Here is a 65,127-nt window from a genome sequence, read left to right as displayed (position 1 = left end):
TTCATATTGGTATACATCTGTATGTATCTGTATGTATACAGATACATACAGATACATGATAGAGAAAGGAGGCTGTGATATAACATAATGTAACATCTGTATCTCTGCTCTGGAGCTTAAAGAACATGGACTTCATTGATCAAACTTCCAATTATTAGGGAGTAAAGCCCATTAAGCTCAAGGGGTATATTCTTCAGTGGATGGATATGTATTTTCAGAACAAGCACTGAATGATATTTATTTGGTAGATTTCTTTGTATTTTGTATTTTGCTGAAATACTCTGATTTTATTTTAACAAGTAGCCTTTTTTTCTTAGAAACCTTTAGCAGGTTTTGAATTGCAAAGATCAAAACTATTCCACCTTTTTCTGATTGAACTAAAATTCTTTTAAGTTATTTCTTGATCTTCCCATTCTACATAGAAAACTTACCATCTTTAATCATGCCTTCTTAATTCCTTGACACTCTGTTCCTTTGGAATTTCCAAAAAATCTACCTGAGATGGTGGGAAATGCCAGATTTTTTAAACTAATGTCTCAGCTGCTACTTCTAGAATATATATAGAAGAAATAATTCATTAATGTCAAAGCACAGTAAATATCATTTGCCCTAATATGTAGCCTTTCTTCTTTCTGCATTTGCACCAACCATTAACTTTGATCAAATATAATTTCAGTGTATTTCGCTCAAGCAGAATGTCATCTCACTTGTACCAAATGACTACTGGCACAAAAAGAATGAAGAAAGTTTTCAGCTGTAAGATAATGGCTTTTTCTGTAGAAAAATAGTATAACTTCAGTCCAGATCAGTTACACCTTCTGTACTGAGCCAATTATATCCTCTGCATTAGTGTTTCCTGGCAATGAAAGTACCAGTAGCTAGATAAAGGACATCTTCAGCTTCCCTCAAACCCTGCAATTCTATATTCTAGATTAATGAGCCTGAGGTTAAAACCCATATTCATTCAACTAGATTTAATAACATTTTCCAAGTCAAATTGTAAATCATGTGTTAGCAATAAATTTCTTATGCAAAATCTTGATGATATTATCAAATATTTTGAAGTTTGAATCTTCCTTGGCATTCAACAGAACATAGTGATAGTTTTTCCTCAATATTCAAGAGTAAAATGAAATCAAACATATGAAAGCATCAGACTCCAACCAAGGTATATTCTCTTTGGTAGAATAAATTTAAAGAAATTGATTCCATGCCATAAATTAGCATATCATGGAGTTTTTGAAACTGGATGCTAATCAGACTGAGCAGCACTAATTATCTATAATTGCCAGTTGTCAGGAATTGAGTCCAATTCAATGCCACCTTACTACCTCAATAAATTTTAAATAAATAGAAATATTTCAGTGTTAATAATTTTCGTTCTAATCATAGATTTACATTTTCTTAAAAACAGGAAGTCTTGCCTAGATAAGTTTTTTAAAAACCCACAAACTTTGGAAAAATACTATTTTAAAATGAGAAAATTTCAGTCAGCAACAAACAAAACTATATATTCTAAACAAGAAATCTGCAAGGGTCTTGTTGGATCAGTGGGACTAAGATGTACAACATAAAGGCTGAATTTGTAGATCTCAGTAGGTCTAGTCTCCGCACAAAAATTGAAATTGACAAATGGGCCTAATGTTCTTAAGCAGCCCTCCTAGAAGGTGGGAGTGGGAGGAGCGTAATGACAGAGGGAACAGGAAAATGGAAAAAGAGGTGGTGCAAAAAAGAAATCGGGCAAGGAAGAGTAGTTCTCAGGCTCAAAAAACCAACAACGTTGCTACATAAACATAGTTCAGCAGCTGTTGTCTATTCTTTTCTATTTTACTCTTATAATTTTCTGACATCATTGTGTCTTTGAATCTTCTGCCTAGTTAGGCCTGTTGCTGAATAAAGTGTCTGCAGGGATGGGTTTTATTGCTGGTGTGAAGTTTGATAAGATATTAAAAAAGACTAAGGAAACTCCAGAGAAATTAACTAATGTATTTTTTTCAAGGGTCTTCATCGATTTAGACGTAAAACAGAACTGTTTTCTTAACTGCCTTTTTCAGAAGGAAAATCAGAAAACCAAGATAATTAGGAAGGGGAAATAAATTAAGTGATTGAATCACCATCCACCCAAGGAATCTTAAAGAAGTTAAATGTTTTAGTCACTGCATTTCCAAAAATTATAAAATTGGCAGAAGTAGAGGAAAAGTTAACCAAAATTTCAGGTCATCAGAAAAAAGGTGTCTTAGAGACGACATAATGCAGTTATGAAAAGCATGTAGTATATAGAAAATGGATTTTTCCCCTTATATTACAATATGAAAACCTGGAATTGCTAAACTTCATTATAAAATTTAGGACTTATTTTTACAGTATAAGTATTTCTTTAAAGAATGTATTTTTAAAACTATGAAATGCATAAATGGTAACCAATTTAATTTTTTTTAAAAGGGATCAAACACTTATATGAAGAATGAGATATCAACAGTGGTTAATCTTTATAGCAACATTAAATACCTATTTTAGGGAACAAAAGTAAAAAGGACAACAGTACTGTCTTGCTGGGTGAATGTCCTAGATGCATTTGAACTGCCATTCTTATATCTTTAAGCTTTTCCTATATGCTTAATTGTATATATAGACTATCCACAAAAAAAATACCACACACCACTCTTTGAAGTGCATTTGAGTTTGATATTTCACACTTTTCATATGCTCATATAGAAATATTGTTGCTGTCAGATCAATACTTTGGTGTGAACTTACTTTAAATATTTAAAAGCTCTATAATTTTGTTGACTTTGAAATTATCATGAAATATGAGAGCCAGAGTTATGTGTAATATAGTGGTTAAGGCATCAGTTTAGTAACCAGGAGCCTTGTGATCTCTAGTTCTGCCTTAGGCACAAAGTCAGCTGGGTGACTTTGGGCTACTGACTTTTTCTCAGCTCTAGGAAGGTGGCAATGGCAAACCATTTCTGAAAAGTGCAGGAACTTGTCCAGAATTGGACATGAAGAAAAATATTGTTATTATACATTATACACCAAAGTCAATACTGAACAATCTTGAATGGTTCCATACTTAGAATGGACTCCCATTGAAATATAGTTAATCACTCTTTTCTTTTAAGCTGATTTAATACCTCATTGTACTTACTTTATCAAAAACTATATGGTAGCCTTTTCATATTTCTACAGATTCCACTTGCTAACTCCAAGAAGCCCCTCCTTTTTCTGGTTTGGCTCATGCAGAAAAAATGTTTACAAGCCCTCTTTAAAGGAGTTGCCATATGTGAAAGTATTTTGAGCAATGTCTGTGTGGCAACTGTAATGTTTTTGATTCAATCTTTGGGATCACTCAACTAGAGGCAGATTTGTTGGATCCACAGATGTTCTCTTTTATTTTGTCTGGTATTAAATTGTTCTGACAGTTTCACATTTATTCATATTCTCCATTTTTATTTGTATAGAAGTATGATTAACAGAGTACTGTAGAATGCTACAGTTTAAGCTAGATTTAAGATAAAATAAGATGTTGATAATGGAGACAAGTGCTCCAAATTAAAATAATGTACAAGAAAAGGTGGAGCTTTTCTTTCAGCTCCTGGGGAAACTGCCATTTCAGCTTCAAATCTTTTATCTAAAGAAAAAGGAGGCAAGAAGCATTATACTTCTACTGGCAGAGCTGTCACGATTTGAGCTCAGCAGCTCATTTCACCAGAAAACAGTGAAAACAAAGTGAAGTGCTTTTGAGCACAAAAGGTGTCATTAAAAAAAACAGGGTAACAACATTGTCAGGGTAAGAATAAAAGATCTTGAGAAAAATAAACGCTTTGCTCGGGAAAAAGACATGCAAAGAGGCTAGGATATGGCTCGAGTGTCCTAATTATAGAAACGTGCAGCATCTTCGTGCATTTAAGGTAGCTCGTGTTAACGTTCTCTAGAAACGAATTTCCTCGTGATGTGGCTTTAGTACTGGAGACAAATTGCACTAAATAAAACGGGGGGGGGGGTTTGCAGGGAATAACGGGGAGGAGTCACCCGAACTTCAAGATCTCGATCCTTGTCGAATGCAATTATTTCTTTTATTGCATCTGTCCCTAACCGAGCGATCGGGTTACATTACGGCAAATTCAGCTTGAATGAAGTCTTTGGTCCCCATTCCCCCTCCCTCCTCCCCAGTTGGAGGGGAAAGGAGCCCCAAGCAGCGGCACCCAGAGAGAGCGAGGCAGTAAGGCAGGCACGGTACAAGAGGGAGGGGACAAGTGATCGACAGATCCAATGAGGAAACGGCAGCCAACTGGCTTCCAAGGAGGCTGGAGACAATTGATCTGCGGGAGCTGGCTCGGGTTCCCTCTTCAACGTGAGCAGGAGAAGCCTTAGCGTTGTAGTTGTGCTACTCGCCCTAGCCGAGCCTGGAGCTTCGTGGTCGTCGCATTTGCCGGGCATCTCGGCAAAGCCAAGACTGGAAGCGGGTTCCTTGCTTTTTTCTTTTTCGCCGTGCCATTATTTCATTGACAAGAAGCAAAGCGCTTCAGTCCGTCATTCAGCCGCCGGCAACTCCCCACGTGGACTCCCGGGTGCGGATCACATTGGCAAGCGGGTGCTGCAGACTTCAAGCAGCAGCAGAAGCAGCAGCAGCAGAGAGAGGCGGCTTTGCAGAGGAGTTCGCCGGTGCCGCTGCGGCTTAGCGATCGTGCAAGTTGCGGGAACGGGCCAAGGGGAGAGACGCAGCCCGAGCTTTGGATCCGGGACGCCGCGATTGCAGCAAGAGCAGGATGCCGGCAGCTGCTGGCGACGGGCTTTTGAGCGAGCCCACGGCGGCGAGCTTCAGCGACGACGAACCCACGACGCCTCCCCTCAGTCCGGAGGGGACTTTCCTGGCCGCCTGGGTCAACGCTTCGGCCTCCCGGGAGCGCATCCGAGAATTCCAGCACACCAAGCGGGTCGGCAACTACCTGATCGGTCGGAAGTTAGGAGAAGGCTCCTTCGCCAAAGTGCGGGAAGGGTTGCATGTTGTGACCGGAGAAAAGGTAGCTTCTTCCTGCAAAGCTTTCCATTCTTTTTCGCCGGGGCAATTTCCCGCCAAAGAACCCCAGGCAGTCTTTATTAGCAGACATTATGAGCCTCTAGCGCGGCCGCTTCCACTCCTCCCATTTTGGGAGAGAACTGGGCCGGATGGGGTTAGCTATCACCCGGCTCCGAGCGTTTTGTAGCACCGCCTTTTCCACGGACTAAGTTGTGTCTTTTTTTGCCCTTCAAAGTAGCCCGTGAAAAGGCCCGTTTTCCGAGCCCTGTAGCTAGTTGCTTTCAGCCGTCTCTTCCCATCCCGACGCCGCTGCCCAATCCTCATTCCTAATCCGCCTGCAAGGGCCGCTGTTCGCAGCTTTCTCTCTTCCCCCAGACATCCCTGCTTTTACTTCACAATTGTTGAGGTGCTTCCAGACGAAGGGCGCCTGGCGCTTCCAGTCGAAAGATACTTTGCAACCAGCTATTTTGCCCGTTGCTTCTTAACAAGGCTTCGGGGCGATCGCCACTTATGCAGTTATGGCTCACACGAGGTATTTTCTAGCTTCAAACCCTTGTGTCTTTTGCCATTCCTTCCTGATCTTCTTTTCCCCAGTTAACAAAGAAGAGTTGTTGCTGCACAATGGTCGTTGATTTGTAGTATTGGAGATGCAATTCCGTGGGAAGCCCCCTTGAGGGGGAAAAAAAAGGTCAGAGGAAGCCGTGAGAACAGGAATGGGTTACAAGTGGAAGGCTATGTTTTCACACAATCCTTTCATTGTTCCCAATATTTTACAGAAGGCCCAGATGTCATAATCTTCTGTTTGTAACCCTCCTGTCTTTCTCTGCTGGTTGTTTATTTTTCTTTTTTGGGATTAATTAAAAATGACTTTTTAAAAAGTCTACAATATATTTTAATTGGCAGAGCTAGAAACCTTCTCTGTTGAAGCCCTTAAATTTCCCCATGAACACTTAGGAGTTCTCTGTTTGACGCTGGGTGCTTGCAAATCAAAGCCTTATATGTAAACATCATCTGAAAGATTTTAAATGAAGTTAAGAATAGAAAGAGGGGCTGAGTATGTCAATATTAGGGAACAGTAAGAAGACAAAGGATGCCTTCAGATAGCTTCCACTGGTCCCAAAGAATAAGTACAGGATACCCATTCCATCTTCTGATCCTTCTCCAATCATCTCCTGCCCACCCTTCCCCAAAAGCTGGCAAATGTAGCAGTCTAAATTAAGAAAAAAACCTTGTCCGGAAGCGCCCAAAACCATACAAGACACTCTAGGCCTGTGTACATAATAGTAAGACTTAATGAATTTACTGATGTTTAGTGGTAAAAAAACATGGACTAATCTAAGTTGTGATGGACTATTACAGCCTTCCTCAACTTGTTTCTTTGGAATTTATTGGATGACAACATGCATAACTCTTACTCTATTCTTGTTGATTGGATTATTATTCAATGTGTTTCCAGAATATCTAGTTTGAGGAATCTAGTTTATTGCAATAAAATTAATTAGGAGTGGCCCCAGAGAAGCTTTTATTTTGCTGCCTTTCTGCCCCATACTCATAATCTTGTGGCAGGGCAAAAATGCTCATTTGTAATTGCTCCGAAGGTTTCCCATTCTTTTAATTTTTATGTATGGGGGGGTGGGGGGAGTTAGAATAGTTTCATAGTGTATTTTGATTGACAGGGTAAAGGAGACATTCATATGAATACACTCTTCATGTTCTAGATCACCGGAATAGTCACCTTAAATCTGAAATTCAAGATAATAAAAATATAATATTTAATAATCTGAAACTGTTCATTTTTTTGCTATTGGAAACTCACTTGTAGTTTTGTAACTTTTTGAGCTTGTTAAATATACAGATTACTGTGTAAATGAGATTACTGAAGAAACTCTTCATATAATACTTAGGACTATTCAAGACAACTGAGATAAGTGACTTGGTGAAAGAAACTGCAAAACATTTTGTAAGTTATTTCTGTTACCTAATGTTGGAAAAGTAATAACTAATTACAATATTAAATAATTGTTACACCTTATTCAGTGTAGTTTTCTTGGCAATACTCTGTAAGTGCATTACCATTGCCTTATTCTGCATGATTTTCAACTTCCTAATCTCGCGTACAGTTCTGGAATTAGGCTAACAGGGAAGTTGAAAAAAAGACAATAGCAAATAACTCCTGTCAGGTTAATTTGAAGAGGACTTTATTTTTTTTAATTCAAGTACCTATCTAACATTTCATTGTTCATATGGATTTACATATGTCTTGTCTATGTCTGGAAAAAGAGGGCAAGGCCTTCTCACATCCAATCAGCTTACCATAATGCTTTAGATATTGCTTTGAAATCCATTAGTAATTTGTGGGGCCCAGATACTTTGATTATGCTGCATCTGCCTATGCCTGCTACATTGAGTAATTAGTTTTAAACTCTAAAGTAGTAGTCTAGAACATTGAAACCTTAAATCAAGGTGGTATAGCTCTGATATATTCCTGAAGTAATAAAAAGTCTGTCTACATATATTTTGGGACAACAATAGTTTGATGATTCTAGAAGACAATATTAGTGCAGAAATTATCTAAGTCACATGTACCGCAGTAAATGTGCAGAATCTGATTTAATTTTCTATTTAACATACCGTAGATAGATAGTTGGTGGATACTATATTTCTTACAATTGCTCTAAAGAAATTTGAGCCTGTGCATACTTTCTAAAAACACCACACTGCTCAATGGAGCTTATTCTAAACTAACTATGCATAAGATTTTAGAAATGGAAGGGATCATTTCGGCATTCAGTTCCCTGTTCAGTACAAGAATTGAAAGTAAAGGCTCTCCAGCAGATAGCTCCTTGAATAGATCCAGTGAAGGAAAGCATATTATTGATTGATCTTAAAGTGAGGAAGGTTTTTTTCTTAATGTTCTGTTGGAATTTTGACTTCATGTAACTTATATATTATTCCATATCTGTTACTCAGGTATCATAGCAAGGTAGTCTTGCTCTTTTACATGAGCTTCTTTGAAGTATTTAAAGAGTGTTCATCGTATTTTCTCTTTTATGTACTATGGGCTAAGCACATTCATCTCTCTAACTCCCCGCTTTTCAAATTTTATATCTACAGTATGGCGAGATATCTAAACAATTTCCATCCTGTCAAACTAGGGAATTGCAGCAAAGAATTACTCTGTAATTCTTTTCAGAATACCAATATGTCTTAAAAGAACTCAGAACTTTGGTCTAATACTGCAACAATGATAAATCAGAAAACCAAAATTATGGCTTTTGCCAAAAGGGCAAAGCTTCTTCTCTGGAGCATTAATGACAATGAAATAGAACAAGTGACTAGCTTTAAGTATTTAGGCTAGTCATGCATGCCACTGGATCAAGGAAGGCCCACTGTGTATATGTTGCTGTTACTAGACAAAGACCTTCCAATGCAATACTCAAACTTTCTGATCCAAGGGAGGATATTATGTTCCAGCTGCACTTAAGCGTTTTTGGACTAAGTTACTAGTCCAGTTTCTCTATGGGACTCTGGTTGGCCTTCCTGCTTCTCGTTTCACCTCCTTGGAAGAGAATACAATCTAAATTAATCAGAGTAGCTCTCCAGATATTTCTCTGAATCTCAAATGCACATCTACGACTGGAGATAGATATGATAAAAGTTGAGTCAAGAGTATGTCTAGATCCTATTAACCTTTGAAGCTTAATTTCTATCATTAATTTTTAAGGACATTTTTAGTCCATTTTGGTCAAGGCTTTTGAATCTAATCTTTTAAATCTAGACTACTCTCCTTCAGTTCTCAAGTGGAATCAGATTAGGCAAAACAAACCCTGAAGCAAGGGACAGAGAATACAGAGTGGCAAACAGTTATAGGGAAAATATTAGGCAGATTCCTACCTTTAATTAGTAGATATTCTGGTCATTCAGAGTTAGCCTATGCCCAGATGCCTCATAAATGAACTACTTTTTGTACTGTTCATATAGCTAAGTCTTGTGCAGCAGTATGGAAGATCCATTGGACCCCAATGGACTAATCTTCTATAATGAACTCTGTGTAACTATATTATTTATATTTTAGATATTACCACTTTATTGTAATTTTAGATGTTAGCATTTTTAATATAATTTTAGTGCTTACATTATATTTAAATATAGGATGCATTCTGAATCTTACAGATGTTAGGTTTTATATACTCTAATTTCATTTTAAAATCGTGTTTTATTCCTATTCCAATTTCATTTTAAATTGTTGCTACCAAAATTTTGTAATAATTGTTTTTGGAGCGCTGCACTTTAATATGGCCCAAGGGTTAATCAATAAAGATTGATTGATTAATTTTATATATGTATTTTAATTCTGTCTTAAAGCTTTTTATCAACTTACTAAATTAGAAATACAACACACACATTCGTGTTCATAGAGCACTCTGTACTGTTCTGTGATGCAATAAACTAAACTGAAATAGAAACAGGATAAAGTGGAATGATTTCTATACATTATTTGATAACAATACTTGTTTTGAAACTGTCTATTTGTATTTTCACATCATTCTGCTAGCTTATGCTTGGTTTCTATCAACTGCTATTGCAAGATCATTTTGATTTTATCTATTGTCTTCAGAGGTATTAGCTGTTTCACCTAATTTTGTGTATACTGCAGATTAGATAAATCTCTTATTCATTCACCAATGTTGGTTTTCTGCTTACAAATATTAGATCATAACACTTGTTATTAAGAAAATTGTGAAAAGTAAATTAAACAAATGAAAGCAATGTCTTGGGCATTAGAAAAGAATAAAGATACAATTGAAAATTATTAAAGTTCATTGTTATTATAAATGTTTAACACGATAGTGTTACCCGTGACTTTTTATCAGTATAAAAAATTAATTTAAAAGATGTTCCAATTAATTGTTAGGAAAAATCTTTAGAGCATGATATGGAAATACTGTAGAATGCTATGTTAGAACTTGGTGTCACAATTGTGGAAAGTATGCCACTCAGTGGTGGTTCAGATTTGTGCAGCCTGATCTGGTAATCCTAATTATATCATGCTTCACTTATACAAGCATCCAAACTAAGCATGTACAGTATATGTTGGGACCCGGATAAGCTGTCCAATTCAGCACCACTCTTCATTTTTTTCTGAATTTTTCAGGAACTTGTTCATATTTGTAACAGGGCAAAAGAAATGATGTTAGGGTGATCAGAACTGGGCTGCAAAAATCTGGACAGCATCAAAGAGATTCGGCGACTAGGTTTGTAAACTTTTCACAAGACAACCCCTCTATCATGAATCTTTTCCTGTTAATGCAACTGATAAGACATTTTATTTTCTGCCAGTACAGAGACACAGTGAATGGAACCAAATCTTTGAATTGTTATTATATAGCTGCCTACAGATTGGGAAAAGTATGCAGAGAATGACTTTTGGGTTTTTTCCACAATTCTAGGTTCAGCAGTTGCTGTGGTAAGAATCTATATGCTTTATTGAAATAATATGTAATATGCATGTACAGTATTTTTCAGTGTATAAGATGCATTTCCCCCCCAAAAAAAGTGGGTGGAAATATCTGTGAGTCTTACACAGCAAATGTTGCCGAAGCCCCGCCTACCCGCTGGCCCCACCCTTCGGTCTCTGCCTCCCAGTAATTTACCTCCTTGCAGCAAACAGCGAACAGCCTGGTCAGCTTCAGCACAGCTTGATTTAGCACAAGCAGCTGATTGGCAGTTGGATTGGCCTCCCAGAATACTGCCTATCAGCTGTTCCAGACTGCAGGGATTGTCGCCGCTTCTACATGCCCCATTTTTGGCCTCCGTGTGTCCTGCTTTTGGCCCGTTCCAGATGGCAGGGATAGGCAGCGGCAGCAGCAATCCCTGCGGCCTGGAACGGGCCAAAAACGGGACATGCAGAGGCCGAAAACAGGATGCGCAGAGGCCAAAAATGGGGCACACAGAGGCCGAAAATGGGGTGCATGGAGGTGGCGATAGGCAGCACCAGTGATGGGTGGCAATGGGCGGTAGTGATTCCCTCAGCCTAGAACAGCTGATAGGAGATATTCCGGGAGGCTGATCCAACCACCAATCAGCTGTTTGTGCTAAATCAGGCTGTGCTGAAGCTGACCAGGCTGTTTTCTACAAGGAGGTAAATTGCTGGGAGGCAGAGACAGATTTTTTTCTCCTTGTTTTCCTCCCCAAAAACTAGGTGCATCTTATACTTCGGAGAGTCTTATAGTCTGAAAAATACAGTATTTCTTTTTTCCTCATCTTGCATTCATATCATTCTATTCTTCTATTCCCCATCAGCATTGCCCTTCTGTTTGTGTGCTCTGAGAAGGTCAGAATGGGTTGCAAGCATTTCTCATGGATGTCCATGACCAAGATGGAGCAGGGCTTGGAATTGAATTGTCGCCAGTGCTCCAGCTGCTGCCCCCCTGTCTCTCCTATAAGGAATCACTGCGGAATTTTTTGTTCCTGGATTTTTTTCTGTATAGCTTCCAGCTTGATGGGGTCAATTCATATTTCTTTTGCTGTCTTCTCCTAGGCCAAATTTAGTCCTGTTCTCTTGTTTTTAGAGAGGTATCCTGCTGACAGATTGTTGAGTCCAAAGACCCTTTGTACAATTTTTTTCCAATGTTACACTGGATTGGAAAGAATAACAAGCCGGAGAATTCTTATAAATTTTATAGTGTTGATAATTCTTCCCCTCCCCTCTTACAATAAGCCAATCTAGATACTCTACTGGAGAGGAGGAGAAAGGGGGGCTCAGAATGGGACAGTTCGCAATATTCCAAGCTGCCTGTCTCATAGGGATTCATTGGGGAATTTTTTTTTTGCCTGGAATTTCCCCTTCTTTACAGCCCTTGTCTGGATGTAGCCCATTTTCTTTTGTGAATTCTCCAACAAAGTTTAGTCCAGTTATGTTATGTTTGTAGAGAGTTATCCTGAAAGACAGATAAATGGGTTCCAATTACTTCATAGTTTCCCCATATATTCCATGGGCTGAAAATAATAAAATGTAGGTGTTAATCCTACTTTAGAATCTGAGAAAAGTCAAATTAGATCCAATTGGCCTTTTCAAAATTATTAGATAATCCAAAGTAGAATGGATGGCATTTCTCAATGAGAGTTCAGCATCTTTGTTTTGGATTGTATGCTTTGGATTAATGGCTAATCATAAATTAATGTGACTGTGAAATTCAGATTGTACTTTCCTCAATTCTTTTCACTTTTTAATTTGTCCCCAAAGTATACCAAATGCTTCATTTATCTTTGAGGTAATCGTTCTTACAAATAAGATTAATGGCATTTCAATTTAGTAATTATAAATTTAAAAATTAACTAAAATCTAGTTTTTAATTTTTTTTCCAACTATGACTAGTTTTTTAAAAAATAAATTTCATATTTCTTTAATTTTGTCAGATATATAATTGATTCCTTTGACCAATGTGAAATGTTTCTTTAACAGATATTGCTATTTTAAAGTGGTGTTCGTTTTAAAAAAATTCCTTCCCAGGAGTATTTAAAAAATTGAGATGGTGGCTATGAATATATAATCAAAGCCCTCCTCTTTTTTATATTAGTTGCATATATAATGCACGTCAAGAAAAGCAGGGCTGCAGTCCCAGCTTTTAGTTTGATTTTTTTTTTTACATTGGTATTTATAAAATTTGTGTACCATTTAATCTAGTAGTTGAATGACAATGAAAAAATCCCATTATTACATGACAAAATGACTAGAATTGCTTACTATTTGTAGGGTTGGATCCTGAGATTAAAGAATTATACATTTCAGCCAACACTTTGGATTCTTTGATTTCAGCTATTGAAAGATACATTTCATTTATGCTACTGCAATTTTTTTTAAAAATCAATTATTTGCTCTGGTATGAAATCAGATTTTGAAGTACACTACTTTGTAACTGCTAAAGATAACCAGGTTATGCTATAAAGACAGAATAACTAATATTAGAAGGATCTTTTTATAGAAATCTTTTAATATTATTTTTTAAATACAAACAGCTGCTATGCTCTGTATTTTAGAATCTTGGAAATGCAGGGGAGGCTTATGTAGGAAGAGCAAGCAGTGCTGAACGCTGTAAGTTCTTGTTAATCTTCCACAAATTCATAATGAAAGAAGTAACAGCTTTCTAAAACAGCTGAGTAGTACATCTTTTTGAATTAGTCAGTGGCTGATTATCTTCCATAGACTTTAAAAACTGCATACTACCATAACAAGTTTATTTTTTCAAATGTCTTGCTTTATATTTTGGTTATTTATATATGGTATACAAAGAATAATACAGTTTCAAATTTTTGCAGATGTAGAATTATCATCTATGTATTTGTTTCAGTGGACTTCATACATTTCATTCCTATAAATTATTTTACTTAATTGTATGGATCTCCAAGAATAGGATTAAGTATAGGATTAACACCAATTTACATTTACATAAGGATTATAAGAAATGTAAGAATACATATACAGGAAAATGAACATACTTTTTTTATTTGCTTGAAGTTGCCATGGTAAAAAGATTTCCAAAATGTAATATTTATCACATCTGCTACTACATTTTTCTCCATTTGTCATTTCAGAAGTATTTATAATATGTTTTACTTAATGTGTGGCATGTTTCTATGACAATATACGTGTAACTAAATTAAAGTTGCAATAGATCAGTGGTCCCCAACCCTTGGGCTGCAGCTCCGCATATGTGAGCAGCAGGCAAGCATGCAGATCCAGCATGCAAATCCAGTTGCACAAGCAGTGGGTGTGCATACACACTTGCATGCGAAACTCCATTTTTGAGAGCTGTGGACGTGCCCACCTGACTGGAGCTGTGCACACACGCACACAACCATTCCCTCTCCCCTCCCCTCCTCCAGAAAGGTAGGACTGCTGCAATAGGTTACCATATTACTAATAATCTTTTCATTAGCCAGCATATATTGAATCAAAATTTCCTGTTAGGTCCCCATTCAGAACTAATGACTATATTATAAAATGCTTCAAGTCAATATGAGACTCCAGATATTTCACTATTTTCTTAATAAACCCTCTACTGGTTAAAAGAACTATAGTTTGCAAAACAACAAATGGGAGAAGAAAATAGTGCAGAAATGGAGAAGGTTTATTTATATACTAGACAACTCGTGCTGTGGTTGGATCATTATTTCAGAGATACTTCACAGAGACACACAATACTTCACAGAGATACACAGAGACACACAATAATCACAGGCGGGCAAAAAAGCAGCTGAAGTAGGAACAATTTTTTACTTCCTGCAGGCTTCCCTATTGATTTTTTTTTTCTTGCAGGAAACTGGCAGGGAATATTGGGAGTGGCAGTCAAATGACCACAGTTCAGCACTAAAGTGGGCACAACTTTGCCAAATTTCAGTTGCACAAAGTAATGGATTTTGGATGCATTCGTGAATTAGCCCATATGAGATATATTGATTCAAAAATTATTGCCCTGTGTATGATGCATCGTTTTGCCCAATTGAAGGTAACAAATAATTAAGCGCACACAAGAGTTTTAGAAGTATATAGATATGAATCAGTGGTGGATTTCAACCGGTATTACAACCGGTTCACTTCGCATGCACGCGCCATGCAAGCGCCTTGCATTTCAGGACAGTGGAGGCACCGCGGCAATCCGCTCTACAGCGCCTATCAGCTGGGCTATAAACAAATATAGGTAGGTATAGCACAGTTGATGGTCGGAGCAAAACAGTTCGCTGTCAGCTCACCATCGCCGCTACAGGCTTGCCCAAACTAGTAGAAACCCACCACTGATATGAATGCTGCATATAAATGGAAATCTGGTAGCCCTATTTCATGTAACATTTTTCTCTTGCTCCATCAGTACACTGTCCTAAACTTACTGAGGATAATTATGCCTAAAAAAATGTTGTTTGTGCTAAGCTATAATTTGTTGAACATGTCAGAGTTTAGGCAGCGTAACTAGTATTATGAGATAAACCCAGGAGCAAAATACACACAGCACACAGAGTCTTTAGATAAATAACAGTGGTTTATATACAACTAAATATATACAGACTTATACGTATCATACAGTTACTGACACAAAGAGAGCAATGAAATACATGACGAGAGAACATGAGGAGGAGAAACTCCCTCTAATGGCTTCCCTTATATAGGCAGCTTCTTACCCAGCTTCTTAAAGTGGCAGTAACCCTGCTGCCTCATTCCCATTGAATCAGACTTCAGTTGCCTCCGCTTACAACCTTACATCAGCTTACAGCTGTTAAATCTACATAACCCTGACAGAACAAGATATAGAAACCTGATTTCTATATCCTTCTAGTCCAGAACCAAACAAATACAATATAACTTTGTTTAAACACTGTTTTGAAGTTAATTATTCCAGTCAAAATACAGATTTTTAGATTTTAGAAAGAGCCGGCATGGTCATACTCCATTCAGTATTAAGTATCTGGGGGTGCAGATAACTAACAATCTGAACTGGTCTCTCCACATGTCATCCTTAGCGAAGCATAAACCAGTGTCTGCATTGTCTGCGTCAGATGAGAGCACATCTTTCTCCTTCTGTCCTGGCCACTTTTTACAAAGGCACGATTGAGAGCATTCTAATAAACTGCATCACTGTTTGGTTTGGTTGTTGCAGTGCCTCGGAGAGAAAGTCCATTCAGAGAGTGGTAAGGATAGCCGAGAAGTTTAAAGGAAGCTTGCTTCCTGTTATTTGGGATACTGCTTATAAGCGCTATGTGCTTAGAGCTCAAAGCATTGTTAGAGATCCCACACACCCTCTTCACGGTCTGTTTCTGTTGCTCCCCTGTGGAAGGAGGTTTCAAAGTAATTATAGCAGGACTACCAGATTCTGTAACAGCTTTGTTCCTTATGCCATCCGTCTGGTAAACTCACAAGGTTGTTTCACTCGCCATATACATGTATACATCCAAAGTAAACTTTGTTGTTACTCCGTGTCATATAATATATGTGGGTATATGCATAATTTTGTATTTTTTTCTTGTGTTATGTTTATGTAGTGTATGTTGGAGGTGGTGACCCTCTGAGAGCTCTATGCAACGAAATTTCATTTTAATGTATGCTGATGAGTGTTCATTCAAAGTGACAAAATTAGTCTAAGTCTAAATCTTAAATAGAAATTTCCTAGTTTGAACGAGTAATTCTGTAAAAGATCATATTGCATCTTTCCTTCTTTATTTCTCCCACGTTTTTGTAGCTTCCTGTACCAGAACTACTTTTGAATCAATGCGATTGTGTTTGCCATGTACTTTAAAATGCAGTTTTTACATACCATAAAAAAAAAAAAAGTTGGAACATTTGCTCCAGACCCTGCTTAATGCTGATGGGCATTGATCACCAAGTAAATTTGTTCCTTCAGATGAGGAAAGAGGTGCTTATTTTCATATCAGTCAGAAATTCATTCTTTAATTCAGATGGGCTCAAATATGTTTCTTCACTTAAATTGAAAATCAGTGTCTAACTCGTAATCTACGTATTTTTTCTTTCTTTTAAATTCATTAAAATGAAAAGTTACTTATTAACCCAAAGCTTATTTAGAGAGTGCTGTAAAAGCACTATGAAGCGGTATATAAGTCTTAAGTGCTATTGCTATTATAGCTACTTGAGGTAAGAAAAATAACACACCCCTAGTTTTCAGATTTTGCAGTAAAGACTTAAAGAGCAACATCTGCATGCCCAAGCATTCTGCATTTGAAACAGTAGCACTCTTGTTCCACTTTTTTTTAAGGAGGAGGTTTCTACTGAAGCAGAGCATTCTTAATTTTAGGTTCAATTTATCCAGCAGTTCTATAGTTCTCATCATAAACAGAGTTCTTACAAAACTTTGGTGAATTTAAAACATTTCCCTGCTTCTTAACTCTACATGTAACCAGAGTACGTAGGAAGGTATAATTCTGAAGAATAAGTACATAAATATTTTTCTACCCTGCCTGCCCTTTCACACTGTGTTTAGTAGTTTCTGTCACATTGATGTTGAATGGGAAACAATATACAGAAGCCTATTCATCAGTTGCTAATTTTTATTACTCTTCTCAGTAATGAAACATGATTGGCTGAAAACTTGAGCGTCGTACATGAGAAAGATAGAACCTTTTAGTAAATGCGGGGTGGGAGGGAGTGGAATATCTGTGAAATAACATATTTTTAAAAATAACTTTTTGTTAAATTTTTGGAAGATGTAATATTTTAAGAGCAAATCCTATACGGTAGATGTACAAAAAAGAATAAGAATTAAGCTTTGTTAGCAGAGCATAAGGTAGTGCATACCAAAGAATTTTAAAAGATTTAATACTTCGGATAAGTCCCATACCATCTTTGTTAAATAATCATCTGTTTTCCTGGAAGAGTTGTATGGACCAAGTATATTTTAAAATGTTCTATCCCTACCACACTTAATGGCTTTCTATATTGCAAATCTTGAACAAGAAAAATATTTTTTTCTAAGGGACCCATTGATTGCTACTTTACACTGACTAAATTCTATAAAATTTATTTCTTTTCTAATCTTTTCTTGCGTTCTGCATCAGGTTGACTTGATAAACACCTGGCAGAAAATCTACTTTTAAGTTTACAGTTTTCAAAGTGTTTTTGGCATTGCACATTGGTGGCGAGCCCCACCATAATTTCTCTCTTTCTCCTTGTAGACTTTTTCTCCCCATAGAGGGCCAATATTTATTTGCAATAACTTGCAAAGTTAGATTAAATAGATGCCAGGCGAGATCTTACATAAAAATGACATCTGATTTCTTGTACGTAGTTGATTTTTTAACAGTTTTATGATGTGTAAGGTTATGTATCTGGCCATGTTTTGTATATAAAGGTCTTTTTAATAGCATGACTTCCACAAGATTTTGTTTATGGCAAAAGTTCTTTGAAAGGTAGTGGTATTATGCTAGCCAACAGGTTCAGTTATTTACTAATCAATCATGAACTATTGCTAATAATCCTCGTGAAATATTTATATTGAGTAAACTGTCCTATGTCAGGGGAGGAGGAGAACCTTTTTATCTTCCTTTTATAGCTCATGTGGACGAAAGATACATTGAGGAATTTAGCATTGTTTAATATGCTTAAAATAGATTTTAACACCCGATGACCCTAGAATGTTAGTTCATCTATTTGCCAACTCTCTTTTTCCAACTTCCTCACCTTCAAGGAGATACATGAAGGGAAGATTCCATGACATTCCTAGAAATGTGTCTGAATGGAAATGGGAGACTATGCAAACAGAGGATCATGCATTTTTTTTCCTTTGGAAGCTGAGAGAAAATACAATAAAGGGGAAGAAAAATATGTTTCTTTGATATAAACATTTGTCTCCCTTTTTCCGCTTTCATATTTTTGAGTTACTTTCAGTTCAGGAGGGGAATGATGAGGTAAATAAGGAAAATACATTTGTATTGCATATCTTTTTGATCTTTCAACATTGTCTTTTTTCCTAAATTTATAAAATGAGGAAGGGGATGACCTATAGCTGAGCTGATCAGGTATCTGGCCAGAAGCAACACACTTGGCCTCTATGTGTTGTGCATCAAATATCTTCTCTACATACACTCATGACTTTGGATGTACTTCCTTCACAGCTCTGCAGACAGCTTGATTTCGGAGAACTGTTTTGGAGCAAAGTTATAACATAGCCAATAACTCAGTGAGGCTCAGTGAGTGTCAGCCTTCCTGGATAAACCAGACAGGAAATATGACTAAATGAACTAATTCTTCTTTATGGTAAGGCTACAATATCTTGAAGGTCCACATACCTGCCAACACTTTTAACTGTCTGAAAAATTAAGCAAGTCCTTTCTAAGTTTCTTCTCTAACTATTAATCTGTTGTGAGCTCCTGCTCTCTTGTCTGATTGTTTCTTAGGCAGCATTTCTTCCCCTTATCTCCCAAGGTCATCCACCCATCCATTACAAGGAGGTTGTGAGAGGCACAATGAGATTTGGGGAGGGAGTATAGGGGTGTGATGGAGACACAGCAAGGGTGCATGAAGGTGCAAAAGGGGGCAGCAAAGCTTAGGAAGAGACACAAGGATACAAACGATGTGAGGGAGGTGCAGCTAGAGTTAGGGAGGGTACATGAGAATGCAAAAGTGATCTATGTAGCACAGGCATAGAGGAGCTGGGGGAGGGTGAGCAGGTGGGTAATACTTAACTCCAGCAACTTTCCTTGCCAGATTCCCCATTGACTTGGGGCAACTGGTAGGGAAGGTTTCAAGTGGTAATCACATGATCTTGGGGCACTGAATCAGTCATAAGGGTAAGCCCAAAGCCACCTTATTGGGGAAATAAGCAACATATACATTTAATAAATAAAATGTATAAATAAATAAAACCAGTTGTCAATTGTCCAGATTGTGATCATGCGACCATGGGAGTGCTGGGATGGCTAGAACTCTGAGAACTAGTCGTAACCCCAATTCATTCAGGATCATCATAATTTGAACAGTCACTGGTCATAACACAAGGACTATCTGCATTTCCATTTAGCTCTCTGTCAGTCATACTTCACTAGCCTTGTCTAATCTAGCCAGTGTTGAAGCACTCCAAGGATGAATCAGATAGTGATATGAATAATAGTTTATGTTGCTTTTTTTAAGTTACTTTCAACAAGTAGGAAAACAATAACTATCTTCCAAACCCGGACCACGTTCACTCCATCTACTTTTATCCTATGGAGTATAGTTCGCTTCCATTCGTTGCATTATTTGTGATAATTCCAGTGATTAAATGTACAGATATGGAGCCCAGCATTAATAAATGTTTTGGCACCAGTCAGAAAAAATGTTTCTGGAAAACTCACTAGCTTTCTTCAGACTATGGAGAGATTCTTTTTATGTTTCATGCTATTCCATACTAAGAGTGACATTAAAACATTTCCTCCATAAATACTATCCATGTTTGAATTTCAGTCCAGGGCTGCAGTACTGTGCTCACTGCTGCTGTCACAATGACAAGCAGGTGTTCTGTAATTCTCCAGCTTCAAACTCTCTGTCCTGGGATATAACATGTTGTAATATTTGTAAAAAGGGTTCAGGTGTGAAATGCCACTGGTTCACACCAGTTTGGGCGAACCGGTAGTAAAAGAAAAGCTACCAGTTTGTCTGAACAGGTATTTACGACGATCAGCTGTGCCATGCGGTTTATGTTCGCTAGAAAGCAGGAATCCCGCTTTCTAGTGAAGCTAAATCATTCGGCATAGCTGTTCTCCCCCCTCGCTGTTCTACTTACCTTCCAAGCCTCTTTTTTCTGCGCAAAGCGCGCCTTTGGTATGCGCTGCAAATGTGCGCACAGCGTGCTTTTGGCGCGCGCTTCGCAGCATGCTTTTTGGTGTTCACCATGCATCGTGCATGTGAGGGCAGCAAACCGGTGGCAATCCGCAGAGGATTTCACCACTGAAAGGGTTACTTGTTTTTATTCATGTGTATTAAATATATTTTAACAAGGTTATCAAGACTTTTTCAGGAACAGTTTTAAATAAACTTTTAGACATACAATTTTTTTAAATAAAATGATCTGCATTCAATAATTTATATGTCAGGGTAATTTGCAGTGAACATGTGCCTGCTTTTTAAAACCCTTTTCTCAGTGTAATTATAGAAACCAGTGTTTTGTTTCCTATCAGCAAGCTATTTTGCAAACACCATGACTTGAATGTTTTAATGGAACTGAAAATAATTTAGTCATGATGAATATAAGGAAAAGGCAGTTCTGAGCATAAGGAACAAGTACTAAATTAGACAAGCTATTTCACTTCAGGATTGCTTTTCCCTATCCACTTGAACTTCATAACAAATGGTGAGGAAAATTAATTAGCTGTATGCATTCCTCCTTTCTAACAAAAATGGTACTTTTAATTTCTATCTTTTGATACTGAAGAAAGAACAATTATTATACATATCAGTTGATAGTTATGGTCAAAATATATTACTAAGACACAACTGCATGTTTGAGAGTTCTACTCCATTAAAGATATTAAATTGGACATCTAGAAAACCATTGAAGCGCCATTTTCTGACCTAACCATATTAAAACACATTTGCTTTGACTTTCATTACAACTGAGATACTTAATAATATTATTTTGTAGCCTTTTTAGTTCAAAGGATTGTCCTTGTTTAAAGTAAAGGGAAAATTGATAGGAAAGCGATGTATTTAGTTGAAAGAAACAAAGATCCTTAATGAAAAACAATCCTGTAAAAAGAACAGTAGACAAAAATCAATCATCAATTTCTATTATATTCATAAGCAAACTAAAATGATGATTTTTTTAAAAAATAAACTATTTACAGCATATAACTTGAAATCTTGATTACCTGAACATAGGCTATGCCATATGTAAATTGTAATATGTAGCTGAACTAGTTGTGAAAAATGAAACAAAAACCAGAATTTTCCAAGACTACAATTTTCAGTACACAACATGCCATGTTTTTGGTTAAAATAAATTGATGAATGTGATTTAAACACTTTTCCTAGCAAATATTGCAACAACCACCTTTTATTTAAAATGTTTTTTTTTAATTTTTAACAACTTTGTTTAATGCAAATAAGGTGATCTGCTGTTTGATAGGATTTAGCTATAAGAGACTATATCTGTCTATCATCTATAAAACATCTTCCCAACCTCCAATTGCTTAGGAAACCTTAGTTTTTAGAATTTTAGGTCTGGATAATAATAATAATAATAATAATAATAATAATAATAATAATAATAATAATAATAATAATAATAATAATAATAATTTTATTTCTCTACCGCCCTTCTCCCGAAGGACTCAGGGCGGTGTACAGCCTATTTAAAAACACAAAACAAAACAACGATTAAAATTTAAAATCATTAAATAATTAGGCTCCAATTAAAATCCCAGAAATTTAAAATACCCCAAATTAAAATTATTATGTTGATAGCCCGGCCTGGCGGAACAACAGGGTCTTCAGTGCGCAGCGAAACACCCGGAGGTCAGAGATCTTACGTATTTCCAGGGGCAGTTCATTCCACAGGGCTGGGGCTCCCACAGAGAAGGCTCTCCCCCTGGGTGTCGCCAGCTGACATAACTTGGCCGATGGCACCCTGAGGAGACCCTCTCTGTGGGAGCGGACTGGTCGGTGGGAGGCTGTTGGTGGCAGAAGTCGGTCTCGAAGGTACCCGGGTCCTATGCCATGGAGCACTAAGTTAGAGAGGGTAATTTTTTAAAAAATAAAATTACATCTAAATCATTTAATAAAGTAAAGACTATTAAGTTTGGGGATGAAATGGTTCACAAATCTTTTCAAATAATATTTGTTTTTCTTCCTGTGGTGTTTCCTGTGACTGGAAGACAATGTATTCTCTCTGGTTCTTCCTACAACTCTACTTCCACCTTCTGCCAACAAGGAACAGCTTTCCAGTATGCATAAATCAATTTGCTTTCAGCAGATGAATCCTTAAGAATAATCTCCTTAAATGTATGATGCTCAACTTCAAAAGCATATGCAAGGCCAGTTACTTGGTTAAGGCAGGATGGATTTACATCATAATTAACCATGTGAAACAGCTTCAAACTCTTTTCTGTAATAGAGCTACTGCATGCTTAAATAGCTATCTCATTAGTTACCTGAATCCATCTTCTGTTTAAATACATGCGTAGAAATTCTGATTTCCTTCAAAATGTTTGTAAAATCATAAAAATTACCTTGTGGAATCAATATAGAGTAATCTACTAGCATTTTGCACAATTACATTGCTAAACAACTTCTATTTTTAACAAATTTATTTTTATTATCACATTTTTACAACTGCCATCTCCCCCATGGAGCATTACTTTGATCTTTTCATTAAAAGTGAAGCTAGTTGCAGTATTGCTCTGTTCTTTAGGTCTTGGCAGAAGATCAGCTTGTTGCCTTTCTCAGTAATGTTCCTTCCCCACCCCCAATCTAATCCATGCACAACTGTTCACTCTTGATCTGCAGAAATTTATCATTCATTCCAAACCCCTAGGACACTGGTTGGAAGATGAGGTCAAACTGCACTGACATTAGCAACTCATATTTTATCCCAGAAGTAGTTTACAAGAATTATTTTCTGATGTAGATTAATTTTATTACTTTCATTATTTTGGCAAGTTCTTTCTTAGAAAGGAAGTAATCAGAATGCTAGTCACTGGTAGAAGCAATTTATACAAAGATAATAATGGGCCTCATGCCAGGTTACATTTATGTAAATAAGATTATTGCTATTGAAGTTAAAGATAAATTAAATTCTTTCCCCTATCCGGTTGCTTTATCACTTCCCTGCCTCAGACAGTTCTAAGAGAGTTAGTTTATTCCGAGAAAGTTTGGAGTGCTTCTTATTCTGCTTCGAACCTGGATACTTAACTGATGACTGCAGCTAGAAGTGCCCTTATGCTGAATAATCTGGTATGTCAATTGTGCCATGCTTATTCAAGCTGGCCATAATGATAGAGGTCTTAGCAATGCTATATTAGTTTATTGCAGCTCTGCAATAAGGTAATATGAGCTTTGAAGAGGCTTCAGATAGTGCAATTGTCCAAAGAGTAGCAGTGAGAATCGCAGTATGCTCTTGCTTACGGTAAATATACATATAACAATATACATATTTTCTGCTTCATTCAGTCGTACCAGTTCCTGGAGACTGCTTTGATTACTCCCTGCAGCTTTCTTACCAAGGCTTTTCAAAAGTGATTTGCCATTGCCTCCTTTCTTGGTTTGAGAGAAAGTGACTAGCCCAGGGTCACCTAGCTGGCTTTGTGCTTAAGGTGGGACTAGAACTCACGGTCTCCCAGTTTCTAGCCTGATGCCTTAACCATTACACCAAACAGGCTCTCATATATATTATAATTATGGAACAATTGTAATTATAATGATTGGTTGCACATTCAAGACTACAGTATTTTTCGGAGTATAAAACACACTTTTTTCCCTCTTAAAAGAGGCTGAAAATTTGGGCGCGTCTTATACTCTGAATGTAGCTTTTTCGAAGCTTTTTTTCAGCCCTAACAAGTGGTAGCAATACTAGCGAGTGAAGCGATCTCCGTGCTAAGCTTTTTTTCAGTGAAGCGATTTTCCATGCTTTGCCTGCTCCCTCCAACTCTCAGCTGTGAAATTTTTTTCCAGCCCTAATGAGGTGCTAGCGAGTGAAGCGATCTCTGTGGTTTGCCTGCTTTTCTCATTGCTTCTCTCTCCAAAGATCGGTTTTGCTTTAGAAGCTGTTTTTTATTCCCAAGCGGGGGATAAAAACCATCAAACTAATGTGCTGAAGCTGACCAGACTAAGGACGCTGGCCAGATGACTACCTGATAGGCAGATTTTTTTTTTCCTATTTGCCTCCCCAAAAACTAAGCTGCGCCTTATACTCCGGTGCGTCTTCTACTCCAAAAAATACCATATGTTTGGACTGGATTTGAAATTTTTATCCTTCTGTTGAATCCTTCCCCATGACCTAAGATAGGCAGATGTTGTTTGATGGAGGTAAAGGTATCACTACAAGTAAAGCTGCTGGAGACTTCCGGGTTGGCTCCGCAGCGCCATTGACGGTCTTTTTAGACCGCCGCCCCCGTGATTCCGTTGAGCCGTTCTGACAGCGTTAATCAACTGTCAAACGGCTTGAAAATCTCCCCTTCGGGAAAAGAAGGGGAGGAGAGCAGGTGGGTGAGGGTAGAGCTCCCTGAAAACCCCTGGATTAATTCCAGGGGTTAGGAGGGTGAGAGCTCCCCGTTCAGCCCACTGAAGCTCCGGATCCGGGGGGACTCTGTTTTTTTTTACAGAGCTAGGCGTTGTGTCCAATTTCTGCTGTCGAACAGAAGATTAAATGATTTCAAAAAAGCAGGCGGAACAGAAGCAGGAGGACAAGCTTTTTGCAAGTATAATACTTAACTCCGGGGATACAATGTTTTTAATTGGATTTTCTGAGCTGGAAGTTAAGATGGCGTTTCTTTGTTGCGATTTTAAAACTGAAAGTTAGAAAGGAAAGTCTTTGCTAATAGACTCGTGCTCAGAGACTGGCTTTAAGTTGCTGGAATAGATTTTGAAGAGCTGTTTGGGAAAAGATTATTTCGTTTGGTATTGCTGAAAGCTGCTCAAAAGGATGGCTCTGACTTTATGATTTTATGGTTGTGGGAAGAAAGAAAATTTCTTTAAAATAAAATGGCTTCTAAGAAAGGAGATCTTGAAAGTGCTGGATGCTATTTGGAGGTGTCAGAAACGAAACAGTTGTCTGATTTACAGAGTTATAAGGATTTTGATGCAGAACTTACAGAATTTATAAAAGAAGCCATGAATAATCATACTGCAGCTATAAGTAACCAAATAGCAATTCTTAAAGGGATAACAACAGAAATGACTGAGGAAACAAAAACAACTACGGAGCATGATGACAATTCAGGAGATATTGCAGCAGAGAGGGTGGAAGAATCTTCTCAAGAATTTTCGAGCTTACTCTCTGCTCTTTTCGGAAAAATTGATAGAATCTTTCAAAATTATGACTTGGTTTGGAAAAAAGTAGTAAATGACCAGGCTTTCGAAGTTTCAGAAGATGAAGGAGATTTGTCAGTGGCATCTATACATTTAATAGAAAAGAAACAACTGAACTTTTTTTCACAAACTCTTGATAAACTTTGGTTTTACAGACGAAGGAATGAACTGATTTATATAAGCATGAAGAGGCGATTTGGGGGCTCTAAATCAGAGGAAACTTTCTTAAAAAGGGGACAATCTTTGCAGTTATATCAACCTCAAATTAAAATGAAAAACCTCCTCAAAATAGAAGTAGGAGGGATGCAGAAAGACTGGAAAAAATATAAAAAGAAAGCAAGAATGGAAGATTAACCTTTTCTTTTGGCTTTGTAGTTGTTCTACTCATGGTTAAAAATGATTATGTTTTAGGTGTTATAACTACTGAGGGGGAAAAAGTATAAAGTTAAATATTGATTCTTAAATATGATGTATTAATGGTTGATTAATCCTTTTTGGTTTTCTAGTTTATGTATTAATGGTTAATTATGTTGATGATCATCTTTCAAATTTTAAAAGTTGGAGGGAGGAATAATGAAGGGGGAAATTTAGAAACTTAAAAAATGTAGAAATTTAATTAGTGAATATCTAAGGTTTATTTTTTGTTATGAGATTTCAAAATAAGAAAGCAAGAATGGAAGATTAATTTTTTCTTTTGGCTTTGCAGTTGTTTTACTCATGGTTAAAAATGATTATGTTTTAGGTGTTATAACTACTGAGGGGGAAAAAGTATAAAGTTGAATATTGATTTTTAAATATGATGTATTAATGGTTGATTAATCTTTTTTGGTTTTCTAGTTAATGTACTAATGGTTAATTATAAAAATGTAGAAATTTAATTAGTGAATATCTAAGGTTTATTTTTTGTTATGAGATTTCAAAATATCTGAACTTTGAGAAAAGTAGGAGGGGGAAAAATGTTTTTAGGTTTGAATGTTTAATATTTGTTAATGGTTTTAAAATTCTTAGAGTTATTGGATTACATGTTATTTTGTGTCTATAAAAAGGGAGGTTGATGAAATTGTAAAAGGGGAGTTAAGGGGTTTTGGGAGTTATTAAATCTTGCAGTTAGCTAGTTTATTCTCCATTGAGAGTGGAGACAGAAGCCAGTGTGGGTACTACTCATCCAATCAGATTGAAGGACTGAGTCAGCCAACAACTTTAAGTCCCGCCTCTGTTGCCGGGCAGACCCAGCTTTGGCTCAGTCCTTCAGTTGGACTGGCGTGTGGGTCTGTAGCTCTGACTGCTTTTCTCCAAACTATCTCTCCTTTTTGGAATTATTGGTCTTTTTGAACCTGGACTGTTTCTGACTTTTCTTCTGCTTCTCCCTTTGGACTTGGTTGCCTTTGGAATTTGTAAGTTTTTTGCCCTGGGTTTTCCCCCTTAAGAACTGTTAAGCCTCTGCTGTGAGGGCTTTTTTGTTTTCTCCCTTTGGGGACCCCTGGGGGGGCTTCCTGGGGCTCCCTGCCAGGCTTGGCAGCTACCTCCTCAGGACCTGACTCTCCTTGCTGACCGCTTCCCCCAGGGCCTCCTAATTGTCTTCTCGGCTGTTTTTTTCGCGCCGTTTCTGTGGCGGCGGCCATTTTGAAGCCCTCCGCTCCAAAACGCAGCTTCTGGACTTTAAAAGAAATTGCTGCCTGCTGCTTTGGACTTTGAATCACCTCCCTGAAAGCTAGATTGCCTGCCCTTCGTGCTTCCTGGTGGCTTCTTCTTGGTGCTTGCCCACGCTGCTGCTAGCGCTTATTTCAAGCCGCTCCGACCACCACCTGCTGAGTTAATTAGCGCAGCGCTGATAGCCGACCAACAGCTGAGCCGGGGCTGCAGGCTCCCTCTAAAGAAGCGGTGGCTTCCAACGGAGCTATTTAGTGGGAATTTTTTTCGCTGCTGCTGTGCCTCCCTAGTTGTCTTCCCTGCTGCCGCTCCTGGGGGGCTTCCTGCCTGTTTACCAATTAAGTTGGAGAGTGGGGTTTTCGCGCCCCCCCCCCCCACCAACTTCCCAGCAACTGTCTCTGAGCTGTTTTTCTCCTTCTGAAAACTGTGGGCAGATTTAAAGGGCAACTGTCTGGACTGTTCTTGACTGGGCTGGCTGTGCGGGTGTTCGTGGAGCTTCGCGCCCCCTTCCTTTGGCTGTTGAACTTACTGCATCCCCGCTGCCCTTGCCAGCCTCCATTGCTGCTTTCTTCTTGCAGCGGCCATTTTGTGGAGTGGCTGCGCTCCCCCTGCTGTTCGCCCTCTGGATCGTGTGCTCAGGGCTGGAAATTAGTGGAGTTGCCGCGCTCCCCACCGAGTCCTCACTTTGTGACTGCTGCTTTTGTCTTGGGATCTGTCATTATGCCAAGGTCATTGGCCAAATCCAAACATGGCCGTAAGCACAGCTCTGCTTCTCAGAGGCAGTCAGAAGATGAATCTGCCTCGTTTCAAGATCCAGCACAGTCACTTGTTGCCCCGTCTTCTCACGCCCATCACAAGAGCAGAAAGCATGGCAGTGCGCTGGAAAGAGTGGAAAAACGGAGGGACAGAGTCCTCACCCAACTTTGCGCCAAGGCGAGCTCTGATCTTCAGTCTTCAACAACTTCTGCTCCGCTGCAGGATTCTCGGCCGGCGACTCCGGAGCAGTTGTCTCTCAGGGACTGCCCGGTCACCATCTCCACTTCAAATTTGTGGGGCTCTGTTCCTGCGGACCTTGTCACTGCACCGCCTGCGGATGAGGAGATTCCTTTTATTCCACCTCCTCTTGACACCTCTGCGGTTCCCTTGGTTCCTGTCCTGCCTCAGGAGGCGGTGAGTTGTCCCCTGTCTTCCGACCAACTGCAAAAGATGATTGAGGCTGCAGTGCAAAAGACTTTGGCAGCGGGTCGTCGTCCCTCCAGTGTTGCTGGGTCTGTTCGGTCGGCCTCACCAGAGCAGCCTCGTTCTTCTGGTCATGCACCTCCCAGGCCACCTCGCTCTCCTTCCTGCTCCCATGCTGGTCAACTCTCCCCCCTGTCGGATGCGGACATCAGTGACAACAGTGACTCTGGGTTGTCGGAGGACGAGAACCTTCCACCTGATCAGCCGGTGTCTACGGCCCTTTTTCCACAGGCCTTGTTTAGGTCTCTTCTGTTCAAAGCCGTCAATACGGCTCGGCTTTCCTCCCCTGATTCCCATCCTTCTGTTTCTGGGCCGTCTGGAGCTTTGGACCCGATGTTCGCTGAGCCACCCAAACCGATTACAACCATTCCTACACCGCCACTTTTCCTGGATGTCGTGAAACGGCAGTGGACTTCCCCAGCGTCAGCTCCTATCCCTTCTTCATCTGACCGTACTAATTTCCAGGTCGCATCTGACCTGGACACTCTTCTGCAGCTCCCGTCAATAGATGCTCCCATCGCTGCTCTTCTCTCTTCTGCCGCTGTGCCGGGCGATCCTGCTGAGAACTTACGACCTGATGAACGCCGTGCTGATATGGTCCTCCAAAGGGCCCATCTGGGGGCAGCATGGGCCATTAAGGCGGCCTCTACAGCATCTTTCTTTAACCGCTCCACGTTGTTGTGGCTCCGCCAGTTACAAGAGACATTGTCACCGGAGGATGCTCGTATTAAGCATGACCTCAATAAGATTGTAGCTGCGGTTCAGTTTTCAGCGGACTCCACTCTCAGCGCTGCTCGTTTTGCGGCCAAATCGCTGGCCTCTGCTGTGACGGCTCGCCGTTTGACCTGGCTCCGACATTGGCAGGCGGACGCCAGGCATAAATGGAAGCTCGCCTCGGTCCCATTTGGGGGGTCCCGTTTGTTTGGGGACGCCTTAGATCCCTTTTTGACCGAAACCAGAGACAAACGGAAGGTTTTGGCGGCGGTTTTCCGCAGGGGGGATTCCCGCTTCTCTCCATATCCCCCTCGACCCCACCTTCGAGGTAACTCTGTTGGTGGGCCTTCTTCCTCCTCCTTCCCCTCGCCCCGGCCGTACACAAATTTTGGCAGACAGCGGGGCTCGCAAGATAGGGGATTCCGGGGTAGATCGTTAGGGTCTAAGCGGCCCTTTCGAGGGGGAGGAGGTCGTTTCATCCGTCGCCGGCGCTAATTACATTTCTAATCCTCCCATTGGCGGCAGATTGGCCATTTTCGTAGCCGCCTGGGAACGGTCCACCTCTGATCAGTGGGTCTTAGCCACTCTTCGTTCGGGTCTAGCTATCGAATTTGTCTCCACCCCCCCGACTCCTTTGTCTGTTGTCCGATTTCTCGTAATTTGGAGAGAAAGTCCCTTATGGACACAGCAATTCACCATCTCCTGACCATTAGAGCTATTCAACCCGTCCCTGTGGGCCAGGAGCATCAGGGTTTCTATTCCAGGGTTTTCCTGGTTCCCAAATTTTCAGGGGGGTGGCGCCCTATTTTGGACCTGAAACGCTTAAATAGGTACGTGGTGTACCGTAAATTCAAAATGCAATCCTTACAAACTATTCTAGCCGGTGTTCGGAGGGGCGATCTCCTCTCTTCCATAGACCTTACAGAGGCTTATTTGCACATCCCTATCCTTCCCTCCCATAGACGTTTTTTGAGATTTTGTTACGGGGGGGTCCATTATCAATATAGGGCGTTACCTTTTGGTCTCTCCTCTGCCCCCCGTACCTTTACGAAGGTGCTGGCTGCTTTAGCGGCATTTCTTCGTGTCCGTTCTGTTAGACTTTTATGCTACCTCGATGATATTCTCTTGTTGTCCCCTTCTGTTGCTCAGGCAGTGTCGGACGTTCGTCTCACGGTAGAGACGTTGGCGGCCCATGGTTTCTCGGTTAATTTAGATAAGAGTCACCTCTCTCCTTCCACCAGTTTGGTCCATTTGGGAGCCCTGATCGACACGGTTCAGGGTAGGGTGTTTTTGTCCCCCGATAGACAGGCGGGTATCCGTCAGTTAGTTTCCAAGGTGGAAGCCTGCAGGGCCGTTTCCCCTCTTGTCCTCTCCCAATTGTTAGGGAAAATGATTTCTGCCATCTCCATAGTTCCCTGGGCACAACTGCACGCATGGGAACTTCAATGGTTTCTCTTGCCGTTGCAGAAGGCGGGCAGAGGCACTTCATTCAGGCCGGTTCCGGTCCCTCCGGCGGTTCGTCGGTCCCTGCGGTGGTGGCGTTCCCCGGCCCTAGCTGCGGGGTCGTTTTTCCTGGAGCCTCAGAGGGTGATAGTAACCACAGATGCCAGCCTCCTCGGTTGGGGGGCCCATTGCCAAGGTCAGTTGGCTCAGGGCACTTGGAGCCCAGCAGAGTCCCGTCGCCCGATCAACTGGCTGGAACTACAGGCGATCTTCCTGGCTCTCAGAGCATTCCGAAGCCTGGTCTCCAACTCACACGTCCTCGTTCTGACGGACAATGTTGCAGCAAAAGCGCACCTGAACAAGCTGGGGGGGACCAGGTCGAGGTCACTTCTTCTGCTGGCCCTGCGACTGGGATTCTGAGCAGAGCGGCACCTTTGCTCCCTTCGGGCAGAGCATATTTCCGGAGCGGACAACTCCCAAGCGGACTGGCTGAGTCGTCGTCGAGTGGACAACGCGGAGTGGCGCCTCCATCCCCGAATCTTCCAGGAGCTGTCTCGGAGGTTCGGCATGCCGGTTATCGACCTCTTTGCAACGCACACGAATGCTCAGCTGCCACAGTTCTTCGCCAGATTCCCAGATCCTCAGGCAGCGGGCGTCGACGCTCTTCGAATTCCATGGCCGGCGGGTCTTCTCTACGCCTTTCCCCCGACCTCACTCCTGCCCAGAGTGGTTCGCAAGATCTTGTACGAGCGGGTGGAAGTGGTTCTTGTAGCGCCTCATTGGCCCCGGAGACCCTGGTATGCGGACCTTGTGTCCCTCTCGGTGGCCCCATCGTGGCGCATCCCCCTCGAGGACGACGTTCTGTCCCAGGGCGCTCTATTACACCCGGACCCCGCCTGGCTCAACCTGACCGTTTGGCGGTTGAGCGGAGCACTTTGACAGCGGTGCATATCCCGCCGGACGTTATTCAGACATTGCAAGCCTCGCGCCGCACTTCTACAGATCGCATTTACTCTGCCACCTGGCGTGCCTTCTGTTCCTGGTGTTCCGAGTCCGGTGTTTCCGCTCTTCAGCCATCCATTGTGGACATTTTATGTTTTCTGCAGCAGGGCCTGGCACAAGGCCTCTCCTCCAACACGTTACGCAGGCATGTGGCCGCGTTGTCCTCGGTCCTGGTCTGCGGGTCTTTGCCATCATTATCGCATCATCGCCTAATCCGGCGTTTTCTGCGGGGAGCTACGAATTTGTGTCCTCCTGTAGTGCACAGATACCCTACATGGGATCTCCCCTTAGTTTTGGAGTCGCTTATGGGTCCCCCGTACGAACCTTTGCGAACTACTAGTCTCCGTCTACTCTCCTGCAAGGTCTCCTTCCTTGTGGCGATAACGTCAGCCCGTCGTATTTCGGAGATAGCGGCATTATCCATCCGTTCTGACCTTTGTGTCTTTCATTCGGACCGTGTAGTTCTCCGTTTGGACCCCACCTTCGTCCCGAAAATCAATTCGGTTTTCCACCGCTCGCAGGAAATCATTCTGCCTAATTTCTGCCCGCGCCCTGTTCATCCACGGGAGCGAAGATGGCACTCGCTCGACGTGCGACGGGCTTTGAGGATCTACATTAAGAGGACATCTGGTTTCCGTCGTTCGGAGTCGCTGTTTGTCTCTTTTTTGCCCGTTTCCCAAGGGTGCAAGGTCTCCTCAGCTGTGGTCGGTCGTTGGATTCGACTTACCATCGCTTCGGCCTACGACCTTCGATCCCTTCCGCGTCCAGCTCGAGTGACCGCTCATTCCACCCGTAGCGCGGCTACGACTGCTGCATGGGCGACCCAGGCGCCCTTGTTGGAGATCTGCAGGGCGGCTACGTGGACTTCACCGATGCCCTTCATACGCCATTATCGATTGGATCAGTTTGCATCGGCGGAGGCGGCTTTCGGACGACGGGTGCTTCAGCGTGTCGTTGCCGGGGAGACTGTTGTTGCCGACCAGCCGGTTCCCACCCTGAACTCGGGACAGTGAACTGGGGTATGTCCCACACTGGCTGCTGTCTCCACTCTCAATGGAGAAGGGGCGTTGGTCCTACCTGATACGCTCCTTCTCGTTGAGTGGAGACAGCAGCCAGACCCCCCCTTCTCCGGCTGTATTTTCTCTGTCTGTTTTACTCTTCTCTTTACTTACCTGGTGGCAGATACTGCCTTCTGTGCCCACACGCCGAGTCAGTCTTACGAGTCTTCGCCAAAGCTGGGTCTGCCCGGCAACAGAGGCGGGACTTAAAGTTGTTGGCTGACTCAGTCCTTCAATCTGATTGGATGAGTAGTACCCACACTGGCTGCTGTCTCCACTCAACGAGAAGGAGCGTATCAGGTAGGACCAACGCCCCTTTTAGCGAATGTTTGGTGAAATCTATGCCCTGTTTTTGTTCTGGGAAGTCGGGGGTGGGGGGTGGTGAGGAGGGGTTGAAGATTGAGTTTACCAAATTGATTTTTTTTTCTTTTTTTCTGATGATAGTTTGAATGATTGTTTATATTGTATACTTGTTTGATCAGAAAATAAAAACTTTTTTATTAAAAAAAAAAAAAGTAAAGCTGCTGGTAATGACTTTCTCAATGCTGATTGTTCTTATCTGTTGACAAAATTGTGAAGTCACAGCTGCCTTTAGCTCGTGTTGACCTTCATATGCATCAAGTTCTTCCCAGGAGATCTAGGATGTTATAATGTATTGGTGAAATAAGCACTATATACAGATCCAAGCAGTATTTTTGTGTTTGTCTTTCTATTTGCAACTCATTAGTTTCTTATTTTCTCCAATTCTTTCTCTTCTCTTCTGTCTCCTGGGAGTGCAACATCCACTGTCCACTTTTTTACCTTTCTTACCTACATTTTTTAAGTCTGGAATGTTATGTGGCAGGTGCTTGCCTGTTTCAATTATCATTTATTACAATATAAATTATTAGCTGATTTCCAGACATATTTATCTACTAATATCATTTCTAACTTCTACATGAATTATGGCCATTTATGGTATACATTTTTACATATGCAAACATATTTTCCATAAATGGATTTGTTTTTGATGAAACCAATTATTACTATAAGTTTATATAAACAAAGTCCCTCATGTAATATTTGGATACAACTCTATGGATACTTTCCAAGACGAAAAAAAGAAAATGGAGATTGTGTTTAGAAATACACAAAATGACTCATTCAGAAACTTGTACTTTTGTCATAGAGGTTTAATTTTATAATGTGAGGATGGGATGAACACTAGAATTTAAAACTAAATTTAATTATTACATTTTCAAGTATATTTTTCTATTGTGAATTAAGAAAATGCCATAATTTAAAATATTTTAAAAAAACAATATCAATTTTTTGTTTCTTACTAGGTGGCAGTGAAAGTTATTGATAAAAAAAGAGCGAAAAAGGACACCTATGTGACCAAGAATCTGAGACGGGAAGGCCAGATCCAACAAATGATTCGTCATCCTAATATTGCTCAACTGCTGGATATCTTGGAAACTGAAAATAGTTACTACCTTGTCATGGAACTATGCCCAGGAGGCAACTTAATGCACAAAATCTATGAGAAAAAAAGGTTGGAAGAGCATGAAGCATGCAAATACATCAGACAGCTTATATTAGCAGTTGAGCATCTACATCGGGCAGGAGTTGTTCACAGGTAAGATGAACATTGCCTGCTTCATATTTTTGGAATAATACATACCTATTTCCATCCATATCCAGGGTAAAAAGATTTTTTCCTCATCAGTTATTAGTCTTCCACTGATGTCCTTCATACGAATCAGCATTGCAACTCTCAGAATTCCAACTCAGCATAGCTATTTTTTAACCTATTACTAGTGACTCTGGTAAAACTCAATGAGATAAGAATTTATAATGAAAAATACGATATTGTATAAATAAAAAAAAATTCTTTTGTCACAGAGACTTTTATTCTTGATCTTTTTAATCTAGTTTATCTGGTTTATGCCTTGCACTCATTTGAGGGTTTGTTTGTTTTTTAAAAAATGTAATTCTAGAAATGGGAAAAATAATTCTAATAAGATTTGCAGATTTCATTTTTTTTCTTTCTCTTAACAAAATAACAGAGTTGGAAGGGAACTTGGAGATCTTCTAGTCCAACCCCCTTCTCAAACAGGAAATCCTATAACATTTCAAATAGTTGCCCAATCCCTTCTTAAAAATCTCCAGTGTTGGATCAATCACAACTTCTGGAGGCAAGTCATTCCACTGATTAATTGTTCTGTTAGGAAATTTCTCCTTAGTTCTAGGTTGGTTCTTTCCCACTATGTTGTGTCTGTGAGTAGAAAAAAGCTCCCATTTTTACCAAGGTCTCTAAAATGAAATCTCAATCTACATGGTACTAGTGGAAAGTTGTATCTGCCTAATAGCCAACTTCCCCTCAGTCCAACAGTCTTCTGGAAGTAGAAGTGTAAGGATGAATATTTCAGAGCTATGGTGCAGTGAGTTGAATTATTCATCAGAGTAAGCAATAATGAAAATTATTTATGATATAGTATATTCACCATGTTTCTGTTAGATAGCATGTAACATTAAATTCTAATTTAGTGTTGAATGCAAAACAGACTAATATGAATTACCCTTTCTGTGGAATGATGGAGACTTAGAATTCCAGCAGAGATAACCTGTCAGGTGGGTTTTGAGGCTATGTTTTTTTCAAGCACTATAGTAGGGAAGGGCATTGTTACTCAGGTGAGTCTTAATTTCAGTCTGGTATTGTCATAGGTAAGCAAGGTAAATAGTGACTGATGATAGGAGCTTCAATCACACTTTAGGATCACAAGATGTTTGCTTGAATCAGCAGTGGTTAGATTAAGCACACAAATGGAATTGTATATAAGTTAACCCCAATTTTCTGAAGCAACTTGGTGTCATAGGGATGTTTTGAAACCTAACTGCTAGTTTGCAAGATTACATTGAAAATCCTATCAATTTGTATGTATTGGGAAGCATGTAGACCTTGACTTCATGAAATATTTCATGAAACACTCAGATTATGAGAATCTCTACTTAATGTTTGTTGTGCATACTTTTATGACAGAGACTCTACCTATAAAGTATGCTTTGGAATGTGATTGAATGCTAATAAAAAGTGCACATTCAAGTTTGAGAGAATATATTTTCTTTTTCTCTGGTAGAAGAAAACAATCTTGAAACCTCTTTTCAGAAGGTATTTCAGCAAACCTTTGTATTGTAAAAACCAGGATATTCTCAACAACTTTTAAAGTAATTTTAAAACTACAGATACTCAGTGTAATTACTGTCAAAACATCAAGGAAAGGAATTTAATAATGTTCCAATAGCAAAGACTGGTTCCTATGTATCTGTTTTCCACTGTTTCTTTAATTGAGGATCTGGGTGCATATTATCTTCTCAAACTTAATTATTCAGAAAACTAGCAGATTTTGAGAAATAGGACAATATATAATAGAGAACAGTCTTGCTTGTTGCGTTGGATATGGGAGACAAAATTTAGTACTGTTCATGAAATAATCTCTGGCAGTAACATTGTAAGTACATCCTAATTTACTGACCATTTGTTCAGCAACCATTTGACATTACAACAGCACATTTACAATTATCACAGTATCTCATGGTCATCATTTCTGGCCTTTCACAGTTGACTTCTGACAAGTCAGAATCCCTAACCACGGAGACTAAAGAAAGAACTTGCTATCATACAATAAAAGATATTGTATGTAATTCCACATACAAGTGAATAATTCTTAGAGTCATCCAATGCAGATGATTCCCTATATAGAAATGGAGTGTTCAAGGTGGCTTTATAAAAGAAACATGAGCTAATGCTGATATATGCTGGATAATTGGGAAAGCCAAAGAATGGCAAGAAAAAGTCATTGATTGTAAAAAATAATAACAACGATAGTGTCAATCAGGTTAAGCTGTGGAATGTGTTTAGAATATTGGGATCCCTGAACATAAAATCATCTCCTTGTGACTTTGAAGATGTGGGATAAATAGAGTATTGGTGCTTTTGAACTTTGATGTTGAAGTTTCTTGAGAATACTGTGGATAGCCAAGAAATGCACAAATGGATCATCAAACAAATCAACCCATAGTTCTCACTCAAGGCTCAAATGATCTGGATGAAATTCTCATATTGGCATATTATATAATAAGATCTAGCTCTCTGGAAGAAGGCTCTAATGCTAGGAAAAGTGGAAGAAAAGTAAAGAAGAGGACAACCAATAGCAAGATGGAGGGATTCAGTTAAAATGGTGATGAGTAGCATCATTGGAAGACCTGGAGCACCAGGTTATGGAAAGATAATGAGAAAACTTACTGATGTGGTTGCTGAAATCTGATATTAGTTTGATCACACATAATCAAATCATTTTTAAACTAGCAGCTTAACTTCTACTTTCTAGATTCTTTATCAGATGCCTCAATTGATAAGATACTCTTTATAGTATAGAATGACATTTAATAGTCTGCAAAAACAGTGATTATAAACCATGTTTCTATAACATGCATATAATCAGCAGTAACTGCTGCAATGAGCCTGATGCATTTAGGTTGTAATGTGAATCTATCATACATTATTTTCATTTTTTCTGAAATATTTTTATTAGAAAGATTATCCTACTACCTTTGATTTTGTACCAAGAATGTTAAAAGGTTCCCCAATAATCTTTCCAGTACATTTGTCTTATACTTGATTAGTTTATTTTCATTCAGGTTTTACCATACTATCATGTTATGTAGTTCAGCCTATTTCCTGAGGTATACATGATATTATATATATAAATGTAATTAATGCTTAGGTGTATATATTCTGGATGTGATATATGATACAGTACATTGCACAGTTTCCATTGTGATTAAAGGCAATAGTTGGTATTAACATGGCTTGCAGTATCTGGTTCCTAGTGCGTATTTAATAAGGTTTTCCTTCAGTAGCATTTCTTTGGCTTTATCATTTTCAGTAATAAATATGTGTCATAATTTGATGTAAATTTTTATTAGGAACTCTTGAGTTACTGGAATTGTTCCATCCAGTTGACTCTGCTAAGTACTTTACTATAATAAAGTACTTTGACTGTTGAAAGGTAGTTATTAAAACATATTACCATATTGGGAATATATTTAGACTAAGAAACACTTCCTTTATTTTATTTCATTATGACAAACAAAGAGAATGATCTCTTTCCTCTCCTGCCATCCTGAGATAATTCCTCTTTGGTATTTGCTATTTGCCTTGGAGAAAAAGATCCTGCTGGCACTTGTGCTTTTCTCTGTATTCAGACAGCTTCAAAAGGCATTTTTCAGTTTACCTAAAACTTATCTGGTATTCTGTTCTAAGAAAAAGGCCATTTTCACTTCCTGTCTATTCTAATCCAAGTAATTATCCCATCCAATGACAGTTGTGTTAAATGTAAAATTTGTAATGAAGCATATTGAATACATAGACTGTGTTCTAAACATAAAGTCCCTAGAAATAGTCAAACAGTAATAAAACCTGCTAGAATTGGATTCATTGTCAGAAGTCTTGAAGACTGACTTTTTAAAAAAATAAATCCAAAGTTAGCTTTTCTCCTGAACCTTTTCATTCACACTTTTTCATTTACATTATGGCAGTTCATGTATTTAAGTAAAAGCAGATATTGGCCATCTTTTTCTAGCATTTTGATGGAAAACACAGTAAAGAAGTAGCAATGTAAATTAATGGAATATGCCTCTAATGTGGGGATGGAGCCCCAATGAGCCTTAGAAGATATAGAAAAAAATGATTGCAGAACTGCATGGAGCCTTGGGTCTCACATTGATCGCTCTTAATAGAATAACAGAATATTTGATTCATAATTGATATTTTGAAGATGTATGTTAAAGCTGAACTAGCTTGTTCTTTATAAATTTTTACAGGAATGATTAAACTTACTGCATTCTTTTTTAACAAACTTATACTTATTTGCTTTTATGGCATTGGCATAATGCCTGTTTGCATCAACTTCAAAATAACAGATCTATGTATTCATTTTTATGAGAATATAGCCAAATGTATTTTTACTTCATATTTATATAAAAAACAAGAATTATACCAATTTGTACAAAAAGATAATCACAATTGTTAATGAAATTTTGAATATTGAAAGTTCAGTTGTTTGAAATCTCATTTAATATCTTTGTATATTGCAGAGATCTGAAGATAGAAAATCTTTTGCTAGATGAAGACAACAATATCAAACTTATTGGTATGAAAGTCTTGTAGTAATTGTAGTCTTCAGACACTAATCAGCATTTTTGTCATAAATTAACAAAATACTTGGCTTTTAAAAATATTGAACTTTTACAATTTGATTATATATGTAATTCAGGTGTTTCTTTACAAACACACAGAAAATATAGTAAATTTAAATATATACATTTTGTGAAGTCTTTCGTCTAAAGCATGCTGAATGGTTGGAGAAGTAGAATAAACATCTTGCTTTGACATTTGGATTCCTATTTTAAGTGACTTAAAGTTTAAGATCTTTTTGATGCTGCAATCAAATGGGATCTTTGTTCACATAGTATGAAGCAAACTTTAGTGTTCAATCAATACATTTGTCTGCAAAATTAAAATAACAAGTACCTTGAGAAAACTCAAAGGTTTCTTGATTGTACCTCTGTCTTTAAAAATGCAGTGTTTGCATTGCTCATACACATTCTGCAGAAATCATAAATGAGTCATCTTTTATTACTATCTGTGTAAAACTCTCATCAATGTTGTGGGCATTAAAAGGAAAATATCCCCCCTATAAAAGCATCTGCTTAGGGATTTAACTCTGCTGAGTCAATTCATTTTGTCACAACAGTGAATGTGAATAAAGTGAGTTAAAAACAGGCATTACTGCCTCTTAAGTGAGCCAAAAAATCTGTGTAACAAAGCTTTGTCTCACATGGCTTAAGGGCACTTATGAGGTGACAGTTTGGCAAAATAGCTTTGGGGAAAGGCACCACTTTGGGAAAGACCTATATAACACTTGTATGTAAGAAATAGCATTCACCAGTGTATTGAAAAATACATATTACCATCAGCCAATCAACAACTTAGTTTAAAGCCTAGGTGACAGCAAAAGTATTTTAAAGTTGTATTAACATCTGGTAGCTTTTGTTCTTATAATGGGCTGTTTGATTACTCCAGAACATATAAAGCTGGCTTCTGTATGCAGTCACTGCCAAACAATATATATAAAACAAAACTAGAATATAACTATTTTGCATTTGCTTCAGTTCCTAAACATTTTCTCACTGTAGACTGTGTAAGAAGATGCTATAGAACAGTGTTTCCCAGCCTTGGCAACTTTCAGATGTCTGCACTTCAAGTCCCAGAATTCTTTAGCCAGCATGCCATAGAACAGGGGATCAAACTATTTCATTGAAGGCTGCATCAGGGTTATATTTGGGGGCTGGGGTAGGCATAGCCAGGGTGGGCATGGCCAACTCAACGTCACTCGTGTCCAGGGCGCAGGTGGTGGCCTGAGCACATTCCCAGCAAAAACGGGCTCCCAAGTCCATTTTTGGGACCTCCTGCAACCCTCTGTCCAGTGAAAACAGAGCTCAGGAGGGCTGCATGCAGCCCTCCCAGGCTCCATTTTTTCTGGCAGAGGCACTGCGGGCTGGTCCTTTGCTGTTCCCAGGGTGACCCACTGGCCAGGTCTAAGCACCCTGTGGGCCGGATGTGGCCCCCAGGCCTTGGAGTTTGACACCCCTGCCATAGAACATAAGAACATACCATAGAAATTACCTTGGTTTTATACAGTTCTGACAGCCTCAAATGCAGCAGATTGTTATGTATCCAAGAGCAAAGTCTATTAATACCCTTTGTTAACAAAGGACCAATCTTAAAATGAGGATGAGAGTTATTTTCAAAGGAAATATTAATATTGATATTCTTTTAATGGAAAGGTTTTGATTTGAAATCATAAGTTATAAACATTTTAATTAAAAAGCGTAGGTTACTTGAGTATATTTAAGTAAATCACAATTTAAAATAGAAGAAAAGTACTGCCTGTCTAGGGTTCTATTAGTGCTGCTTGCTTGAGGTTAATTGTGCCTTTTTTATATTTAGCCCTGTTGTGTTTGTTATATCTTGCAGCTGAGTGTTTTAACTGCATGTAGACACAATTCCTATCAGGTTCCATTTAAGAATATTAAGCTATTCACACTCAGTGGTATACTTCACTCTTTTGTCATTTTCCAAGGTGGATCAGTATGTAAAAAAACTTGCTGATATTAAAATCAAATGCCCTTAGGGAACTATAAGGTATAGATAGGTTTTAGCAGAATAAAGTGCTTCACAGAAGCAAGAAAACCAGAATTATACCCCAGGAAATTATGCTTATGCTTTTGGAAGATTATTTCCATTTTTTTTGTATAATTTAAGAAAGCAGCATTCAGATTACAATTCTGTAACCTACCTTTACACCCAACTAGGTGCTTTATAGATATGGTCGACTACAAAAGCCATGCTAGGTAGGAATGATGGTAATTGTGATCCATTATGTCTTAAGAGTGCCAGTTGAGGAAAGTTTCTGCTTTAACTAAAACAAGATTTATAAAAAGAAAAATAAAATAATAAGAAGGTAATAGACAATAACTGTTTAGAGACTACAGTCTTTCTAATGCAGCATTTAAATGTGTATTCTTTGTTTTTTCCTCACAGACTTTGGCTTGAGCAATTGTGCAAGTATCCTGGGCTACACTGATCCATTCAGCACCCAATGCGGCAGTCCTGCTTATGCAGCACCAGAGCTTCTTGCAAGGAAGAAATATGGTCCCAAAATAGATGTTTGGTCCATGTGAGTTAATATAGTTTAAAACCAGCATATTCTCTCTCCACATCATGTTTACACTAGCAAAAATTAATAAGTTTATTTAAAATGGAACATTTTTACAAAATATTCCACTTTGAAAATGGATTTTATTTGCTAGCATTGGCATAGTTTTGTTGTTTTGTTCTGTCTTCTAAACCTATAGTACTGCACTCCATCTCTTAAATCAGAATTGGATAAACTGAAGCTCCAAGGGACTCCTCTGTCCCCTTGCTGTGGCCCTTGAGCTCCAGCCACAGTCGCCAAGAGCCAGCACTGTTTCCCACCATTTTGATATGGAAAACACATACATGCTGTAGGCTAAGCCCTAAAATAGCCCTGTTATAATTCATGTTGGAAGAGATGATATATCAGGGACTGAACATCTACTTTACATCTGTATGTTTTCAGGGTCAGGGGTTGCTTTCCAAATAATAGGATCTTAGGAGGCAGGGGAGATTGTTGTGGATTAAATACACCAAGAATGTCCTAACATGTTATTTTATGTTCCATAAATTATAGCTGTTTACCATTAAACATAATCTCTTTGCATCTTTTGTTTCATTTCCAGTAGAACTTTTTGCTTACCCCTTTTCCCCCACCACCACCACTCTTCTTTTGCAGTGGTGTGAATATGTATGCAATGTTGACTGGGACGCTGCCATTTACTGTTGAGCCATTCAGTCTGAGAGCTTTGTACCAGAAGATGATTGACAAAGAAATGAATCCATATCCTACTCAGCTTTCCACAGGTAAATGTATTTAAGTGTTGCTGAATTTTTTTAGCTTCTATTGTAGGTGGCCCTTAGTTAATAACAGTACTTGGGGTTGGAAACTCCATCGCTATGTGGTCAGAAAGCACATGTCCACATGATTATGCTGATTTACAATGGTAATCCCAATTGCCATTTTTAAGTGAATCCCACATGGCACAATGTCACAAACGTTGATCATGTAACTGTGGAATGCTGTGATATCATAATTGCAAGCCAGTTGCCAAGCATTGAAATCATGATCACATGAATGCTGTGACAGTTGCAACTACAAGGACCTACAAGTCATAAGTCTTCTCATTCAGCACCATTGTAATTTTGAATGGCTGCTGAACCAGAACTACCTGTAGGCTCATAATTAAAGGTGGGCACTGCAGTGTTAACTTCTTGTGGACAAGAGTTTGCACAAATTGTTAATGAAATTGCTAAAGAATTTGTTCCAGCACTTCAGGTATTATTTTTTATTAGTATATTAAAGAACTTTACTGCTCTTCCATAGAACAGGCTGCCCAAGAGTAAATTCTATTGATCTCAGTGGGACTTGTTCCAGCTTTATATCTAAAAATAATTTATTCCAAAGCACCACAGAGGTATGAAAATATTATTTAATCTTTTTCTGTGGTACACCAAACCTTGTAGAATTATTTTTTTTAGTTTTCACATACATTTAAAGATAATAAATAGAAGTAATATATCTGTGATTAAATTCGATTTCCACATTACTAAATATTTAAACAGTTGTATATTTAACTAAGGAGAACAAAGACTCCCCCTTCAAACTGTCACTGTTTCTTTTCAACAGTTTTCTTGATATTCCATACAATTAATGCATTTGATATTTTGTGCAAAAGATTTCCCAAAGACAGTCAGTAGTACTGGCTGGTTTATATTCATACTTCCAGTTCATGGTAAACTTATATTCAAAACCCCAACATACTGAAAGTGTTAGCCACATCCTGCTGAAATCCTGGACAATTCCTTTGTTGGCTTTAGATACAAAATGCTGCCTTTCCCATCCCAAATTTATTTTAAGTATCAGGTTAGAAGATTACATCTAAAGAAAAGGAAAGATTTTGTTTGTGAATTCTTGTATGAAGCGGCAATTACGGGCAATTTGGAGCTATATAATTGCATACCTGTTTCTTTAATGAATCAGTTATACTTTGTTATATTTTCATAGTAGTTTTATCTTGTTTTGTTCCTGTGTGGAATTGAGGTAAATCAGCTAACCCAATGTTTCAAATGGTTGTGTACTAGATGTTTTCTGGGGCCAAAAGAAGTAAATAGAGACTTTCACTTTTTCTTGGGCAGTATTTGGAGGGAGTTATTTGTTAATTTTTATAAAAACAATATCATTATTGTGAAAAGTAACTAATATTATTATCAAATTTATTTGCTGTCTATCTCGCTGTTCAAGGTGACCCTTAATATAAAAATTCATAACCCTCCCAAATTAAAAAAAAGGTCTAGCATTAAAAGAGTAGGCAGTTTTGATGAGTTAACAAATTGTAAATATTAGTGTAGCAATTTAAGTTATTTCAATGTTATGCTACTTAAAGTGTTGTGATTCTGTCTGTATACTGTAGTTCTGACAATATTAACTATGTGTTTTCGAGAGACAGCAAATTATGGCATGCTGCATAACATTGAGAGCCAGTTTGGTGTGATGGTTACAGCATCAGGCAAGAAACTAGGAGATTTATGAGTTCTAGTCCTTCCTTAGGCACAAAGAAAACCCAGGTTGTTGCCCGTGGGCTAGTTATTCTCTCTCAACCCTAGGAAGTAGGCAGTGGCAAAAAATTTCTGAAATTTGCTATGAAAACTGCAGGAACCTGTTTAAGCAATTGCCAGGAATCAGTACTGACTCAAAGGCACAAAAACAATTGTTTAACAGCACACATCAATGTTAATTTAAAGTTGTCCTTTCAATGATTACAATGTAATGTCCATGGGACCTTATTTGTGAGATGGTTGGAACAACTAAAAACAGCTAGGAATCTCATGTACCAAATGTCACCAGTATGATTTTAAAGTATTCAAGGGACCATATGGAAACTGAGGAGCTTCATGCTGTCCATGAGTTGTGGGTTGCTTATCTTTAGTGTAAAATAAACAATTTCAGATAACTAGTCACTTTTCGAAAGCGGTTTTATTTGTCATTTGAAAACACATGCCAACAACAAATTCTTTATGCAAATATTCTTGTGTATCATATGTGACATAGACTGTATAATATCCAGGTCAGCAGAAATAACGATTGCTGCAGGATGTTCAAAACAGATGTAATATTGCCCAGATAGTATCTAATCCTGATTTATTGGACAGCATCCTTTCTCTTCCTTGTCTTTAACCTATTATGGAACATGAACATATACTTCCTTTTCCTGATTTCATGTGGAAAACCTTTGACATCGTTGTTTGCTAGGATAGTGATTAAGCAAATCCCTTTGTACAGTTGTGAGAGGATGGGTGACAATCTGCTTGTGAATGATATCCTTTAAGACAAATTTGATGTCTTCTTGTTACACAGATAGAAAACATGAATTCTGCATCTTATTCAGACATGTGAAATGCAGAAATAGATACAGTTCTGTTCCTTTTAGTTGGGTTGGTATTTTTAAGAGCAGAATACTGTTAGAATGTTTTCCAAGCATTTACCAGTATTATTTTAGCACAGAATTCAGATGTTTTCTCTAATCATCGGATAATGGACCAAGTGGGCCACTCACACAATTGCAAGTGGTGATTCCACTGGTGAAAGTGGAACTTTCTGGTGAAAGTTACATGAAGTAGAAATGCCAAGTGCAGTGCCTCATTAATTTATTGCTGACTATTCATTTAAATTATTATTAAACCATAATTCATTGCAATCATCATGGTTGATCTACATTAATCAATGCTGCTATCACTGAATAGTTGAAAGCATATATTTGTCCTTCTGATGCTAAACAATAAGTTTTTTGATTGTAAGTTCCTTTTCTTTGTCTAGAAGACCCTTCCCATGTGACTAAGTAACACTATAGTTAAATAAAATATCAGTTTCACTGCATCTCTAACAACATTAATGTAATTAAGTCAAAAGGACTGTCATTGTCAATCATAATTATATTCTTACAATATTCTTATTATTTGTTAAAATATAGAATTTAGTATTTCAGGTTTAAGTTTGTATTTTAAAACCTTAGCATAAAAAGTGGATAATTAGCCACTGATAGGGCAATCAAGTTCTGCCATAGCAATATTTATTAACTACACTAAGATGCAAGACTTGAATGTTACACTAAGCAGTAAAGTTATTGGTTTGGTTTTGCCTTGATGTATTGAGTCAATCTAGTGCTATCTTTTATAAACCATGAATTAAAATTGGATGTAAATTTAGCTACTTTGAAGTATTCAAGAAAACTTGAATAAAAGTAATCATTGTGTCATGCAGTCTGGAATATAGCCATTGGAATTAATAATTCAAAGCTGGTCAAAATGATTATTTAAACTACAACTGTTTATAAAGATTGAATTATCTATCTTATTTGGGGAGGTATTATTTTCTTAACTACTGAAGTTATCTTTTTCATTACTGTATACCAGTAAGAGACTTCCTTAGCTTAATGTATAAAAGCAATATGTAAATGTAATTATTGTATATCAGATGTTGAAAGAAATATTGTTATTCTAAAATACCTTAATACCTTATTTGGCTTCAAAAAAATAAATATAGTTACAAAGAAAATAACACTTCCTCCCCCTCCCCTTTTTTTCAATGTCTTTGCAGCAGCTGTAAACTTCTTAAAAATTCTGCTAGAACCAGATCCTGCAAAGAGACCAAACATCCAACAAGCATTAGCAAATCGTTGGCTTAGTGAAAATGGGAAAGCACTGAATAATGTTACTTATCCAAACAGGTAATACACAAAAGGCAGAATGTGCTGGGTATTCTGCCAACATGATAAAATTCCATCAAAGACATTGAGGTGCCTCTGATCAGAAAGCTGGATTGGAGGTTATGTTTCTTTCTTAATTTCTCTTTCTTCACATTCCTCTGTGCTCACTTCTTAATTCCTTTGGTATTTACAAGCTTGAAAATTCTTTGGGGAAAAAATCATAGTGGTAAAGAACAAAGTTATAAAATAATACATTTTTCAGCTAAGTTGCTCGAGTAATCAAAATGCTCTCCTACTATTATCTCCGCATTTAAGAGGAAAAATATGTAAATGCAGAGAGCATAATTCCTTGGTTAGACAATCTTCTGGGTTGATAACTTCAGGGAGATTTGACCTGGAGACTTCTCAGTTTCCTCACTTTCCTTCAACCTGACTGCTTGGCTGCTTCCTACTTTTGGGTTTCATTCTGCTCAGTCTTCACGGGTTCCTTAGGAGGAGGACAGAGTATGGTGCAACGATGACCATTCTGGGTTCTGATTTAGGATTGCTCAGATTAGTTCCAAAAGCACTGGTGGATCCTTAGGTTTGCCACATTGCTTTTTCACAGCTTTGCTGTGGAAGTTGAGCCTTCCCAACCTAAATAAAAGAGGGTTTTCTTAGGATAAAAACCCTTAATAGTTGTGAAATGCTAGTTACTATGGTAATGACTGTTATGTAACACATGGGTGGATATTAATACAGCAGGGAGGCTGGTACCTTTCTAAACATCTAGTTTAGCTTTTATATGATGGATACAAACATTACATTTATGTTCTGCTGCCTAGTTGCTGCTAGGCAGCAAGAATGAACGAAATATACTACAGTAAATGAACTGCAAGAAAAAAAATGATTGATTTGCATGGCAGAAAATGAGATAAATCATTATCCAAGCATTGCTGTTCTGTTATCAGATCTGTATATCACACATTTTTAAGCAAAAACTCTTCTCTCTTGAAAGTGGAAAAAGTTATAAACTTGCTTAGAATGTTACACAGATGGATCATATATGCATTTTAAATGTCACATCAATATCCCAAATGTGATCCACACATTTGGTTGTTAGGATTTTCCAGTTAGAAAAATTGCAGTGTTTCAGGCAGGGCATTGAATGGGCAGAGCATAATTTGACATCAAAGTCACATTTTATGAAGTCATACATGGGAATTGGTTCTGAGAATTATGATTCAATGGTATTTGTAAAAAGAATTTATTTAAGCTTTTTTTATCCAAATCAAGCATAGAATACAGTAGCAGCCATGGAAACAATAACACGAATCAAAATAAAATCCTGAAACACAACCCAGGGCGTAGTAAAATCTAAAAGTTTTTCTAACTAGATTTTAAATTGAAACTGATGAGTCAGTGTACGTGCCAGGTAATCTCTGATGGAAGGGTGTTTCATAATTGAAGTTAGAATCTGTGAGCTGGATAAGTTATACTGTAAAACTGTCAATTTACTGACTATAAGAAAGAAAGGGCTATTAGACCAATATTACAGTTATATAAAGGCTTACTCAGAAGTATAGTTAAATAGGGAAATGCTTAGCTCCATAAAAATATGTAGTATTGTAATCTAAAACTCTAATTCCAGTAGTAGCCAGCCAGCTAATACTTATAATACATTGTAATAACTTCACAAATGTAAAAACACACTCTTTTCTTCAGAAATCAATAACCAAGGGTACTGCTTGAGCATGCAAGTGTAAATTTTCACTTCTTCTAATACAGATAGTAGGACAGAAAACTTAATTTTCATGACACTAACAAGCAGAGAGGAAATGAATAATCTTCCCGTTTTCAGATACTGTAATTTTTAGCTGTTTGCATTTTTAAAAATGCAAATATTTGTTTAATATAGCCTCTATAGTTTGATCCCAAATCTGAACAAATCAAGAATCAATTTTCAGGAAGATTGAAACAGTCTTTGGTCCATTTCTTTGATACGTAATATTAAATGTGCTACTTTTGCTGATATTTTTCACTCTGTAGAACCTTAGGTTCTGGGGAAGATTGTTGAATTTGTAAAACATGCCACTTTTAATAAAGATTTATTCTGCACATTTAAAAGAAGCAATAATGACAACTTGCTTTTATAAAATAAAGTTCTTTGAATTCTACAAGGGATAATTTCCAATTTTCAGTATTCCTTTGAAGGGGGTGGGCGGGGGAAGTGCTGTAATATGTACAGGTAGTCCTCAATTTACGATTGTAATTGAGCCCGGAATCGTGGTTGTGAGTCGAGTCAGTTAAGTGGATCATTACATGACTGACCTGATTTTACCACAGTCATTAAGCAAATGGGGTGGTTGGCTCCTCTTTGGACTAATATAACATTCTTTATGTGAAGATTTGAAAAATGTTTGGAGTTTTTGTTAATTCAGGTGCCTCATCCAGAAGGTTGACAGTGCTCAGTTATAGTGAGCAAGTGGCCTCTCTTGTTAATATCTGTGAATCTGATTCTGTATATAATTTAAAGTACTGTCAACCATATATAGCTTGGCATCAGGCTATGTGACAATTACATTGACCCTTATAACCGCAACCTTGTTTTTAATTTGGCCAGCATCAAGAACAGATTTGGTGAGATTATGAAAAAGAGAACAGTGGTTCTTTGCAGGCTTTGGAAACCCCTGCCAGAGAGAAACATGTTGGAATGTTTTTCCTTAATTAACCAGGCTTTTGATCTGAGTCTAGGTAGATGCTATCAGTTTTAACTTATATTCAATTATACTTGCTTGTGTTTTCAGTTATCTTTTATTTTTATAGCCACTGAAAACAAAGCATCAATCCAATGTAAATTACCACTTGGAGAATTTTATTAGTTTTGGTAATAATTTAAACCAGTACAGGGAAAATACAATGGCATTTATTTTTTTGATGAACAAATTCCATGTAGCTTTTTATAAGATGTTATCATAAGCACACTTAAATAAATAATTACTGATCTTTAGTTGTATGTTTCAAAAAAAACAATTGCCTTTATTTTTGAGACAAAATAAAATGCAGACATAAGTTGGAATGTTGCAATGACAATGGACATTTTTCATCTATATCTGTATAATCAAAATCTGTATAAAGCAGTAGTAATAAAATAAGAAATCTTTTGTAATCTGAATTTACACATTTAGCCCTTGATTCAGCCAAAGTCAAGCACTTTTAATTTGCTTAATTTTAATAGGAGAATTTAGGAATTCTTAATTTCTTGCTACTGAATTGTTATTCATATTAAAACTTGAAAAAAATGATTCATCTTAGTTGGGTTGCTTTGAAAATATTTATATAGAAGTCACATGCGACTTGTCTATTATCTATTGAGAATCATGTTGCAGAAATAATCTGAAACAGAAACTGGACACTTTTAAGAGCCCGGCACTGAATGGTTGTCTGAATGAATTTAAAACTTCTTAATTGAATACAGTTATGACAATATTTGAACGGCTCTGTTTTAAGAGTTTTATTGCATTAGTTTACAACAGGGGTGTTAAATTCGATTTCTTTGAGGGCCATAACAGGGTTGTGTTTGACTTTGGGGGGCTGGGCTGGGCATGGCCAGGCTGGGTGTGATCAGCTCGACACCACTCGTATCGGGGGCGCCTGTGGTGGCCTGAGTGCTCTGCCAGTGAAAATGGGCTCCCGAGCTCCATTTTCAGTTGCGAAGGCCTGCTGCAACCATCTTCCAGTGAAAACGGAGCTTGGGAAGGCCACATGTGGGCTTCCCGAGCTCTGTTTTCACTGGCAAAGGCCCCAGGCCTTGAGTCTGACACCCCTGGTTTACAACTATCTGTATAGACAAAGCTCTGTTCTATTCTTTCACAAAGGGTACTCTCTGGACTAGCAGTTCTAGAATTCCTAGACAGACAGTAATGCTAACTAGGAGTTCAGGGAATGTCAGTCAATATCTAGAAGATACCAGATTTTAGAAGACCGTTTAATCAATTGTTCCATTCCCTGTCATGCAGGGAACTATTCTTTATTATTTAAGTGTTTCTTGAGGTAGAGACCAAGGTTGTGCCCATTGGCTTTAGAAAGCACAGAAATACGTACACTCAAAATTCTACAATAGAAGTGGAAATTATATACACGATTAATAGTTCCAACATCAGTCAGTCAGTCAGTCAATGTTTCTTTGAAAATGAGGAGAACTACATGATTAATGGTCCATTTTCCCACTAAGTAAATAATGATTCTTTTAAAATGTGGATTACCCTACCCAAACTGGGTTGTGAATGTCTACCATACAGATACATTTCAAGTATACAACATTTTTCTTTAAAAACATATTAACAATTTGTAGCTTGCTCTTTTCAACATAGCCTGAACACAATTATCAGCTCGATTAAATCTTTTTATCATATTAAAATAACATGGTGATTTTCAAGGATGCCTTTAGAATTGCCATCTTTCTCCTGAGAACCCTGTAGATAACCAGCAGGTAGTCCTTGAGATACAACCATAATGAGCCCTGCCCATTACAGTTGCATTTCACAACTGCTGTTAAGAGAAGCATTCCACTTAACAATCCCATCATCCTTGTTCTTCCCAGTGAATTGTTAAACAAATGTTCAGGTTGTTAAATGGAGTATGGGGTACCTCAGGAGTGGAGGAGGCCCGTGGAGACCTAGCACAGGCACAGGCCTACCTTCTCCTTCCTGCCGCTTGGATCTTCACAAGCCTTTCCCTACTGCCAATAGGTTTCCCCAAACCTTAGATCTGATTCCCATCCCACCAGGCCAAATATCCTCCTCCTCTTTTGAAAAGCTCTAAGGCCTTCCAGAGTGCTGGAACAGATTGCTTTATCTCATGGCCATGTTCAGGGGGATAAGGCCAGCAGGAAGCAATGGAAGAGGGAGAGAGAAAGATAGGTGGGAGCACTGCAATGTCCCTGTGGATGAATGAACATGGGGACTGCAGTGGCCATACCAGGCCAGGACGAGGTCATAAGTAGCTTTTGGTAGATCCACCATAATTTCAAATAGCCATTAAATGACTGATTATAAGTTATAATTAATCTTTTTTGCAGAATTCATCTACAAGACATAAGTCAGAGTGTGCTGCTGTACATGACAGAAAAGCTTGGCTATAAGAATAGTGATGTGATCAACACTATCCTTTCAAACAGAGCTTGCCACATGCTTGCCATCTACATCCTTCTTAATAAGAAGCTAGAACGCTATTCAGCAGGCGTAAAAGTAAGTATAATTTTAGATAATTGTTGACCCTAACAAAGTTGAATAGAATAACAGTAACCAAAAATGGAGATACTAAGAAATAAGTACAGTGTGCATGGGGAAATCCTTCAACTTTGCAAAAATAGGGGAAAAAAACATGAACCACCTCAAAATATGTAGAACTTTAAGGGAACAGTCATTCATTGATCATAGATTGCTGAACATCTCTTGGAAGGAAAATTAGGGAATGGAATATCTGGGGGGAGGGGGGAAAGAAGCAGAGCTGCTTTGAATAATTAAGAATATCCTTGGGCAAAAACTACTTTCAAAGCCGCTTTCTCTGTACATACTGTAAAAGCCTTTTTCCATTGGTCTGTCCCACTCTGCCAACATTTCATTGTTCTTTATTATAACAAATAAATTTACCTTAGCAAGGGCTAGTTTGTTTTTTTCAAGTTACAGGGAATAGTGACGCTGTAGTCTACCAGGGTAAACTGGTAAACTTTAATTGAAATAGACCCACTTTGATTCTATCTGCTTATCCCATGTACATTTTCAAACTATTTAACCCAGCCAGGCAATAATGAGTGAGCAGCACAATGAATTAATCAATACCTTATTAGATTGTGAGAAACATAGATACTTTTTCTCAGTATACAATGCTTTTTGTGACTTTGAAACTGAAAATAATTTAATTATGTAAAAGTTAGGTATTGCTGTCCATAATTTTAATAAATTTTCTTAAAAACAAATTTTGCACAATCCTAAATGTGTTTCTTTTGAAATTATGTTTATTTTAATGTAATTATTGATTTATCTAGAAATGACTTAGGTGGCTTTGGAAGATGTGAGTAAATCTTCTATATTAAAAAAGAATATTCATATTTTTCAAACATTATGCAAATATCTGAATTAAAAGTAAATCAGAATAAACTTCTCTTTGAAAATCCAGTCCTGGGGTGTGATTTATTTGGAGTCAAATCTGAGTTTAGTGCTTTTTATACCCACATAGTATACCCACATAGGTATGTATTGTATAGATTTTTACAGTTAGTCCTCAACTTCATCTCCATAACTTCTGTTAATAATTTGCAAATAGATTTAGTAGTTTAAAAATGTTATGACCCAATTTCACAAAGGGACAGGAAACTAATATTGTAGTAATATATTAGACAGTATTCATCTAGGGGGATAATGTATGTATTTTTTAATGCACTTTTTAAATGTCTTGTTTGTTTGTTTGTTTTGGGTCTTTTCTTCATTTGTTTTTTAATTTTTGGAGTTTTGCATTTTAATTTTTTTTAATAAAATAAAAATAGAACCAATAAAAGAAAGTAAAATAATAATCATAGATCAGTTCATGACTGATGCTTGCCCTTACTGTCCATAGTCTAATCCATTTAAACAAAACAATTCTCACCTCTGACCTCATGCAATAAAACTTTTTTATTTGTCCTCCAGTATCACCAGTACAGGTATCTGTTCCATTCTTTACATTCCCTTTCTGCGTGATTATTGGGGAAATTCCATAGTATGACAAATATTTGATTTACTGTGTTGCAATTGCAGTAGCTGGAATTTTCCTTGCAGCATTTTGCAGCATATTACTATATCACATCTATCACAAATGTTTTCTGGCTTGATCTATTCCAGGATATTTCAGCCCAATTCTTCTCCCTTTTCTGCTTCTCTTTTCATGTTTATTTGTCAGTCAATGTGCCATTTTAATCCTTGGGTTTATTATTACTATTATCATTGATAAAAACAAATAGTTAAATAAAACCTGCCATGGGTACAAATTCTCACTGTCATTTGCTTTTATTTCTGTTATAACTCTTCATTTTATTTTAGTGTTAGAATCAGGGTGGATTTGATTTAAATCGAGTCGATTTAAATCATGATTTAAATCATGATTTAAATCATTAGTAAAAAGACTTGATTTAAATTAACTCGATTTAAATCATAATTTTTAAAGAGCAACTGTCATCTCTGCTACTCCTTTGACCCACTGTTGACTCACCGATAGTTCCAGTGTTGCAGAATATACAGCCTTGTGCTACATAACTAAGCTCCACTTCATGCTGAATAAACTAAATTATTTATGTATCTTAAATAGAAAACTATCTTACGATAGATTTTTACCCCAAAAGTTTTTTATTAAAATAAATTCAATAAAAATCAAAAAAATCTGATTTAAATAAAAAAATCCGATTTAAATAAAAAAATCCGATTTAAATAAAAAAAATCCGATTTTTTTAAAAAAATCATTGATTTTTATCCACCCTGGTTAGAATGAATAGTACTTATCTTTCAAGGCTATTGTGCTACAAAAAAATCAACCCATTGTATATCTTACATTTGAATACATTTCCATTGCAATGAATCAATAGCAGTATCAATATTTTATTCTTAAACGACATGTCTCTGTGTTACAGCAGATATCTTAGTAGTATGTGATTGATTATGTGCTCTTAAGTAGATGTCATTGCTTAGCAATGACAAAGATTTTCTCCTATATAATAATATATATTACATTCTATTAAGTACATGAGCCAAGTTCTTTTTAAAAGCAAAATACAAGTCATTCAGATTTTGTAGGGATTTTTTTTTTGTAATAATGGGGGACACCTTTATAGTCTACCAAAAATGACTAAAAAATTCATCTAGTTATTTAGTTGGAGAAATACTGCCAACTTCTTGGCCTTTGAATTGACTTCTGATTTATTAGATTTATTTTTGACAGTTTTTTTTTCTTCCTGAAGAAAATCCTTAGAAATATCCCTTTTCTTCTGCATAAACTTCATGCCAAACTGGTCACCAATTCCTGAAATAAATTTTATGTATCAAAAACTGACATAAAGTGAAGGACATCTTATCTTCATCATTCATCATGAACTCCAGCTGCTTAGTGACCCTATTTTGATAAAAGTATAGAACTATAAATTGTCCTTCAATGTAGTTTTTAAAATGTTCAGTTCAGCTTCTTTGAATAATTTAAACAATTTTTTTATTTTTTCCTTTCACTTCAAAGTATAAATGGTTCCACCATTGTTTCTTTGAAGTTAAATAAATATTAATTTGTGTATTTCATCATTAACCTGTCCTTTGGGTTCACATGATGATTCTTTTTGTGAAATGTGAAAAATGTGACCATTAATAAGGAAATTTATTATAACCTCTCTGCCCTTTGGATAGTTCCCGTTAATCATATTGAAATGATTTTGAGGCTTTTTTATTTAAATATCAAAGAAATTGTCTGAACTAAGTTTTTGAAGTGCTATATTGTACTTGCTTTCCAGTTTAATTGCATTGTCTAGTTTATAGGAATGGGAAAGGAATAAATGTTATGTGTTAACTCATATTATAATATATTTACTATATAGTAATATATATTATTATATAGTAATATATTTAATATTATAGTTACTATATAGTACCCTGTTTCCCTGAAAATAGGACCTATTCAAAAAGTTAGGCCTAGACCAATTGGGGGGGTAGGCTTAATATAAGCCCTACCCCAAAAATAAGCCCCATTGAAGTGGGTGGGCGTGGCCAGCACAGGAGGCAGCCCTTCCCTTACCCAGTCATCTCAAGGCTGCTCGGCCCCTTAATTGGGGCCTGCGGATTAGCTGAGCCACTCCGGCCACTGCCTCCAGTAAGTCTGGCTGCTTTTGCATCCAATCGCGGCCGCAAAAGAAGCAGGAGGCCAAGCGACGCACCCCACACGCCCTCCTTACCTAACGGTGACAGTCACAGCTGGCAATTCTGTCCACGAAACAGCTGATTTGTGGGTGCCGCTCAGGCAGCCGCCTCCAGCAAGTGTGGCCACTTTTGTAGCCAACTGCTTCACGTGGAAGAGGAGGTACTACAAGGGAGCACATTTGTCACATTGGCCAGGTGGGGGCTGCCCACACAGATGCCAGGCCTCAGGGCACCATCCTGAGCAGGCACCAAGCTAGAGGTGGGGGAGGGTCAGTTCCCTTACCCAGTTGCCTGCCCTCCACTGTTTCTCAACAAATGTCTGTGTGTGAGAGACAGAGAGAGAGAGAGAAACACCAGAGAGGAAACCCTTTCAAATAGCATTGCCTGCAGTTTTTGTTACTCCCCTCCCACTGGACTTTTCCCCTGCCCTGGCTCCCCTCAGCCTCAACTTTGCTCTTGAATGTCTGCGGGCCACTTTCTGGTTGATCTCCATCAGAGCTTGGTTCTGGGAGAGACCCTTGGAGAGCCAAAGGGAGGCTGAGGGCAAGGGGCGAGGCAAAGATGATCCTTGTCTTTTCTCCCAAAAGCAGCCACTTCTGCAGCAAGAGATGCGCCCCATGCACCTCGCACTGGCCTTCCAAAGGGTACTGTAGCAGCAGCTATCCGCAATTTTTTTATCATTATTTCATCAAGACCCACATGGCCCGGTATGGTGTTAAAAGTTAACATTTCTGAAATATTACCGTAGCTACGGAGGAAAGGACGATGTGCAGGAAAATCTCCCCCTCCCACACACACACACACCTACAGATCATTCTTTCAAAGAGGAGCCCTGCATAGATGCACATCCAAAAATGCTCCGTCAATGGATTTGGAGCCTTCAGTCTTGAAATCCTGTGCAGAGAAAGCAGAGATTTGCTCCAAAGCTGTGGCGGCAGAACGTTGCACAAGGAGACCTCCGCAGCTACGGTAACATTTCTGAATGTTAACTTTTAACACTGTACTGGGCCACATGGGTCGGGACAAAATAACGATTAAACAATTTTGGATAACTGCTGCTACAGTACTCTCCGGAAGGCCGCAGCGAAGTGCATGGGGCACATTGCTTGGCATCCTGCTGCTTTCGCAGCTGCAATCGATGGCAAAAGTGGCCACGCTTACTGGAGGCAGCAGCCAGGACGGCACCCACGAGGTAGCTGTTCCGTGGACAGAATTGTCTGCTGTGACTGTCACTGTTAGGTAAGGAGGGCACGAGGCGTGTGGGGTGCATCGCTTGGTCTCCAGCTTCTTTTGTAGCCGCAATCAGTTGTAAAAGTGGCCACGCTTTCTGGAGGTGGCGGCCTGAGTGGCACTAGCGAATTAGCTGTTTCGTGAATGGTGGGATGGCCTGCTGCGACCCTTCAGGAAGCTGGCATAAGGGGCCACTCGCCCCGCCCCCTCACCTCATACCGGTACATGGGGAAAAAAATAAGACACACATACACCCCGAAAAGAAGAGCTAGCCAGTTTTTCGGGTTCAAAAGAAAATAAGACCCGGTCTTATTTTCCGGAAAACACGGTAAATATATAGTCAGTAATTAGTAATTAATATATTTAGTAATTAATATATTTAGTTATTGATTTGTAGCAATTTCTAAATTTAAAAAAGCCAATATTTGTTGGGCTAATTTAACAAAGTGTTGCGTAGAATAAAAGTAATACAGATTAAATGTTTAAGTATATTTTTCCTAAAGTTATATCCTAATTTACAATTCAAATTTGTCTTCTTTTTCCATCTTTCTAGAAAACTGAAGCTTCTGATAATATGTGCACTAACCAATTGTGTCGGTTGGAAAAATACAAATCAAATAAGGATTCCTCTGAGGTAAACCTTTTATTTTAGTCATTTGGAGGCAGACAGTATTTGGACTTCCCACTGGTTATTACTATAAACCAATAGACTTTTGATATAACAAAGAATACAAAATTAAATCCATTCCCAAATGTTTAGTGATTTTCTAAGAGTTGATTTGAATTGATAACCTTAGAAGCTGAATGCATCAGATTTATAAAATGTTTTGCTCCCAAAAATATCATGTCATGTACTACGAATCATCTATATCCACTATATCTCTAGACACTTTTTCTTCTAGTGTATGTAAAATAGTGGATATTATCAAGATTTACAGGGCATAAAATGTTTTAAAAGGGGATAATTGATGGGAGGGAGGACATTTATTCCAAAATAGTCCCAATAGCAATTCAGTGACACACAATGTTGAGAGGACAATAAAGTGACAATTGATGGAAAAAACAATGGGAAATAATGTGTAAGTATCCACTCATTGATAAAATATATGTTTAAAATTATGATATACTACTTAAAAGTTAGTCTAAGCTTCTGTATAGATTAGGAACTAACATAGTTTCTCTCTGGCAACAATCCAGAAGCGCAGTTCTCTTTCTGCTTCATTCTTCCTGAGGAGAAGTTAATAGAATCTGCCCCATTTTTCCTAGCTCTCTCCCCTACCTTAATCTGGCTATTACCATTAAAATGCAGCTCACAGCACTTGCAGATAGAATAATTTCAGATTGCTGCAATAGACCTAATAATATTGTGAAGTTGCCAAAATTCTTTTAAATACCCAGGCAATTAGACATTGTTGCTTTACCTTTTTCTGCACATAATTGTCCTTGCCATAAAACAAAACTAAAATAACAGCACAGCCTAGGTATTTAAAAAAAAATCGCAATTAATAGAACAACATAACAAAGTAAAAAAGTATTTTGCTCATAAAAGGATTGAATCCTTGTACCTGAAATAAAGTTTTCATTATATGTCATATCCTGCTTCAGTGCCAATTTTGTTATTAGTGCACACTAACAAGTGGCTTTTAGGGTCCTAAGGTTCTTCCATTTATTCTGAAAAGAAACACATTTCAGTATTCTTCAACCATTACACACAAAACGTCCTTTTAACTTGCATTTATGGACATCCTGTTGTGATTTGTGAACAGCTATTCTGAACATAAGAGACGCTTGAAAGTGCATCTGTGTATTACCATGGAGATGGAGGCAGACACCATGTAGTGTTCTGCAGTACCTTACCATGAAATCAAAAAATGCAGAGGAAAATCCTTTTTAGTAGTTCTCACTGGAGAACTTAAAGGACTTCCTGAGTGAGCCATTATCTTTCTTTTCCCACATGCGAAAGGAATCGACCCCTATCACAAAGTGATCATGAGGATGAATTAGATAAAGACTATAAGTACACAATAGCAATACCGTTTCATACTGCTTAACAGCCCTCTCTAAGCAATGCTACTGAAAAGTGCATTGTAAAATACTGTTAATAATACTGTTGATGATCTATTTACTACTTTCAATATTATTTTTGAAACCTGTTCTCTGCATGGCAGCTTTCCAAAATTATTTGAAAATAAGTTTTTCTAGAAAGTAGCAACTCCTTAATAATGTGAACATGTGATTCCATTGCAGTAGCAGCTGCACTGGTTCAACCAATTCAGAGCAGTATTGTCTGCTTTTTAACAGTCTGGATTTGGCACCAAATTATTTGGACAGCCATTTCCATTCAAAATATTTTGCTTGTTGAGAAATACTTCCCATATTTTTTTATTTTTTTATTTCTATACCACCCTTCTCCGAAGGACTCAGGGCCGTGTACAGCCTATTTAAAAACACAAGACAAAACAGCAATTAAAATTTAAAATGATTAAATAATTTGGCTCAATTAAAACCCCAGAAATTTAAAATACCCCAATTTTAAACTATTATGTTGATAGCCCGGCCTGGCGGAACAACAGGGTCTTCAGTGCGCAGCGAAACACGCGTAGGTCGGAGATCTTACGTATTTCCGGGGGCAGTTCATTCCACAGGGCTGGGGCTCATATGTGCATGTGCATTTCAGATGTTTAAAAAAAACCCCAAGATAAGACATAATAGCAATCTACAAATACTTAAAAGAGTATCACATGCAAGAGGTGATGACTCTATGTTGAAACTAAAGATAAGGTAGGGACCAAATTATTGATATGAAAAGGCTAAATATAGGCAGAATTTCCTAATGATTAAAGCTATTAAATAGTAGAACAATCTACTTAGATCTGGAGTGGACTTGAGTTTTCCCAACAGATTGCAAAGCCACCTCTCTAATCTGGTTTAGTAGATTTCTGAATGAGCTGGAAACTGGCTGAGATCACTTAGAAATGTGGTGAACATATTTTCTTGGCAAACTTGAAAAAAGGGGAAAATCTGAAAGAGGTTCATAAAAATTGTTTCTGTTTATAATTTTGATTTACTAAGGACAATTCACGAGCAAAACCAAGAAAATTTTTCCCAAAATGCATATTCAAATAAAAATTTCTAAAATCAGTGTATATATATTTATTTTAAAAACACTATTCAATTTCTATAATTTTCACATGAATATGAAAGACTGTGCATCTAATACCATTAGAACAGTAAAAGTTAAATGTCCAAAATAATGGACAAAAAATTAAAAAATATATCTAAAAGACAATTTTAAGAGGATCTTCAGTAAGTACTGAATATACTTACTGAATATACAGTATATTTTCTTGCTGTTCTAATTAGTTACAATTTCACTGTTTTATTATTTTGCCACTCTTGTTTGTTGTGGGCCACTTAGAAATGTTTAAATAATTTTGAAATGTTTTAAAATAAATATAGTCAATGCCTGCATATGAAAAATGTTCTTTCTAATTGAGGCTTTGAAAGGTTCATAAAATCATTTTGATGTGATCAAGAAAATTGCAGACATGATATATTTATTTCCATTGATCTGCGACTTTTCAAATTCTAGATAAAGCTTTTAAAAAGTTTTTAAACCTTCTGAAGTGCCTCTAGCAAACCAATTTTATGTGTGCTTTAAATTTGAAGGACAAAAAAAACAAGGAACAAGAAGCAAAGGATGAGCTTTCTCATCCATTTCTGAAGAAATTTGAGAAAAGTCCACCAACATACAAAGAGCCTTCCTCCTGCCTTACAACGCAGATGCAAAACAAAAAGTCTCTGTTAAGTGATCGAAGAGCAAGTCATGGAGGACTGCCTGAAAAAGGTATGCGAAAGTGTTACCTTTGTTGGTTGTAGCATTTCCTAGATTAATAGGGCTTTACTATTTGAAGGGTAACTTACCTGTACTTCATTCAAAGTTCATGTGTGTCCTCAGTCCCAAAATAGTTACACACTTGTCACTGGGGAGTCAGAAGTATGCACAAAGGAGTAGTGCCACATTATAAATTACATATTTGTTATGATAGTATATTTTCATTAGGAATTGGGTTTTGCCCAGCCCCAAGTCCTTCCATAAAGCTTTTTTCTCACCCTTATTAAGCAAGTTCTCACTTAATTAAAGCTTGCATCCTGTGAGGGGAGGGTTTTTTTTTTTTTTTTTTAAAAACTGATCTCCTGTAGTTGTTTTTCATTTGACGCTTTCTGCATTTTATCATAGATTCTCCTAGTAATTTGAATCCTTTCCATGAAGCAGCAACAGGCAAGGTGGGCTGTGTCACCTCCTACTCTCTGGAATACCTTGAAATTCAGCAACCAGTTCCAAGAACCCCAAGACTCGGGAAACGACAAGATTCACCTCAACAAGAGCCCTCAAGTCCTGGCAGTCAGAATTTGGATTCTCCTTTGATTCTGAACATTGTGCATTCTTTTGAAACTGGTGATCGAGAGGATCAGATAGACCAAGTCTCTCCATCTCATCAGTATCAAATGCTTAGCTCACCAGTAAATTTTGGTCGAAGAAGTTCCAGTGAAAGAACATTGTCTCCCCTCTTCCAGCCTGGGGGCACTTCTCCCAGTCCCACTAAAAGTCCAGGGCATCCCACTCAACTTTCATTTACCTATGATGAGAAGAGCAGCTCTTTCAAAGAGGAATCAGTCTCTCCAACACAGCTGAATGTCTCCAATCCTTTGGGGAGCCCTAATTGTGTGAAAAGTAGAGGCCGATTCCCTATGATGGGCATTGGACAGATGATGAGGAAAAGGAATCAGTCAGTGGGATCTCCCACAGAAAAGTCTCTGGAAGCAAGAATGCCTCAGTTGCAACAAATGAGCCCCACACAAATTTCATTCAGTATTACAGATCCTATAAATGGCCAGTGCTGAGCCATTTTAAAAACCTCAAATTATTTAGTGCTGGTTTTGGGGACCCTCCCACTGAAATTTACATTCACCTTTTTTTCTGTACAGTTTGTTATTGTATCTAATAAGATAATCAAAAGTCCAACTATTGCGGCATTTGCTCATGCAGTTGACAAAAAGATAAGTATGTCAAGTGATGTAAAGTGTTTTTTAAAACCTACATAATCTCACGTAGGTAGCGTTTGGCTGTATTCTTATATTACCTATAAATATATGTAAACAAGAACACTCCAGGTTAACAACTTGACTAAATGGTGAAATATTAATTTGGTTAGAATGCTACTTTTATTTCTGAAGCTATGATTCTGAATTCGTGCTTTTCTGACACCAGCGTTATATACATCATGCAAAGGAAGAAAAAAAGTGTACCTTTCCCCCCTATTTCTCAGATAAATTTGTCTTCTTAGGTACATCCAGGAGGGATAAGAAATAGAGCAGAAAGAACTTGGAATAAAAGCAAAAAGCTAGACAGAATGAAACATAGGAAAAAAAACACCAATTTTACTATATCTTAAGTATTACATCACTTAAAATCTGTATTTTTTCTAAAGAAAAGGCTGACTTGCAAAGCTATGCTACCAAACAGAGATACAATCATCTTAAAATAAGGAAATCTGTTTTCAGATTTTATTTTCACCATGAGACTATACTTTTAAAAAGGCTTATCTTTTTTATATAGTTGTACTATTTCCGTAAAACTGTCCATAGAAAAGCTATATACTCTCCGTTTTAGTAAAACAGTGTTAAATATACTTGAAATTGTTGCTGGAAGACTTTGCACTGTATTAAGAGGATGTGAACCATGAACATATCAGCTATCCATTTACAAAAGTAATGATCGGACATTTAGCTGAATATTTAAAAAAAAATCAACAGTATCATAAACCAGAAGGATTAACATTTTTGAAAAGTAAATATCTTCTGTATTTTACAGTTCTTTTTATTTCGCAGTAAAAAAAAAATGTCAACATAAAAAATAGGCTTCTTTTGTGCAAATATTTGGCTGAATTGTTGATCATAATAAAATTAGCCTGGCAGAACAGTAGATTGTCACTAATAATGTGTGCTTTCCCTCTTTTTTAGCATGCACAATATGGGGATGTTAATATCTTAGAAGACAAATCAGAACTAAGTACTTATTTTGATACTTGATCTTTCTGACATGTTAAGAAAGGCCAACAGCTACATGGAGAAAACAGCTCATTTAGCTTCCTGACTGGACAAGCATTTAAAGTCATAGTACTCCTTTTAAGTCAATAAAACTGTTCTCATACAGTTGAGCACGTCAAGATGAAATGAGCATTCTGGCTCATTTTTTAAATTCCAAAGGTGGTATTACTTTCATCCAGGAGTACAGGAAGATCTCCATAATTACTCTCATAGCTAGCACTGTACCCAGCTGCAAGCCCAGTCACTGGGATCAGCTTTCTTAAACAGCCAATGAATGATGATGCCTGTACTTTTGGGAGTATACTACTGGCCACAAAGGGTAACTTCGATGATTAGATGTTTGTCTGTATGGAGAAAATTCCCTATAAAGAACAAAGTACTAGTGGTTGAGAAAAATTTAAGCTTAGTCTTGTCCCTGATTGGCAAATTTTCTGAGCATTAGAATATTTTCCCCAAATGAATACACTTACATTCTGCCTTTTGTGTCCACACATGCAGTCTACAGTTTTGTTTTATTTATTTATATTAATATTCAACCTTTATTATTATTTATAAATAACTCAAAGCAGTTAACATATCTAATGCTCTTGCCTCCTCCTAAAATGTGAAATTACTAAAATTACAATCAAATCTGCTCTTCATGTTCTCAAGAAACCACAGAATGAAAGCAAGTTGTGCTTCACTGCTTTTGGTCAGGGCCAAGGTTGTAAATATTTCAGAAAAAAATGTTTCCCTATGTCCAACACCCCCCCCCCCCATCATGTATAGGAAAGTTCAGTAGGGCTAGTAATAAAATCAGAAATACCAAGGCTCTTTGCTTTTGTCACCTAGCTGATCTTGTCTGGGCAACTTTCTTGGTCAAGATGGTTACAGCCCTGCCAGTTTCCCACAAACAAAGTTAACGAGGAAGCTGACAGGGAAGATTGCAAGTCACTCTTTCTCTTTTTCTCAACACCCTCTCTCCAGCATGTATGCACACTCGCACACGCAGCAGCATCCCTCTAGCCCACAGGCACTTGGGCAGTGCCACACAGAGCCCTTCTAGCCCATCACACTAACTTCTCCCCACTGTACTCACCCATGCCCCAGCTGCCTAAGAGCCACTGGGGACTTGAAACTTCCAGCTAGTTTCTTGATCAACTCTTTGTGGGAAGCCAGTAGGAAATTGCAAGTAACAGTCATGAGGTCCTCTCTTAATGATCCATAATTTTTAAGAACAGTAATAGGGCTCCTAGGATTGTTGTCACTAAGATGTCATGTGATGTCTGCTTTATGACCACATCACCTAGTAATGGAAATTGTCCTAATTATTGCCGTTAACTGAGGACTATACTTTTCCCCCTACAGGCCTTTTCCATGAACAAAGCAGGCTGTGTTTCCCATTTGTAAAGCAGATTACAGTTCAACAGAGCAAGAATGTAAACAAAGAAGCACCCTCCTGCAATGGGATTATGATAAAGATGCATTATAAGTACATTAATATCAGAATGAATCAAGTGTTGCTGGTCTTTATTATTGAAGTGTTGTTGCATGAATATTTCATGTATACAACTCTATACATAATTTTGCTTACCAGTTGCTTCCTAAGAATGCTTGTTAATAGAATACAGATATGCATTAAGCACTATCTTGATATTCATAACAGAATTGTGGAATTTAATTCTTGAAAAATGGCACTAATATATGAGGACAGTTATTAAATAGGAGACATATTTAGGTAATTTATATAAATCACTTAGATATATGACATATTCAACTATTCTACAGCAGCTATAAAATTATCCATATATATAACATGAAATCTATTCTAAAGGGACAAATGTATGGACCTTAGCTAGCATTTGTACAATCCAGGCTGAAGCAAAGTTGTAAGTGCTTTTGTGTGTGTGCATTCAAACTTCACAGTGTATGCTTCCATGCCTCACTTGGAAAAAAATCATAGAGTTCACTAGAATTCGGCCTTCAGATTTTTAATTCACTGATAACTGATCTCACACAATGGGGGACAGAAGGGATTTAAAGCTTTTTCATGCATTTCTTACTAATTTCAAAAATCAATCTTCCCATTCAACTATTTTCTACTGTAAGGAATGTTGTGCAAGCTGCTAGACAATCAGTTCCTTGTGGACAAGTGCATGGACTTGGGGAGGAGAGTCCTAAAACCTTAAACCTGTTTTTCATGAAGAAAGAGGTAAGACCTGTACCTCATACAGGACTGGTAACTGAAGGACATGGAGCAGGTGGAAAATTGGAAACAGAAAGTGAGTGGGAATTCTTCACCTACAGTATGCACTTGCTTGGAGTGAGCAATAATTAGCTGAAAGTCTTCTCAGTGAGATCCCAATCACAAGCACATAACATCATGCTAAAAGAGTTATGCAGTTGGTGAAAACCATGTATAGTTATAATGAAATGTATAGTAATAATAGATTTGTTTACTAGTGTAATTAGAATTATTCTATTATAATGGGTACCTAATGATACAGCAGAGCTCTATAACAAAATCTAAAAATTATATATCAGAATTCATTCTGGGTGTTACAATCGCAAAAAAGGTATATATAATATTTTCATTAACTCCTATTGTTTACTATTTCATAACTAATTTCAGTTGTACACTGCTCAAAAAAATAAAGAACACAAGCAGAAGATATCCAAGATCTGAATGAATGAAATAGCCTTATTAAATACTTTGTTCTTTACATACAGTAGTTTTGTGTTCCCTTTAGTTGTTTGAGCAGTGTATAAACTACTGTATGTAAAGAACAAAGTATTTAATAAGGCTATTTCATTCATTCAGAT

General features: G+C 37.9%; 1 protein-coding gene across 1 annotated transcript; it reads left to right on the top strand.

The window, feature by feature from the left end:
- The first annotated feature begins 4,769 nt into the window (after nucleotides 1-4,769).
- HUNK (hormonally up-regulated Neu-associated kinase) lies at nucleotides 4,770-61,119 on the top strand. The gene is made up of 10 exons (XM_070943631.1): nucleotides 4,770-5,024; nucleotides 33,955-34,247; nucleotides 38,768-38,823; nucleotides 41,277-41,412; nucleotides 42,049-42,176; nucleotides 45,967-46,096; nucleotides 51,135-51,297; nucleotides 56,768-56,848; nucleotides 59,884-60,061; nucleotides 60,455-61,119. Exons 1-10 carry the CDS (start codon nucleotides 4,770-4,772, stop codon nucleotides 61,117-61,119), a joined length of 2,085 nt encoding a protein of 694 aa, XP_070799732.1.
- The last annotated feature ends 4,008 nt before the right edge of the window (nucleotides 61,120-65,127 follow it).

Source organism: Pituophis catenifer, unplaced genomic scaffold (genome assembly GCF_029215685.1).
Source record: "Pituophis catenifer annectens isolate HBS135680 unplaced genomic scaffold, rPitCat1.0.hap2 SCAF_4, whole genome shotgun sequence".
Classification (NCBI taxonomy): Eukaryota; Metazoa; Chordata; class Lepidosauria; order Squamata; family Colubridae; genus Pituophis; species Pituophis catenifer.
The sequence above is the reverse complement of the archived record's forward strand: the minus strand, read 5'-3'. Positions and strand labels throughout refer to the sequence as shown.

What these genes read in the sequence shown, in the direction of transcription:
- HUNK (XM_070943631.1), top strand. Translation starts at nt 4,770, where the DNA reads ATGCCGGCAGCTGCTGGCGACGGGCTTTTGAGCGAGCCCACGGCGGCG. An exon ending in TCCTACTCAGCTTTCCACAG is followed by an intron (nt 42,177 to 45,966) that starts GTAAATGTATTT and finishes ATGTCTTTGCAG; the next exon opens with CAGCTGTAAACTTCTTAAAA. An exon ending in TAGAACGCTATTCAGCAGGC is followed by an intron (nt 51,298 to 56,767) that starts GTAAAAGTAAGT and finishes CCATCTTTCTAG; the next exon opens with AAAACTGAAGCTTCTGATAA.